Source organism: Panthera leo, chromosome D4 (assembly GCF_018350215.1).
Source record: "Panthera leo isolate Ple1 chromosome D4, P.leo_Ple1_pat1.1, whole genome shotgun sequence".
Classification (NCBI taxonomy): Eukaryota; Metazoa; Chordata; class Mammalia; order Carnivora; family Felidae; genus Panthera; species Panthera leo.
Window position 1 is genome coordinate 30,739,225 of NC_056691.1, and position 72,089 is coordinate 30,811,313.

At 38.2% G+C, this 72,089-nt stretch overlaps 1 protein-coding gene across 1 annotated transcript; it reads left to right on the forward strand.

Moving 5' to 3' along the window:
• Positions 1-3,620: 3,620 nt before the first annotated feature.
• On the forward strand, positions 3,621-46,802 carry LOC122205130 (zinc finger protein 658B-like). Its single transcript, XM_042913251.1, is given in 7 exon segments — positions 3,621-3,661; positions 6,256-6,362; positions 6,774-6,839; positions 9,430-9,556; positions 27,617-27,712; positions 40,744-43,678; positions 43,680-46,802. Coding segments are annotated over 6 exon segments (3,657 nt in total). The 5' UTR covers positions 3,621-3,661; positions 6,256-6,281; the 3' UTR covers positions 44,032-46,802.
• Positions 46,803-72,089: the final 25,287 nt, after the last annotated feature.

Genomic DNA, 72,089 nt, shown 5'->3' on the forward strand with positions numbered 1-72,089 from the left:
ACTCACAAGCCATGAGATCATGACCTGAGCCGAAGTCTGACGCTCAATCGATTGAGCCACCCAGGCACCCCTCAAATTCTTCTTAATGTCAGGACTAAAACTTTATGTTTGTGTTCTCATAGATCATACTAACTTTTTAATGACTCTATTTCTTTTTTTCCCCTAGTGAATAAGATCTAATTTGAAAAATCTATTTATCATTGTCATAAATAATTGATGCCATAAAATATTTACCCAAGATATGCTGTTAAAAAGAAAACCACAGGGGCGCCTGGGTGGCTTGGTTGGTTAAGTGTCCGACTTCGGCTCAGGTCATGATCTCACGGTCCGTGAGTTCGAGCCCCACGTCGGGCTCTGTGCTGCCAGCTCAGAGCCTGGAGCCTGTTCCAGATTCTGTGTCTCCCTCTCTCTCTGCTCCTCCCCTGTTCATGCTCTGTCTCTCTCTGTCTCAAAAATGAATAAACGTTAAAAAAAAAAAAAAAGAAAAAGAAAACCACAGGCTCAAAGTGGAGTCATTTATGCCAGACCACTGGGGCTTAAATCCTAACCTAATTGCAGTTTCAACTTCCTCCAGAAATGTAGTCTTAGCCAGTCAGTCAGGACTTTTCTGGTCAGCAACAGTAAGGTAATCTGTCACATAGGCCCTCTCTATTCCCCAAAAGAAGATGAGGTAATCCACCTAATAAGACTCGTTTGTCCCCAAAGGAAGATACCTCACCCAAAATAATTTTTTTTTCTGTTTATGACTTTGTTGTTCTGCCTTTAATAACCTTTCATTTTCTGTAGCCCTTTGGAATTCCCCTCTATTTGCTAGATGGGGTCCTGTCTGATTCATGAATCAATTAATGAATCAATTTTACATCTTTAAAATGTAGTTGGTTGAATTTTTGTTATTTAACACCCAAAATATTCTAAGTAGGTGTAACTTAGTAAAAACAAAGTTCCTATAATATAATGACCATATGTCCCTAATTCGGTAATAAGAGAATGCTCACATGATTTAAGTAGAGTCATCTCTGGGATGTGAGTAATTTGCATGATAACCATTTTCTTATTTTGGGTTGTGTATATTTGTATGTATTATGTACTTTTGAAAAATTTATTTGCTTTTTTTTCTTTCTTTCCTGAGTAAGCCCTGCAGATTACAGATACCATTCTTTTGTATGTTAAAGATAAAGCTATTAAACAACAGATTTTAGTTGGTAAACTGGTAATATCCAATTGCGACAGGGAACAGATTCCAGAGAGAACTGAACTCAACTTCAATTTGTACAGAGGTGACTGGGAGTTTTAAAGGAAGAAGGAGGGAACAGAAAGGGGGTGAGTTGGAGCTCAGTAGAATGAGGGAAGTGAAAAATTACAAAAAGCAGAAGGGAGAATTGGTCCATTTGAAATCCACCTGGATTTGCTAACTGGCACTCGTTGAAATTAGGCTCTTACCCTCCTACAGAGACTGAGAGACAGGGGTCCTTCAGGTGTTGGCTGGAACAAATTCTTTTGGCAGCCTTGAGTTTTTCAGGCAGGCCCTCTAAAAACACTCTTAGTGTCATCCTAAGTATGTGACCTTGAGCTGTTAGAGACTTAGAATTTTGTTCAAGTATTTATAGGGCAAAGTTGATAGACCTAGTTGAAAAGAAGGTATAAAGGAGCCTAACTGGAATTTGGGGTAAAGGAGAAAATCTTTTAAATTTAGTACTACTGTGCTTCATTTTAAATTATTTTACTTAAGTTTCACAGCCTTATTCCCAATAGATACCTCTACAAATCTAAATTCTCTTGGCAGCTTTAAATATTATTTTATTTTTATTAAAATTAAAAAAAATATTTTTGAGAGAGACAGCTCGTTTTCCTATGTGATCTCAATTATTTTTACACCTAAGAGCAACCCAGTGCCTATTCAGATTTCCTCGACAGTCTCCAAAGCCTTTGACAGCTGTTGTTTATTCAATCGGGATTTGATCGAGGACCACGTATTGTATTTGGCGGTAAACTTCAAGTTTAAGCCCTAACGTTTGGCGATTCTGAGAAAACCTGGGAAGGAGAGATCGTCAAGATCACATCTTTCAACTGTTCAGATAGAGGATACGCTGCCAGGTCACTTCAAGGCGCGGGAGCGGAGCTTTACGGGAAATGTAGTCTGGCGGTATGGACCTGGCTCATCGCGCAGCATCCTGGGAACCGATCCGGGCTCCATCTGCGCATGTACTTACCTTATCCTACCTCTTTGCGTCAGTGCTTTCCGCGGTCCGGTGGTCAGGTGGCGCGATGGCCTGGGTTCCAACCTCAAGTGAGCGCATGGGGCTGATGCGAAATCTGGGAGGCTTTGGGACCAGCATGGAGGAGGGGGCTTGTGGCCGGGGAGAAAGGAATAGAAGCCTCGGGAATTCCCCAGGCCGGACTCTAAATGCTTGAGCCATCAAAGACCTCTGGGGGACCCCTGGTCCCCATTGGGCACCTGGGGCACAGGTGGGGCTGAATGACGCCAGAAGCAGGTGAGGGGTTGGGTATGCAGAGACCCTCGGTTCGAGAAAAGCCCATGGCGGCGGGAAGGGAAAACTTGTTTATAATTCCCACCGTGAGCCCGAAAGCGCGGAAGAGCTTTCTGCGGTGAGAACCCGATTTCTGGACCTAGAAAGACCCGGGGTAAATTCCAGTTCTGTTACCCTTGTAGGCAGGGGCGGCCGAAGGAACCAGAGTAAGCGTCCGGTTTCTCTTCTGAAAATAATGTTTGTTATGCGAGTTAGAGAAGTTATTACCTGTAAAGCAAACAGCCAACTCAGAAGTGGCAACTGCTATTATATTCGGAAGACACACTTCTATTCACTGGGTGGCTTATGTAAACATCACAACCATTTTATGAGGTTGGCTAACTATCCACATTTAAAAAAGAAAAGGAAGCAAACGAGGCTGAGGTTGGCAGAGCCATGTGCTCAGGTTACAAGCTAGCTGTGAGGAAGCTCTGATTTAAGGGCAGGTGTGCTTTAAATCTCAGGCCTCGTCTAAATATCACACCTGCCTAAAATCACCAATACAGCCTTCACAGCACCTAGCAGAGTGACCTGTCCCTGAACACCCAGCGATAAAATTGAAGGAGAATGTGAATGGACTTAGAACATTGTCATATGTAGTCTGGAATTTCTGGTGCCTCATCAGAATCCTTGGTTCAGATAGAGGCTCCTAGCTTTTCCTGCAGTGGCAGATTGTCTGAAATCACAGTGAATTCCAAGAGTCAAGTTTGTAGCCCTAAAGTGAATTTGTTTCCCTGACCCAGGTCCCAGATCTTGGGAAACAAATTTATTTTAGAACAAAGCAGCTCTTGTGATGTTCGAATTGAGGTCTCCAGGAACAGCATCCCTGTTCTTTTTTTTTTTTTTTTTTTTTTGCATTCATGAGAAACATTTATTTTTTAATTTGCAGCAGCACAATGCAAGGTACACTTTCTTACAGATGTTCACTCACTTACATCCCTATTCACTAATGTTGTTTCTCTTTTCTTTTCTATCCCTAAGGAACACCTCAGTGAACTGAGCAGGGTAAGGAACACCAATGGTATTTAAATTATTTTAAAAGTTTGTCCTTTCAAAAATATATTTTACATGCTACCCTTTATTGATTTCAGCAAAGGGAACTTCTGAGAGAAACACAGAATGATGAACCCAAGGTACTAAAATTTTTCTTTAAATAGTGTGGCCAAAAAAAAAAATGTATTCTTGCAGTGGGAAAATTATTTAAGTTTAGAAAAAAGAAGTTTTTCTATGGCATTTATAGTTTCTTAGAACTTTTCAGATATTCAAAATGTGACTTCTGCTGAGAATTCTAAAGAATACTGATTTTATTGATGTTACTTTACACCTATGGGGAGATGAAACATTAGTATGAATGAATGGATGGATGAAGGAAGGGATGTGTGCTTGCATGGATGTGATTGTGGACTGGCCAATTGTTTGTTTTGTTTTTTTTTTAAATTAATTTATTTTTTTAATATATGAAATTTACTGTCAAATTGGTTTCCATACAACACCCAGTGCTCATCCCAAAAGGTGCCCTCCTCAATACCCATCACCCACCCTCCCCTCCCTCCCACCCCCCATCAACCCTCAGTTTGTTCTCAGTTTTTAAGAGTCTCTTACGTTTTGGCTCTCTCCCACTCTAACCTCTTTTTTTTTTTTTTTTTTTTTTTCCCTTCCCCTCCCCCATGGGTTTCTGTTAAGTTTCTCAGGATCCACATAAGAGTGAAACCATATGGTATCTGTCTTTCTCTGTATGGCTTATTTCACTTAGCATCACACTCTCCAGTTCCATCCACGTTGCTACAAAAGACCATATTTCATTTTTTCTCATTGCCACGTAGTATTCCATTGTGTATATAAACCACAATTTCTTTATCCATTCATCAGTTGATGGACATTTAGGCTCTTTCCATAATTTGGCTATTGTGGAGAGTGCTGCTATAAACATTGGGGTACAAGTGCCCCTATGCATCAGTACTCCTGTATCCCTTGGATAAATTCCTAGCAGTGCTATTGCTGGGTCATAGGGTAGGTCTATTTTTAATTTTCTGAGGAACCTCCACACTGTTTTCCAGAGCAGCTGCACCAATTTGCATTCCCACCAACAGTGCAAGAGGGTTCCCGTTTCTCCACATCCTCTCCAGCATCTATAGTCTCCTGATTTCTTCATTTTGGCCACTCTGACTGGCGTGAGGTGATATCTGAGTGTGGTTTTGATTTGTATTTCCCTGATAAGGAGCGACGTTGAACATCTTTTCATGTGCCTGTTGGCCATCCGGATGTCTTCTTTAGAAAAGTGTCTATTCGTGTTTTCTGCCCATTTCTTCACTGGGTTATTTGTTTTTCGGGTGTGGAGTTTGGTGAGCTCTTTATAGATTTTGGATACTAGCCCTTTGTCCGATATGTCAGTTGCAAATATCTTTTCCCATTCCGTTGGTTGCCTTTTTGTTTTGTTGGTTGTTTCCTTTGCTGTGCAGAAGCTTTTTATCTTCATAAGGTCCCAGTAATTCACTTTTGCTTTTAATTCCCTTGCCTTTGGGGATGTGTCGAGTAAGAGATTGCTATGGCTGAGGTCAGAGAGGTCTTTTCCTGCTTTCTCCTCTAAGGTTTTGATGGTTTCCTGTCTCACATTCAGGTCCTTTATCCATTTTGAGTTTATTTTTGTGAATGGTGTGAGAAAGTGGTCTAGATTCAACCTTCTGCATGTTGCTGTCCAGTTCTCCCAGCACCATTTGTTAAAGAGACTGTCTTTTTTCCATTGGATGTTCTTTCCTGCTTTGTCAAAGATGAGTTGGCCATACGTTTGTGGGTCTATTTCTGGGGTTTCTATTCTATTCCATTGGTCTATGTGTCTGTTTTTGTGCCAACAGCATCCCTGTTCTTATCCTCCTCGCTAGACCTTAAGAGCAGAAGCAAAAAGCAGAGCTGTCAGAAGTAGTTCTTGATCCTCCCTGCTCAGATTTGGAGATGTTGCCACATCCAGAAGCCACCACACTGTGTGATGGTGGGGGATCTGGGCCACCTTTGAGAAGAGGGAGCTGGGGTGGCCCAGAAGTATGTTGCTCAGGAACTTGCACTTGTGAGGGTGAGATCTGGGGTTAAGGGGTAACCAGCCAGAGGGTGGAAATTGTGTCCTGTTGTCAAAACTTAAAAATAGCCAGTTATTTTACCAGGAAATTGAGTTTATTTGGGAATAGCAGAGGAATTGCAATGGGGGACAAGCAAACTATGGCAAACCATAGGCAAGTCCAAAGAGACAAAGGGAAGGTAAACTTTCACTAGGTTTTGGGAGGAAAATGGGGAGGGTTTGGAATAAAAGTCCATTGGAAAAGAACAAGAGTTTGCGGTTGTGGCACTTATTGGCTGCAAGCCAGTGGTTAGTACCTATTTGCTGGGTTGGGGAGGGATCTTCCGTCTTTTTCTTAAAAGTAGGAAATCAAATTCCTATGTGCAAAGTAAGATGATTCTTAACCTTGTTCATGCAGGAAAAGGAGCATGTGTGAGAGCTCCCCATTCAGGGCTTCCTGACTCCCATTTTAAATGAGGTTTCCTGCGTTTGTTTTGATACCACTCTTGCTAAATGGCCGTCATTCCCTTCATTCTTCACTGTTTACGGATGCTGCACTGCTCTCATACGTGTCCTTCACAAGTGACCATCACCACAAGTAACAATATTGACTTATCTTGAACTCAGAGAATCCTAAAATAAGGACTAATGAAGGCTTTCCTTGGTTATCTGCTACAGACTCTTAGAAGCTGTAAAGAAATTGGATGTTAGTGGTGACTTGTCAGGTGACACCTATTTTGTGGCAGAGCCAGGAGGAAAACACAGTGCAGTTCACTTTCTCACTGGTAAGTCATCAAAAGCATCTTATGAAAAGGACCCTTTGAGAAACTGTAACCCAGTGAAAGTTAATGAAAAATTCTTGCCTTAAAGCATTCCATAGTCCTTTTATTGGGCTTTCTGTGGATTTTCTCTTTTAAGAGCTAAGCAATGTTACTAGGAAAATAGTTAAGTGATACAGCCTGAATATTTTGTTAATTTTAATGAAGGAGCAATGCCTTATCCTTCATGTACTTTATGCATTAAATGAATACTAGTTCTTGCGTTGTTTCTGTTGATCATTCAGAAAAAAAAAAACCCACTAAGTTATCATTTAACCGCAGAAAAATTTGTTTAGCCAGTGAAAAGCTGTAGGTCTTAGGCCACATGATGTTTTCTGAGTCTTACATGGACATGTGTCTCTGCGCGTTCTTCCCCAGGCCTCCCAGCTGAGTCTGTACAGCCCTCTGCACTTTCCCAAGAGCAGCAGCATGAACACATCTCAGGTGAGCTCTTTATTCTTTCTCCACATTGCACTGTATTGATTTTATTTTATTTATTTATTTTTAAAAAAATTTTTATGTTTATTTATTTTTGAGATAGAAACAGAGCATGAATGGGGGAGGGGCAGAGAGAGAGAGAGACACACAGAATCTGAAGCAGGCTCCAGGCTCTGAGCTGTCAGCACAGAGCCCGACGTGGGGCTCGAACCCACCAACCGTGAGATCATGACCCGAGATGAAGTCGGACGCTTAACCTACTGAGCCACCCAGGCGCCCCAGCACTGTATTGATTTTAATGGGGCTTATAAGGGTCTGTACATTAGATGGAAAAAGAGAAATAGGGATAAAGCTAGTTTTGGGAGAAAATATACAGTTTCAATATTAGCTCTTAATGTTTGTTGTTGGTTCTGGGTAGGTAACCTTTGTTGATGATTATATTCCCTCCAGTTACCAGTTGGGTTAGATTTCAGTTGAGTCATGAATGTGCTTTGAATTATATTGAGAATTTTTTCTATATCTATTGAAATAAAGACATAGCTTGTTTCCTTTAATCTGTAAGTATTGTGAATAGCATTATGAATTTTTAAATATTGTCGATTTCCTGTACACACCCTTGCTGGTGAATTGCTTGTATACATGTTGGCTGTGATCTTTCTGCTGGTACTTATTTCTGTATCGTAATTTAGGTGAGCCTAATTTTTCATGTGTTCCTTTCCAATTTTGGTGTTGTGGTTATATTAGCCTATAAGTATAGGACACATTTTTACTTATTTTTTTTCTTTGGCTAATGTTTTTCCCCCTGTATTTTATATGAGAAAAATTGCCTGTTATTGGTTATTGCCTGTTATTGTTATTGTTATTGGGGGATTTTTATGTGAAGATTTTGAATATCAAATCAGTTTATTAAATGGTCATAAGTCTCCTGTGTCTCTTACCATGTGTCTTTCAAAGAGCAGAAGTGTTTTAATCAACTTTTCAAAATCTTTAATCTTTTTGCTTTTATTATTTATGCTTTTTTTTGGTCTTGGTCATATGTAAAAAATCTTTTCCTAAGCCAAAGTCACAAAGATTTCCTCTCCGGTTTCTAGAAGTTTTATAGGTCTATGATCATTTTGAGTTCATTTTTTCTTATGGCACAAGGGATAGGCCAAGATTATTTATTTAGTTTTGTTTACATAGTCTGACATTTGTTGCAAATGTCGTTTGCGTTGTTGTTGCAAATGTTGTTTACGTATGTCTAACATTTGTTGCAAAGAATACACCTTCTCCACTGAATTCCTTTGGCACCTCTTTTGGGAATTATTTGACTTTATATTCTTTGTGGTTCTGTTTCTGGAATCTGTATTCTCTTCTTATCTGTGTTAGTCCTTTTGCTAACATCATACTGCCTAGATTACTGTTGTTTCAAGAGAAGTTTTTTTTTTTTTTTTTTTTCAATGTTTATTTTTGAGAGAGAGACACACACAGTGTGAGCAGGGGAGGGGCAAAACAAGAGAGAGAAACAGAATCTGAAGCAGGCTCAGACTGAGCTGTCAGCACAGAGCCTGATACAGGGCTCAAACTCATGAACCATGAGATCATGAATCATGAGACCTGAGCTGAAGTTGGATGCTTAACCAACTGAAACACCCAGGCGCCCCTAAGGTAAGTCTTGAAATCAGTAATGTGAATCCCCCAAACTTTTTTCATAATTGATTGGATATTGGATATTCTAAGTCCCCCTTTACCTCTTCATATAAGTTTTAGAATCTGGCTTCTTTCTGTCTTCAAAATTTGCTCTGATTATGTGTGTGATTGCAATGATTATATACATCAGTTTTAGACCTCCCTTTTGTGTTTCAAAATCATGTAACCAACAATGCAGTGTAAAATTCCATCTGTGTATTCATATATATATATATATATATATATATATATATATATATATATATGTATGTATGTATTAAATTTACATCCAAGTTAGCATATAGTGCAACAATGATTTCAGGAGTAGATTCCTTAATGCCCCTTACGCATTTAGCCCATCCCCTCCCACAACCCCTCCAGTAACCCTCTGTTCTCCATATTTAAGAGTGTCTTATGTTTTAATGTTTACTTATTTTTGAGAGAGACAGAGACAGAATGCAAGTGTGCGTTAGGGGCAGAGAGAGAGGGAGACACAGAATCCCAAGCAGGCTCCAGGCTCTCAGCTGTCAGCACAGAGCCCGACCCAGGGCTCGAACCCACGAGTTGTGAGACCATGACCTGAGCCGAAGTCGGACACTCAATAAGCCACCCAGGTGCCCCTAGAGTCTTTTATGTTTTGTAACCCTCCCTGTTTTTATATTATTTTCGCTTCCCTTCCCTTATGTTCATCTGTTTTGTATCTTAAAGTCCTCATATGAGTGAGGTCATATGATATTTGTCTTTCTCTGCCTAATTTTGCTTAGCATAATTCTAGTGTAAGATAATGATAGGGCCATAATAGGCATACTTTATAAAATTTTGTTTTAAATTCTCAACAGTAAACATAATATGTATTAGTTTTCCAAGGCATTTTCCATATTACCGGTTTTTGAGCCCCTCAGATTGAATAGAAAGTGTGTTATTACAGGTATCAGTGTCATTCAAGGACGTGACTGTGGAGGTCACCCAGGAGGAGTGGCACCAGATGGACCCTGCTCAAAGAACCCTATACAGAGATGTGATGCTGGAGAACTACAGCCACCTGGTCTCATTGGGTGAGCAGAACTTACCATGTGATTTCCTCAAGAATGCAATTCTGTTTTCTCCTTCCTTTTTAATTTTTAAATTGTATTGGGGTATAATTAACAGAGTAAAAGTCAGTAGCTTTAAGTGTATAATTGTGAGTTTTAGAGATGCCTGTAGGTGATTACTACCACCAAATAATGATAAAATATTGCTGTTACTCCGAAAAGTTTCCTTGTAGGTATTTGTAGTCATTTTTTCCTGATCCCTCTCCCTGGCTCTGTCAACCAGTGATCTACTTTCTATCGCAATAGTTTTTTCCTGTTAGAATTTTATGTACATCATATAGTATTTACTTTTTTCTTTTTTCATGTAGATTTTGGGATTTATGCATGTTTTTGTACGGATCATTTTTTATTCCTAACTAGTATGCCTTTGCATGCATCTACCACAGTTTATCTTCCATGTATATCCCAGTTGATAGAATAGAGGTTTTTTCCTTTTGGGCTGTTAGGAATAAAGTTGCTCTGTCCATTTAGGTATGAGTCTTCGTGTAGACATTTGTTTTCATTTCTCCTGTGTAAATACCCAGAAGTATGGTGCTATTGGTCTTAGAGTAACTTCATAAGAAACTGCCAGATATTTCCAGTGTGACTGTGCCAGTTTGCATACCCTTTAGGGGTGTATGTATCATAGTTCTAGTTGCTCCACATCCTCACCAACATTTGGTATTGTAAGTTTTTTTTTTTATTTTATTTAAGATTCTAGTGGGTGTCTTTGTATCTTACTGGGTTTTAATTTGTATTTTTCTGATAATTAATGAAGTTGAACATCTTTTAATGGGCTTTGTGGCTATTCATATATTTTCCTTTTTCAGGTCTGTTTAAATCTTTAGCCCATTCTTTAAAAATTAGGGTGTTTCTTTTATTCTTTTTGGTCTTAACTGAGGTGGAAGAATTCTTCATGTAATCTAGATATAAGACCATTATCAGATAAATACTTTGTTAACGTTTTCTACCTATCGTATGCTTTTTCTAATTTTTTTAATAGTGTCTTGGAAGAGCAGAGTTTTTCATTAGTTTTTAAATGTATCATTGGTTTTTCTTTTATATTTTATGGTTTTTGTATCTTTTTAAAGAAAGTTTTACCTAATCTAAGGTCAGTAAAATTTCCTCCTATGTTTTCTTGTTTCCTCCTATGTTTTCTTCCTCCTATGTTTTCTTTAATTTCTCCATATGATGTGAAATAAGAGTTGTGGTTCATTTTTTGCATTTCTATGTCTAGTTATGTTGACACCATTTTCTGGAAGATTACTTTTCCATTCAACTGCCTTGGCACCTTTGTCAAAGACAAATTGACCACATTTCTGTAGTTCTAGATCTGGAGTCTGTTCTGTTTAATGGGTCTGTTTGAATATAGCACACCTTGATTATGTAGCTTTGTGAAAACTTACCAAATATTGAATATTTAGTTCTCCAAATATGTTTTTCATTTCAAAATTATTTGGATTATTGTACATTCTTTGTTGTTTCCATGTAAATTGTATTTTTCTTAAGTTTATTTATTTTGGGGGGAGAGCAGGGGGAGAGGCAGAGTAGGTGGAGGTGGGGAGGAGAGAGAAAGAATGAATCCCAAGCAAGCTCCACGCTGTCAGTGCAGAGCCCAACAAGGGGCTTGATCCCAGGAACTGTGAGATTATGACCTGAGCTGAAATCAAGAGTCAGATGCTTAACCAACTAAGGCACCCAGGCGCCCCTCCATATAAATTTTAGAATCTCCAGTCCATTTTTTCTATAACTTTGCTTAAAATTCTGGTTGAGATAGTCTTGGGTCTTTAGGATAGTCTGGGAAGGATTTATATTTTAACAATATGGAGTCTTTAGGAGCGCCTGGGTGGCTCAGTAGGTTAAGTGTCTGGCTCTTGATTTCAGCTCAGGTCATGATTTCATGGTTCGTGGGACTGAGCCCTGCATCGGGTTCTTCACTGACAGCATGGAGCCTACTTGGGTTTTTCTCTCTCTGCCCCTTCCCCACTTTCTCTCTCTGTCAAAATAAATAAACATTTAAAAAAATTCTATAAAAAAAGACATAAAACAATATTGAGTTTTCTGATACCGTGGGTTCAGTTCCAGACCATTGAAACAAAGTGAATATTGAAATAATTTGAGTCCAAATAATTAGATTGATTTTTTTCAAATTCAGAATGAATTTTTTGGTTTCCCAGTGCATATAAAAGTTTACGTTCACATTATGCTATAATTTATTAAGTGTGCAGTAGTATTAGGTCCAAAAACAATGCACATACTTTTATTAAAAAATACTTCATTGCTAAAAATCACTAGCCATCATCTGAGCTTTTTGCCGGTGGTGAGTCTTGCCTTGATATCGATGGCTGTTGACTGGTCAGGGTGATTGGTGGTGAAGGTGGGGGTGGCTGTGGCAATTTCTTAAAATAATGCAACAATGAAGTTTGCCACATTGATTGATTCTTCCTTTCATGAATGATTCCCTGTAGCATGTGATGCTGTCTGATAGCATTTTTACCCATCATAGAACTTTTTTCAAAATTAGAGTCCATCCTCTCAAACCCTGCTACTGCTTATCAACAAAGTTTATGTAATACTCTAACTTTTTTTCATGCTAACAATTTTCACAGTATCTTCACTGGGAATAGATTCCATCTCAAGAAACCACTGTCTTTGCTAATCCATAAGAAGCAATTCCTCATTGTTCAAACAATTCAGTCACATCTTCAGGCTCCACTTCTAATCCCAGTTCTCTTGCTGTTTCTACCACATATGCAGTGACTTCCTCCACTGAAGTCCTGAACCCCACAAAGTCATCCATAAGAGTTGGAATGAAATTCTTCCAGACACTTCTGCTAGCTTCAAATTTTTATTCTGCAGCTTCCTTACCTTTTTCAGGTTTTATAGAATTGAAGAGAGTTAGGGCTTTGCCCTTGATTAAGCTTTGGCTTAAAGGAATGTTGTACCTGATTTGATGATCTATCCAGACCACTCAAACTTTTTCCATATCAGCAATAAGGTGGTTTCACTTTCTTATCATTCATTTTGTTTGCTGGAGTCTCACTTTTCATTTCTTTCAAAAACTTTCCCTCTGCATTTGTAACTTGGCCGACTGTTGGGCACAAAAGGCCAAGCTTTGGGGCGCCTGGGTGGCTCAGTCGGTTAAGCGGCCAACTTCGGCTCAGGTCATGATCTCGCGGTCCGTGAGTTCGAGCCCCGCGTCGGGCTCTGTGCTGACAGCTCAGAGCCTGGAGCCTGTTTCAGATTCTGTGTCTCTCTCTGTCTGACTCTCCCCTGTTCATGCTCTGTCTCTCCCTGTCTCAAAAATAAATAAAACGTTAAAAAAAATTTAAAAAACAAAAAAAAGGCCCAGCTTTCAGCTTATCTCAGCTTTTGATTTGCCTTCCCCACTAAGTTTAATCTTTCCTTGCTTTTGATTTAAAATGAGAGATGTGCAACTCCTCCCTTTACTTGAGCACTTAGAAGCCATTGTAGAGTTATTAATTGGCCTAATTTTAATATTGTTGTATCTCAGGGAATAAGGAGGCCTGAGGAGAGAGAAAGAGATGGGGAATGGCCAGGTAGTAGAGCAGTCACAATGCACATTTATGGAATAAGTTCTCCATTTTACATGGTTGTGGTGCTCCCAAACAATTAGAATAGTAACATCGAAGATCATTGATCACACAATCGCAGTTACAGATATAATAATAATGAATGAAAAAATTTGAAATATTGTGAGAATTACCAAAGTGTGACACAGAGACATGGAGTGAGCAAATGCTATTGAAAAAAATTGTGTCAATAGAGTTGCCTGATGCAGGGTTGCCACAGGTCTTCAATTTGTAAAAATTTCAGTATCTGCAAAGCATAATAAACGAGGTATGCCTGTATCTTTCCCTTTATTTACGCCTTTAATTTTTTTTGGAGTGACAGCTTTCATTGTACTTGTTTTCTGCATATTTGGTAGATGGGTTTCATGACTTTGATGATGATATAAATGGCATTTATTTTATACTTTGGTTTTCCAGTTGTTGGATGTAAATAGAAATCCAGTTGCTTTATGTATATTTACATTGTGTGTTGTAACTTTGCTAATCTTATTTATTCCAGTAGATTTTTTTGAGATTCCCAAGGATGTTTTACATACACAATTATGTTATCTGTGAAAAAGGATAAGTTCATTTTGAAACTGTATGCCTTTTATTTCTTTTTCTTTAATAACTATGGGATTACCAAATATACCATTAAATACAAGTGGTGAGAGAAGATATTCATGTCTTGTTTGTAATCTTAGAGGTAAAGAATTCATTCTTCGTTGTGGCATAATTAACTGTTTTTTTTATAGCTGTGCTTTATCAGTTTCAGGAAGTTCTGTAGTCTGCTGGAATTTTCTAAAAGATTTGTTTTAATCATTGTGGAATTTGTCTAATATTCTTTCTGTATCTATTAGAATAATCACATGAGTTTTCTTTTTTTATCCAGGTAGTATTCTGAATTACATAAATTTTGGAACGTTCAACCAACCTTGAATTCCTAGGATGAATCCCACTTGTTCATAACTTTTTATAGGTTTTCTGCACCAATATATTGAAATTTTTAAAAAATTGTGGTTCCATATAGTTACAGTTACGTTAGTTTCCAGTGTGCAATATACTGATTCAGCAATTCCATGAATCATCCATTGCTCGTCATTACAGATGAACTTCTTAATCCCCTTCACCTTTTTCACCCATATACCTACTGACCTCCCTTCTGGTAACCATCAGTTTGTTCTCTACAGTTAAGGGTAGTTTGTCTTGGTTTGTCTCTTTTTTTTGTTTTGTTTCTTAAATTCTGCATATGAGTGAAATCATGTGGTATTTGTCTTTCTTTGACTTATTTTGCTTCACGTTATACACTAACTCCATCCATGTCATTGTAAATGGCAAGATTTCATTTTTTTTTTAAGCCTGATTAATATTGCATCATGCATATATACCACATCTTGTCCATCTGTCAATGAACACTTGGGCTGTTCCCATAATTTGGCTATTGTAAATAATGCTGCTATAAAGGGATGCATGTGTTCCTCTGAATTAGTGTTTTAATATTTTTGTTTTGAGAGAGGGAGGGAGAGTGTGAGTGGAGGAGGGATAGAGGAAGAGGGACAGAATCTTAAGCAGACTCCACACCCAGTGGAGGGAGAGATCATGACCTGAGCCAAAATCAAGAGTCTGATGCTCAACTGACTGAGCCACCCAGGTGCCCCAGTATTTTAATAATTTGGAGTAAATACCAGTAATGTGATTACTGGATTGTAAAATAGTTCTATTTTTTAAAAATAATTTTTAATGTTTATTTCTGAGAGAGAGAGGGAATGAGAGAGAGAGCGAGCAAGCATGAGCAGAGGAGGGGAAGAAAGAGAGGGAGACACAGAATCCGAAGCAGTCTCAAGGCTCTGAGCTGTCAGCACAGACCCCGATATGGGGCTCGAACTTGTGAACTGCGAGATCATGATCTGAGCTGAAGTGAGGTGCCACCCAGGCGCCCCCAAAATAGTCCTATTTTTAACTTTTGAGGAAATTCTATTCTGTTTTCCTCAGTGGCTACACCAGTTTGCATTCCTGAAAGCAGTGCAAGAGGGTTACCCTTTCTCCACATGTTCACCAACACTTGTTGCTTGTGTTTTTGATTTTAGCCATTCTGACAGTTGTGATGTCATATTGTAGTTTTGATTTGCATTTCCCTAATGATGAGAGATGTTGAGCATCTTTTCAGTGTCTGTTGGCCCTCTGGATATCTTCTTTCGACAAATGTCAGTTCATGTTTTTGTCCATTTTTTAATTGGATTATTTGGTTTTTTGGGTGTTGAATCGTGTAAGTTCTTCATATATTTTGGATGCTAACCCTTTTTCAGATATATCATTTACAAATATTTTCTGTTCTGTAGGTTGCCTTTTAGTTTTGTTGATTGTTTCCTTTGCTGTGCAGAAGCTTTTTATTTTGATGTAGTCCTAGTAATTTATTTTTGCTTTTATTTCCTTTGCCTCAGGAAATGTATTTAGGAAAATGTTGCTACAGCTGATGTCAGAGACGTTACTGCCTATGCACTATTCTAGGATTTTGATGGTTTAATGGTCTTTAATCCATTTTGAGTTTGTTTCTGTGTATGGTATAAGAAAGTGGTCCAGTTTCATTCCTTTGCATGTTGCTCTCTAGTTTTCCCAACACCATTTGTTGAAGAGACTGTCTTTTTCCCATTGGGTATTCCTTTTTGCTTTGTTGAAGATAATTGGCCATGTAATTGTGGGTTTATTTCTGGGTTTTCTGTTCTGTTCCATTAATTTATGTATCTGTTTTTATGCCAGTGTCATTGTTTTGGTGACTACAGCTTTGTAATGTAACTTGAAATCTGGAATTGTGATTCCTCTAGCTTTGCTTTTCTTTCTTTTTTTTTTTAAATTGTTTTAAATGTTTATTTATTTCTGAGACCAAGAGAGACAGAACATGAGAGGGGGAGGGGCACAGAGAGAGGGAGACACAGAATCCGAAGCAGGCTCCAGGCTCTGAGCTGTCAGCACAGAGCCTGATGCGGGGCCCGAACTCGCAAACCGTGAGATCAGGACCTGAGCCAAAGTCGGTCGCTCAACCGACTGAGCCACCCAGGTGCCCATCTCTTTGCTTTTCTTTTTCATGATTGATTTGGCTATTCAGCATCTTGTTTGGTTCCACACAAATTTTAGGATTGTTTGTTCTAATTTTGTGAAAAATTCTATTGGTATTTTGATAGGGATTGCATTAAATGTGTAGATTGCTTTGAGTAGTATAGACATTTTAACAATATTTGTTCTTCCAACGTGAACATGGGATGTCTTTCCATTTCTTTGTGTTGTTTTGAATTTCTTTCATCAGTATTCTATAGTTTTCATACTACAGGTGTTTCACTTCTCTGCTTAGGTTTATTCCTAGGTGTCTTGTTAGTTTTGGTACAATTGTAAGTGGAGTTGTTTTCTTAATTTCTCTTTCTGCTGCTTTATTATTAGCGTATGGAAATGTGACAGATTTATGGCCTAATTTGTGATCTGTTCTGGAGAATGTTCCATGTGCGTTTGAAAAGAATGTATTCTGCTGTTTTAAGATGGAATGTGCTGAATATGTTTGTTAAATACATCTGGTCCAGTGTGTCATTCAAAGCCATTGTTTCCTTGTTGATTTTCTGTTTGGATGATCTGTCCCTCAATGTAAGTGGGGTGTTAAAGTCCCCTGTTATTATTGTATTACTATCAATGAGTTCCTTTACGTTTGTTATTAACTGTTTTATGTATTTGGATTATCTCATGTTGGGTACATCAATATTTACAGTTGTTATATCTTGTTGGATTGACCCCTTTATTATTATATAGTGTTCTTCTTTGTCTCATGTTATAGTCTTTGTTTTAAAGTCTATTTTGTCTGATACAGGTATTGCAACTCTGGCTTTCTTTTGAGATCCATTTACATGATAAATATTTCTCCATCCCGTTGCTTTCAATCTGCAGGTGTCTTTCAGTCTGAATGTGTCTCTTGTCAGCAGCATATAGGTGGGTCTCTTTTCTGCTCTGTCACCCTATGTCTTTTTTTTTTTAAAGTAATCTCTATCCCCAATGTGGGGCTCAAACTTATGACCCCACAATTAAGAGTCACATGATCTATGACTAAACCAGCCAGGTGCCACTCACTCTGTCTTTTAATTGGAGTATTTAGTTCATTTACATTCAGAGATTAATTATTGAGAAATACATATTCATTGCCATTTTGTTACTTTTTTAGTTGTTTTTATAGATTTTCTCTGATTTTTCTTCTCTTGCTGTCTTTCATACATTGTTGACTTTCTTTAGTGATATACTTGGATTCCTTTCTCTTTGTTCTTTGCATGCCTATTACTGGTTTTTGTTTTGTTGTTAACATTAGTTTGTATATAACATCTTCTGCATATACCAGTTTATATTAAGTTGATAACTGTTTAAGTTTGAACCCATTCTTTACTCTTCTCCTCTCCATGTTTTAGATATATGTTGTCATATTTTACATCCTTTGGTTAATGAATACCTTGACTGATTTTCACAAAAATAATTGTTTTTCCTGTTTATGCATATTTTACTTTTCATGTTGTCACTTATGGTCTTTCTTTTCCACTCATAATGTCCCCTTTGATATTTTTTGGTAAGGCTGGTTTAGTGGTCATGAACTCCTTTAGTTTTTGTTTGTCTTAGAAACTCTTTATCTTTCCTTCTATTCTGAATGATAGGCTTGCTGGATAGAGTATTATTTAAAAAAAATTTTTTTTAATGTTTGGTTTTGAGAGAGACAGAGTGCAAGTGGTAGAGCAGCAGAGAGAGAGGGAGACAAAGAATCCAAAGCAGGCTCCAGGCTCTGAGCTGTCAGCACAGAGCTGATGCAGGGCTCGAACTCACGAACCACGAGGTCATGACTGAGCTGAACTCGGACACTTAACCGACTGAGCCACCCAGGCACCTCTGGATAGAGTATTCTTGACTGCACGTGTTTCCTCTTTCAGCACTTTTGAATATATCATGCTACTCCCTTTCCTTCTTCTGAAAATCCACTGATATCCTTATGAGGTTTCCGTTATATGTAACTGTGTCCTTTTCTTTGCTGATTTTAAAACGTTTTCTTTATCACTGCTTTTTGCCGGTTTAATTACTATGTGTCTTGGTGTGGATCTCCTTTGATTTTGTTGGGTCATCTCTGTGCCTTCTGGATCTGGATATCTCTTTCCTTCCCAGATTAGGGAAGTTTTCAGCTATTATTTCTTAAATAAATTTTCTGCTCTCTTTTCTCTCTTCTTCTGGGATCTGTATAATATGAACGTTATTACTCTTTTTTTTTTTAATTTTTTTTTTTAATGTTTATTTATTTTTGAGACAGAGAGAGACAGAGCATGAACGGGGTAGAGTCAGAGAGAGAGGGAGACACAGAATCTGAAACAGGCTCCAGGCTCTGAGTGGTCAGCACAGAGCCTGACGCGGGGCTTGAACTCACGAACCGTGAGATCATGACCTGAGCCGAAGTCAGACGCTTAACCGACTGAGCCACCCAGGCGCCCCCAACGTTATTACTCTTGATGCAGTCACTGAGTTCCCTGAGACTGTTTGCGATTTGCATAAATTTGTTTACTCTTTTTTGCTTTGCTTTCTATTAGTCTGTTTTCCAGGTCATTAATTCATTTCTCTGCTTCATGTAGTCTATTCTTTTTTTTTTTTTTTTAATTTTTTAAAATGTTTTTATTTATTTTTGAGACAGAGAGAGAGACAGAGCATGAGCAGGAGAAGGGCAGAGAGAGAGGGAGACACAGAATCTGAAGCAGGCTTCAGGCTCTGAGCTGTCAGCACAGAGCCCGACGCGGGGCTCGAACTCACAAACTGTGAGATCATGACCTGAGCCGAAGTCGGACGCTCAACCGACTGAGCTATCCAGGCGCCACCCCCCCCCCCCCCCCCCCATGTAGTCTGTTCTGTCAAGTGTATTTTTAATTCCATTTATTGTGTTCTTTATCTCTGGTTCTTTTTTTTATCTCTGTGTTAAGGATTTCACTGATGTCCTCCACTCTTTTCTCAAGTCTGTTGAGTATCTTTTTGATCATTACTTTAAATTCTCTATCTGGCAATTTACTTAATATGTGTTTTTCTTAGGTCTCTTGTGGTTTGGTCCTGTTCTTTCACTTGGGACATGTTTCTTTGTCTCCTCATTTTGTCTAACTCTTTCTGTCTGTTTCTGTGTGTTAGGAAAGTCATCTAGGTCTGTTGTTCTTGAGGGTAATGGCCTTACGAAGAAGAGGTTTTGTATTCCCTGGCAGTGGAGGGCCCTCTGTTCCCCAGGACCCAGTGTCTCAGGGCATGTCTCCTATGTGTGTTGTATGTACTCAGCTATTGAGTCCTGGCCTTTTTACTTCAGTTTATTGTTTGTATAGGCTCTCTTTGCCTGTTGTAGGCAGTGTTTAGTCCCCAGCAGAAGGGTGTATTTTAGCTAGCTGTGCTCTGGTCTGCTTGTGAAATGAGACCAGTCCCTGCCCCACTGGGAATGAGGTCCCACAAAATGGCACAGATTCTGTGCAGGTCTTTTGGAGGATGGGGCCTGGAGCTCCAGCACTGAGGTGAGTGTGACTGGGAATGGAGAAGATACAATATTACATTTGTGACATCTCCTCTGAGGAGATTTATTTTGCACACTTATTCAGGACATACAGATACTCATAAAAGAGCTGACAAAAAGGAATGAGCTACTCTTCCATATTTTTTAAAAGCCCTACCATCTCTGTTAAATTCTTGGGAATTATTAGCTCTTTGCACTCTCCACACCTCAACATTAAAAAGAGCTGAACATGTTTTGGTTTGTTTTTTTCTGGTGACAACATCTTCCTCTTAACAATTTTACGAAGTTTGTTTATAATATTAGTCACAAATTATCCCAATTAGGATGGGGTTCCCTACAACAAAAGACTCTATAATTTGTCTAAATTGTAATATAATAGGCACTCCTGTTAGTGTCCTTGAGAGACTCTTTGGCAACCTCCTCTCGTACTTCTTGGAATTTCTGACCATCAAGCTTACCATAAAATGCCTATGAGCTTCTGATGTAAAAACCACCATCCTCTTTGGCCCTGTTACATGCCATTAGAGCAGCATTTGTGGAGCTCTAGACTCTAAGCAGCATGCTTGGTACTCCTGGAAGTAAAAGCTCTCACAGACTCTGTACCCAGCTGCTCATCATACCTTGGATTGTGGACGCAGCATCCCTTTGGATTCGTTGGGCCACTGAGACCATCTTGTTGAAATGCATGTGGTATTTATAGGATAGATAATGAACGTGGGCTCTGGTGTATCCCACATGTAAGAGGAGGTGTCCTCAGGTTCTTGCCTACCTAGGGAACCTTTTGGGATCAACTGAGTAAATAGCAAACAGAGTTCGTATGCTGCAGATGGCAGTGCCATTGTGTACATAATGGAATTTGCTGGACAGCTGCTAGTTTTCATCCTTCAACTGGGATATTTGATGATGAAGATGGGACCCAAGAGTCACTACAAGTGGCTAAACTTCAAGCATTCATTTTTTTTAATGTTTATTTGAGAGAGAGAGCATGCGTGTGAGTGGGGGAAGGATAGAGAATGGAGAGACAGAGAATTCCAAGCACACTCTGTGCTGTCAACCGATGTGAGGCTCAAACTCACAAACTGTGAGATAATGACCCGAGCCAAAGTTGCACGCTCAACCGACTGAGCCACCCAGGTGTCCCAAGCATACATCTTGGCCTCAGAGAATGCCCTGGCTGACCGTTGTCCCCATCTGCAGTTTTATAGACACTTTGGCAGTTGCTAGCAACTTGGATGTCTGGTTCAACCAATGACAGTCACAATGCCTTGTCCAGGGTAAACCCCTTTGGGGTAAAAAAGTGGAAATTTCTAGGGGTGCCTGGGTAGCTCATTGGTTGAGCATTCGACTTTGGCTCAGGTCATGATCTCGCGGCTTGTGAGTTCAAGCCCTGCGTCAGGCTCTGTGCTGGCAGCTTGGAGCCTGGAGCCTGCTTCGGATTCTGTGGCCCTCTCTCGCTTTGCTCCTCCCCTGCTCATGCTCTGTCTCTCCCTCTCTCTCAAGAATAAATAAAACATGGCACAAAAACAGACACGTAGACCAATGGAATAGAATAGAAACCCCAGAATTGGACCCACAAAAGTATGGCCAACTAATCTTTGACAAAGCAGGAAAGAATATCCAGTGGAAAAAAGACAGTCTCTTTAACAAATGGTGCTGAGAGAACTGGACAGCAACATGCAGAAGGATGAAACTAGGCCACTTTCTTACACCATTCACAAAAATAAACTCAAAATGGGTAAAGGACCTGAATGTGAGACAGGAAACCATCAAAACCCTAGAGGAGACAGCAGGGAAAAACCTCTCTGACCTCAGCCGCAGCAATTTCTTACTTGACACATCCCCAAAGGCAAGGCAATTAAAAGCAAAAATGAACTATTGGGACCTCAAGAAGATAAAAAGCTTCTGCACAGCAAAGGAAACAATCAACAAAACTAACAGGCAACCAACAGAATGGGAAAAGATATTTGCAAACGACATATCAGACAAAGGGCTAGTATCCAAAATCTATAAAGAGCTCACCAAACTTCACACCCGAAAAACAAATAATCCGGTGAAGAAATGGGCAGAAAACATGACTATTCTAAAGAAGACATCCAGATGGCCAACAGGCACATGAAAAGATGTTCAACGTCGCTCCTCACCAGCGAAATACAAATCAAAATCACACTCAGATACCACTTCACGCCAGTTAGAGTGGCTAAAATGAACAAATCAGGAGACTATAGATGCTGGAGAGGATGTAGAGAAACGGGAACCTTCTTGTACTGTTGGTGGGAATGCAAACTGGTGTAGCCGCTCTAGAAAACAGTGTGGAGTTTCCTCAGAAAATTAGAAATAGATCTACCCTATGACCCAGCAATAACACTGCTAGGAATTTACCCAAGGGATACAGGAGTGCTGATGCATAGGGGCACTTGTCCCCCAATGTTTATAGCAGCACTCTCAACAATAGCTAAATTATGGAAAGAGCCTAAATGTCCATCAACTGATGAATGGATAAAGAAATTGTGGTTTATATACACAATGGAATACTTTGTGGCAATGAGAAAGAATGAAATATGGCCTTTTGTAGCAACGTGGATAGAACTGGAGCATATTATGCTAAGTGAAATAAGCCATACAGAGAAAGACAGGTACCATATGTTTTCACTCTATGTGGATCCTGAGAAACTTAACAGAAGACTATGGGGGAGGGGAAGAAAAAAAAAAAAAGAGGTTAGAGAGGGAGGGAGCCAAAACATAAGAGACTTTTAAAAACTGAGAACAAACTGAGGGTTGATGGGGGGTGGGGGGGCGAGGGTGGGTGATGGGTATTGAGGCGGGCACCTGTTGGGATGAGCACTGGGTGTTGTACGGAAACCAATTTGATGATAAATTTCATATTAAAAAAATGTAAATTTAAAAAATTTAAGATATCAAAAAAAGAATAAATGAAACATTAAAAAATATATGAAAAAAGGTGGAAGTTTCTTGCCTCAAAGATACCCAAAAATGCAAATCAAGATTACACGTCATTGTGGCCATACTAAAACCATAATACTAATACAGAATCACCAAGACACTCCTCACTTTTTTTGAAGCTTCAGACATCATTGATGTTAACCAAAACACTTAATTCACTTCTCAAAATACTTGATGCCAGCCTCCTGAAAAACTTTCACATTCTTTATAGCCTTAGCCTCAGTGCAGCATTAGCTTATGAATAATCCAATTAGGGAAAACATGACACATTTCAATTACCAAACATCAGAGGTACTTTGTAATAGAATCTCTTCTTGATGTTCAATTTCTCACAGCTCTCAAGCCCTGCCGCCTCTTCTGCTTCTGCCCCATGTAGGGGCAAGTTAATAAGAAAGCTCATGTGTATTCTCCCTTGGCACCAATTGAGAAGTTCAGGCCCTGCAACTACAGCTCTCACATGCAGAAGCTTTCATCTTTGCCTCACCTCATCCATGAGATCTTGACCTGAGCTGAAGTCGGATGTTTAACTGACTGCCACCCAGGCGCCCCGAGAAGTTCCATTCTACTCCTAGTTGGTTGAATGTTTTTGGCATGAAGGAGTGTTGATTTGTGTCATAATGCTTTTTTTCTGTGTCTTTTAAGATGATCACATGGTTTTTATGTTTTATTCTGTTGATACCGTGAATTACATTGATGCAGTTTTGTGTATCACAGCAACTGCATTCTTGCATTCCTTGGTCATTCCCATGACCAATTCCACTTGGTCATGGTGTGTAATAAATTTAATATGTTGCCATATATCAGTTTGCTGGTATTTTGATGGAAATTTATGCATCTGTATTCATAAGAGACAGTTGTAGTTTTCTTGTGATGTCTGAGAGTATCAGGGTAATGCTGGCCTTATCGAATGAGAGAAGTGTCCTCTTTTCTGTTTTTTGTGAGGGAGAGATGATAAAGAATTGTTATTCTTTGTTTTTAAAAATTTTTTTTAACGTTTTATTTATTTTTGAGACAGGGAGAGACAGAGCATGAACAGAGGAGGGTCAGAGAGAGGGAGACACAGAATCCGAAACAGGCTCCAGGCTCTGAGCTGTCAGCACAGAGCCCGATGCGGGGCTTGAGCTCACGGACTGCGAGATCATGACCTGAGCCGAAGTCAGCTGCTTAACCGACTGAGCCACCCAGGCGCCCCTGTTATTAGTTCTTTAAATGTTTGGTAGAATTCAGTAGTAAAGCCATCTGGGCATGGGCTTTAATTTGTGGGTAGTGTTTGTTCAATTTCCACACATTTGTGAATTTCCCAAATTTCTGTTACTGAATTTTTTAAAAGTAGGCTTCATACCCAGCGTGGAGCCCAATGCAGGGTTTGAACTCATGACCCTGAGATCAAGACCTGAGATGAGATCAAGAGTCAGAAGCTCGGGGTGCCTGGGTGGCTCAGTTGGTTAAGTGTCTGCAGGTCATGATCTCATTCATGGCTCATGGGTGTGAGCCCTGCATCGGGCTCTGTGCTGACAGCTCAGAGCATGACAAATGCTTTGGATTCTCTCTCTCTCTCTCTCTCTCTCTCTCTCTCTCTCTCTCTCTCTCTCTCGCTGCCACTCCCCTGCTTGTGCTCTCTCTCTGTCTTTCAAAACAAACAAACAAAAGTCGGATGCTCAACCAACTGAGCCACCCAGGTGATTTCTAATTTCATTCCATTGAGATCAGATACTCTGTTATTTCTGTATTTTTAAATTTATTAAAGTTTGTCTTGTAGCCTAATACATGACCTGTCTTAGGGAGTGTTCCATGTGCATTTTAGAAGAATTTGGATTCTATTGCTGTTGGGTGAGTGTGGTATGTATGTCCATTAGGTCTAGTTGGTTTATAGTGTCATTTATTTCCTTACTGATTTCCTATCTGGTTACGCTATATATTATTGAAAGTATGATAATGAAGTCTCCAACTATTATTTTTTAATTGTCTTATTTCTCCATTCACTTGTCAGTTTTAGCTTCATATATTTTGGGCTCAGTTGTGAGGTGTGTATATGTTTATAATTCCTATACCATCTTCCTAATGGATATATTCTTTTGTCATTGTAGAATGTCTCTCATTATCTCTAGTAACATTTTTCAACTTAAAGTCTATTTTTTGGGAGGTCATCTGGCTGGCACAGTCAGTAGAAGGGGTAACTCTTGATCTCAGGGTTGTAAGTTTGAGCCCACATTGGGTGTAGAGATTACTTAAAATCTTTTAAAAGAAATATATTTTTTTTAATATAATCACTTTCTTAAAACCATTCATGCTTGAATGAAATATGAAGTATCTTTTCCATCTTCTCCCTTTGAACATCTTTGTATCTTTAATATGTATCTCCTTAGCATATAGTTAAATATAGCTTTTTTTTTTTTTAAATGTAGTCTGACATTCTCTGTCTTTTGTCTGGATTGTTAAATTCTTTCACACTTAATTGTTCTTATTTGATATAGTTGGATTTTTGTTTGCCATTTTATATTTTGTTTTCTGTATGTCTCCTGTCTTTTTTGTTATTTTCTATTCCATTTTCTACTGTTTTGCAGTATGTGAATATTTTTTAATGTAACATTTTTAATTCCTTTTATAATTTTTTTTCATTGTATGTTTTAGAATTTACTTCCTTAGTAGTTGCTCTAGGGCTTACCAAATACACTTGAATTTACCATTCAGTGCCATATAGAAAAGTTACTCCTATGTAGCTTTATTCCTCCCCCATTTTGTGGTTTCATTGTCCATATTACATTTGTCTATGTTAGAAACCCAACAATACTTATATATAGACATTGTTTTTATCCAATTATCTTTGAAATCAGTGAAGAGAACTTTAGTGTATCTTGTAAGGTGGGTCTGCAGGCAACAAAATCTCAATTTTTCTTATCTGGGAATACTTTTATTTGGCTTTTATCTTATTGAGTTTTCCTGGATATGGGATTCTTAGTTGAGAACCCTTTCTTTGAGTAGTTCACTGCCTTCTGACCTGTTCAGTTTCTGATGAGAAGTCTTATTGAGGATCCCTTGCCTTTCCAGTCTGGAAACACAGATTTCCCACTTCTGTGTGTGTTGGTGATTTTTTTTTCATTCTGCTTTTTTTTTTTTTACAGTGTATATTTTTATTTATTTTTAATTTACCACCAAGTTTGTTAGCATATAGTGCAACAATAATTTCAAGAGTAGATTCCTTAATGCCTGCCCCTTACCCATTTAGCCCATCCCCCTTCCCACAACCCCTCCAGTAACCCTCTGTTTGTTCTCCATATTTAAGAGTCTCTTACGTTTTGTTCCCCTCCCTGTTTTTATATTATTTTTGTTTCCCTTACCTTATGGTCATCTGTTTTGTATCTTAAAGTCCTCATATGAGTGAAGTCATATGATATTTGTCTTTCTCTAATTTAGCTTGGCATAATACCCTCTAGGTCCAGCCACGTAGTTGCAAATGGCAAGATTTCATTCTTTTTGATTGCCGAGTAATACTCCATTGTGTGTGTGTGTGTGTGTGTATGTATATATATATATATATATATATATATATATATATACATATATTACCACATCTTCTATATCCATTCATCCATTGATGGACGTTTGGGCTCTTTCCATACTTTAGCTATTGTCGATGGGGCTGCTATAAACATAGGGGTGCATGTGCCCCTTTGAAACAGCATCCCTGTATCCCTTGAATAAATACCTAGGAGTGCAATTGCTGGGTCATAGGGTAGTTCTATTTTTAATTTTTTGAGGAACCTCCATACTGTTTTCCAGAGTGGCTGCACCAGTTTGCAGTCCCACCAGCAGTGCAAAAGATGCTCTTTCTCCACATCCTCGCCAACATCTGCTGTTGCCAGAATTGTTGATGATAGCCATTCTGACAGTGTGAAGTGGTATCTCATTGTGGTTTTGATTTGTATTTCCCTGATGATGAGTGATGTTGAGCTTTTTTTCATTTGTCGGTTGGCCATCTGGATGTCTTCTTTGGAGAAGTGTCTATTTATGTCTTTTGCCCATTTCTTCACTGGGTTATTTGTTTTTTGGGTGTTGAGTTTGCTAAGTTCTTTATAGATTTTGGATACTAACGCTTTATCTGGTATGTCATTTGCAAATATCTTCTCCCATTCCATTGGTTGCCTTTAGTTTTGCTGATTGTTTCCTTCGCTGTGCAGAAACCTTTTATTTGGATGACGTCCCAATAGTTCACTTTTGCCTTTGTTTCCCTTGCCTCTGGAGACGTGTTAAGAAGTTGCTGCAGCCAGGATCAAAGAGGTTTTTGCCTGCTTTCTCCTCGAGGATTTTGATGGCTTCCTTTCTTAAATTTAGGTCTTTCATCCATTTTGAATTTATTTTTGTGTATGATGTAAGAAAGTGGTCCTATTCTACTTCTTTCTAATAATTATTTTCCAACCTCAGGTAGTTTCCACATGCATCTTCAAATTAGTACTCATTCAAAGATGGAAGGAGGGATCCTTTTGTAGATGTCCATAGCTCTTTCTCATTGCGGCTGATTTTCATTCTGTGTTCAAACTTACTGGGCTGTGATATGTGGTAGTCATTGCATTCATGTCATTCTTCCCCTTTTCTCATGAATTACTGATCTGTACTGCCTATTGTCCTGTGTCTAAAAGTTTCATATATTTTTTATTGCTTTTGAGTTGTTTCATGTGGGGGAGGGTAAGTTGGTTTCTTTTATTCTATCATGCCCATAATTAGAAATCTCCATTTGATTTTCTGAAGCCTATAAATGTGGGTTATTATTAGAATTTAATGTTATTTAGGCTTGTGATTTAGGAATTTAAGGAGGTCTTTTTCAAGCATCTGAAACTATTTTTTTACTTCCCTAAAGAAAGGGTCAGGTGGGTAGCATTATTGTGCCACTTGTAAAGCTGCACCTTCCTTCACATTCAAAATCATCAAAGCCCTTACAGTGAATCCATGTCCTAAAATATTTCCCATTTACAGGATATTGCTTTATAAAACCAGAAGTAATCTTCAGGTTGGAACAAGGAGAAGACCCATGGTTATTAGAGGATGAATTTCTAAACAGAAGTTACCTGGGTGAGTTTTGGAGTACTGGCAAAAGGTATTCCTGGAAAACTAAATCCAGAATGAGAATAGTTAACAGTGAGCACCTTTGGAATTTCAGAAATGAGTAGATCCAGTAAAATGTGGGTGCAGAGGGTGTAACATAAGGGATACATGTGATTATTTTCATTTGTTCATATTTTATACTAGGCAACAGGGTATATTCATTTATACATGACAAGTCAAGTGATTTATATTTAACCAGTGCAAAGTTAAATACTAAGTAAGATTATAGAAGTAACTAAAGTGGAAGATTTAAAGGATGGGAAGAGAGGGGATATACTGATTTGATCAGTGGTTGTGTAGTAGGAAATCACTAGGTATTGCCTAATTAATAAATAAGAATTGCATGAGATTTATAATTATAATTTAAGTTCTATAAATGAACTGTAAATGCAAAAATATGACCTTTCTTATTAGATGGAAAACAGTTAATTGTACACAGAAGAGACTTATCACTGAAAATATTTTTTATAAAATAAATATGTATACATTAACATGTAAACAGCATAATATAAAGTTAGATGAATGTGTCTGTCATATCACTGTACATAGGCTAAGGTTAATCTGTTAGGAAAAAATGGTATGGGATGCCTGAGTGGTTCAGTCGGTTAAGGGTCCAACTCTTGATTTTGGCTCAGGTCATGATCTCCTGGTTCGTGGGATCAAGCCCACGTTGGGCTCTGTGTTGAAGGTGTGGAGCCTGCTTGGGACTCTCTCTTTCCCTTTCTGCCCCTCCCCATGCGCATGCATGCATGTGCGCCCTCTCTCTCAAATAAATAAACGTTAAAAACAAAAAGAAAAAATGGTATGAGATTGTATCAAAGAGAAATACCTAAAAAGAATTTAGAATGTTTATAACATGAAACAATATCAAGGCAATATACATAAAATATAATACAGGCTTAAGTTATAGGACTACTGGAAAGGTTTTGATTCACTTAAAATTTCATACAGTAATAAAAGAAACACTTTAATAAAGCTAAGTAAGTTAATGTAGAGAGGAGATGCCAAGGCTGCAAATACCTGTGTGCCAATTAAATTATAAAGATTCATAAAACAAAACTGAAAGAGATATGAGGAGAAATAGGAACACATTAAATGTAATAGGCCTATATGTACTGTTCTGATTTCATAACATAAAATTGACAGCAACTGAGATTCTAGAACATGAGTTAGTAAATCATGTTCCTTATGCTAAATCCACCTATTTGCCTGCAATTTTTGCAAATAAGCTATTTGTTGTGTATTGTTTTGTCTGCTGTTGTGGTACAACAAAATGACTGAGAAGTTGTGACTGAGATCATGTGGCCCACAATGACTAATATATTTACCGTCCAACCCTTTATAGAGAAAGTTTGTTGACCCTACTCCAGAAGATATAAATAGCATGTTTTATGACATGAGTCTAATACATATTTATATATATCTTTCAAACTCTGTACTCTGAAATCATAGACCTTCTTTGAAGTGTCAGTGGAATAACTAAACATTTTGTGTCAAAAGGAAACAGTAAATTCTGCAAAGTGAAAGTAGCAGTTTTTTAAATTTTTTTTTTAAATTTTAGAGACTGAGTAGGGGAGAGGGGCAGAGGAAGAGAGAGAGAGAATCTTAAGCAGGCTGCACACTCAGCATGGAGCCTGACACGAGGCTCGATCCCATGACACTGGGATCGTGACCTGAGCCAAAATCAAGAGTTGGACACTCAACTGACTGAGCCACCTTGGCACCACAAAGTAACAGTTTAACTGCACTAGAAATTGTAGACAATATAAGACAAATTAAAATCCATTTGAAAACAACAACAAAAAAATACATATATAGTTTTAAAAAAATCTATTTGATCAAGTGATTTTTAAAATCAAAATTATAAAGGTATAAAATTCAGTGTATTTGTGAACCAATGTCCACAGGTCTCCAAGAACTCAGAAAAGTTGCTATATTCAAGCTTATAGTTTATACTTGTTCTGAATAATAGTAATTCATGATAGCTGCACTTTCGATTTCGTGGAGGAAAACTTTATTAATTATAAGGGAAGGCGAATATAAATAATTAAACAATTATAGTAAACATAAAGAGGGAGAGAAGTATAGAGAACAAAGGGCTGCTACATGAAATCAGGTACTCACAACATCCAACCTTCTGGCTGGGGAAGCCCTGTGGTGGACAGCCCGGTTGGAGTCCGGATTGAGGGTCCTGGGTGGAGCATCCTCCCCTCAGATGAGACTTCACCTCACTATTCCCCCCAGGGCAGTATATATACTACCTGTGATTTATAGTTAGTCATTAAGTTTGCCTAAGTGCACACCTGAGTAGGCTGTTACTTTGTTTCTCTTATCTTTTCTCACAATCTTAGGAGCCTGGTGGCAGCATATTTCTCTTCCCTCCCTGATCCATTCTAGGGGGTCAGCCTGGTCTGGCTCAGGGAGGTGAAGCAAGTTAATCCCTCTTGGCATCAGGAACAGAAGGGCCAGTTCTGATCCTGAGGCCAGATACAGAGAACAAGCCAACTAAGCCTCCCATGATTGTGTGTGTGTGTGGCTCTGGGCACAAATGCATGACAAGTCCCACAAACAATGTATATACAGAACAATACTACAGCAAAAAGTTACAGATAAAATCAGCAAAGGTGAAAGGCACATAGGGCAGAATCAGAGAGGGAATAGATGCAAACCTCATTTTCTTCTCCCTGTGAAGTTGTGTGAACAGTAGTTAATTCTGCCAGCAGTGACATGTGACAGCATACTGAGGTATTGTTAACCAGGGAAGTTTACCCAACCTTTAGTATCCAAGGGTTTTATTGGGGGTCAGGCATGTAGGCTTGGAGTGACCTTGGTTACTTAGGCTCCAGCCCTTCCAGAGGTATACTGATACAGCTAGCCTTAGGTCCCAACTATAAATCATATTGTGAGTCTGAACTTTTTGATGTGGTCCAAGCCCCCAAAGTATATAAAGATACTCTTATCATGCAGGGCTTGTAGGTTATTTTCCAGGAGTTGGTCAAAGGCCAGTCATTTCTTTGAAATGTGCAGGGTTTGAACACCCCAAGCCTGCTGAGTTAACCCTTTATTGCACAGAACTTTTAGGCTATGGGTATAGCATTGCTTAATAGAAAATTCAAAGAATAAGAATTTTGAGAAGACTAAGCAAAGCAGAAGTAATGTATTTAAAAATAACAATTGGAAAAGTATAATGGCATAAATGAAATAGGCTAAAACATGATTCTTAGTATAAAAAGAATTAAATAAAATCCGAACAGTAGTTAGCTTATGCTGGGAAAAGGAGAGAAAGCATTATTTGGCAAGTTGCAGTGCAAACATATTTAGAAATTAGGCTGTGCAAATATTGAAATTTTTAAAACTTAGAGCAACATGAAATAAAACAGATAAAATAGGTATATCATGTTCATAGATTGGAAGACCTTTAAACTGTTTTATTCTAACCAATTTGTTTAAACACAGGATGGTGTAAGATCTTTTCTAATAGGTGTTAAAGAGTTGTAAATCTGTTGTAACTGGTATAGAGTGGCACTGGTGTGTAGATAATTATGGACCTTTGAAAGAGAATAGACAACACAGAAGCAATTGCATATTTTAAGGACAACTATTTATGAAAAGTGTGACAGTGGCATTTTGTCCCAGCTTTATATCCTTCCACAAAAGTCACTTTTGAGTGGACTGAATCTGAATTGTATGAGGCAAAACTAAATAATTTAGAAATACAGGAGAAAATTTTTATTATTCTGTGTAGGGAAAATTTAAAACCAAAAAAACATTGAATATATGGGAAAAGACATAAACTGTATTAAAATTCAGAATTTCTTGACATCATAAAAAGCATTAAAAGAGAAACCACACTGTAGCAGAATCTGTACGTGGAACCAAGGCAGGGCTAATATTCAGATAAGAAGATATTCTGCAAACCTTTGAGGAAAAAGGCAGGCAACCCAACAGAAAAATGGGTATAAGACTTAATAAGGAACTTCCCAGGTAGAAATCCAAATGTTAAGTAATGGGGAAACTATTTTACCTACACCTCGTCAATTGTGAAAGAAACGCAAATGAAATGCAGTGTGCTACAGCTATGCGTTTATTTATAAGACTGGCAGAAATTCCAGGTTTGGGAGTATTGGGAGTCAGTGAGAAGGTGAAATATCAAAGTACCTTCTCTACTGCTGTGCATTTGAAATTGGTGCAATCACTTTTTTTTTTTTTAAGGTTTTAGCAATTTTAGGTTCACAGCAAAATTGAAAAAGAAGGTACAGATATTTCTCATATGCCTCCTGCCCCCACATAAGTGTAACCACTTTTTAAAACATATTTCATTGGGGTATAGTTGACATATAATATTAAATTAGTTTCCAGGTACAATCACTTCTGTAATGGATGGACCTTTGTTCCTAGCTATATTCTCTTGAGAAAGTGTGTTTCTGTGCTCTAGGAAGAATGTGAGGATTTTTTCCCCCTGTAATGAAAAGCAAATACCCAGGAACAGATGACTGAAGAAGTAAGTTGTAAATAAATTACATAAATAGGGAATTTTCCAAGTTATAGCTCCAAGCAAGTACATGAATGAATCTCACAGTTTTGAACAAAAGAATTAATGATTCCATTTATGTAAAGTTAATTTTTTTTAGAGTTGCACATACATGTAAGTGTATACAGAAATGTGAGGAAATGATTTTTGTTGAATATTTGAGGGAAATGAGTTGTCTCGAAATGTGAAGGAAGTTGTGCCCAGGAAAGAATATGTGAGGTCTCTGGGAGCCAGGCAGCTTATATACCATGCACTAGAGAGTGGTTGTATAGGAATTCATGTATGTCATCAGTTAACTTATACTGAAGAGATTTATGTGTATTTGTTTTAGTTTTCATTTTTTGAAGGTTAGAAAGAGACAAAGTAATGTGTGGGGGATACTTGCTATATATATTCCTCACAGATTCGTTTGTTTCTATAAAAGTTCAGATCTGGTCATTTGCTTTCTTAGTATGAACCTTCATGACCCTGTTTATAATGGCATTCTTCATCTCAAGCACTTCATACCTCTCCTTGTTTTATTTTTCTTCTATGCACTTATCAACTCTTCCTATTTCTGAAATCATATCTGAAAATCTCCACTTACCTGTACTATTTGACATTGTCATAGGGGTTGCTTCTTTTTCCCATACATTTTCTGCTTTCTGTGATGGTAGTAATCATGATTCCTGAAATCATTCCTCTTTGGTTTTAATCCCACTTTTGTCTGTGCTTCTCTAAGAGCTTATTCACATTTGCTGGCCTGTTTAAAAGTTATTATCTTTAGTGCTTCAAATATAATGAGGCATGGAATAGGTATTTCCTATATCCATAAATGGATGTTTATGAGTAAACAGATTTTGATTCCCAGTTTCTTTCTCCTCCTATGGCACATAAACCTAGGGTTTACATAATACTTAATATATGAAATTTGAAGTACTTACATTTTAGTGACTGTCAAATTACGAACCCCTCTTGTATTTCTTTGTTGCCTGCCACAATGTCAGGGCTTAAGCCAGTCTCCTAAGTGTTATCCATCCATGTGACATGCTTCCACACACCACTTTTCATCATCATATGTTTTTTCTGTACAGGTTCTTAAATAAATTCATTAATTTTTAGCATCTGTCTCTGAACAGTCTGTCTTATTTCTGCTCTTCTTCCCTTCATGCCTTGTCCTTTCCCATAATTTAAGCCTTTTTGCTTAATCCTGATGACTTTGCCCCACCTCAGGGCAGCTGTACTTCTGTGTCGGGGATTTGGATTCTTTGTTCTCAGAATGGCCAAACAAAATCTAATTTTTCCCTCACAATTCAAAAATCCTTGTCTTTTTCCACTTCTTTCATAATATTTGGTCCTACTGTCCTGCTTGCATAACCTCTTCCATAAGTTTTGTCCTACTCTCACGCTCTCATGTTTTTCCTACTATCCTCCTATCAGGAAATCACTTTCAATTTCTGAATTGACTATCTCTGTCATCCTCATACTGATCTTTCAGCACTTCCCAACATTGTAGTTTTCCTTTGTACTTAATCTTTTCATATTCTCACTGCCTATGACATTACCCAAAACTATAGCTCTGCTCTATAACACCTCGATTATTCTTATTCCTAGTTCAAGTTAATTGTTACATAATGCATCAAGTTCATCTTGCTCCGAAGTGACCAAATAACCTATGTGGCACATAAACATAGGGTTTACATAATACTTAACATATGAAATGTAAAGCAGTTACTTTTAGTGACTATTAAATTATGAACCCCTCTTGTATTTTTTCTGTTGCCTGCCATGATGTCAGGGCTTACACAATCCAGTCTCCTAAGTATTATCCATCCATGTGACATTCTTCTACATGTCACTTTTCATCATTATGTTTTTTCCATACAAGTTCTTAAATAAACTCATTAAATTGCTTAGCATGCCTGACCCAAAGTTAAGATCCCTCTCTCTCTCTTGTTTTCATTACTGCACATTGTAAGTTTTGGGTAAGATGCCTTCTTCTATAAAATGATCATGCAACATTTTAGTTTACTTTAATTTCTCCTTTTTGTAATCTTCCAAAGAGCACTTTTCCCTGCCTAGAAATCCACTAAAAAGATTTATTCTTCTATACTCTAGTATGTAATATAAATAAATACTTTACAATTGCATAGTGGACTAACTCCAAAACCAGATAGAGGAGAGGTATTTCATATTGATGCATACTGAAAGCACTATCCCAAATGCAGATGCCCAAGTTAGGTTTTTGTTCCCCTATCAGTTATATATAATTAACATGTAATTATTTAGTTACATGTAATTACTTATTCTGCTGTATCTTGGGTTACCAGTCTCATGAAATTGTGCTTTTTTGGTTTTTTTTTTTTGAGAGGAGAAAGTGTGAGTGGGGGAAAGGGGCAGAGGGAGAGAGAGAATCTTAAGCAGGCTCCACGGGAAGTGTGGAGCCTGATTTGGGGCTCAGTCTCACGACCATGAGATCATGACCTGAGCCCAGATCAAGAGTTGGATGCTTAACTGACTGAGCCACCCAGGTGCCCAGAGATTGTGTGCTTCTTAACTAGAAAAAATATATAAATTCTTACTCAGTGTACCTTAATGACCTGAAAGTTTTCTAAATGATGTAAGCTCAAAAGCATGTTTGTAAAAGTCTTCTCACTGAGGTGTCAGTAGTTTGACTCACTTAGCACAGTCTTTTTCCTGAGCTCCAAGATTGTCCTTTGTTGATGGCGCAAACTCTTCTGGCCTAGCTTATAGCAGAGCTTTCGAGCAAGCATCAGAGTTAAACAGAAACCACCTTTACATATCAGAATTGTAATGGCTGTGGCTAATTTGTTACTAATTTTCAAATGGGAAAAGTCTGATGTAGGTTCGTAATAAGAATAATGCACTGACAAGGAAATTTGATTATTTCTGTGATAGAAAAACCTAATAAAGCTATTTTTAAAGAACAGTTTAAGGCAAAATTTCTTTAATGACAGTGTAATAAGCCTTTTTACAAAGAAGTATTACATTTGATTCATTAAAATGCATGAATAAAATTTTATAGAGGGAAATCTTGTCATATAGCAATAATCCTGAGACATAATACATCAATAATATACCATTAATGTATATGAATATCAAGTAAAGAGATTCAGTAAGTCTGGAGTAGAGCTCAGGGAAGTAAGTCTGAAATCCATTCCCAGTTGAAAATTACTGACCTGAAAGATACTAGAGGTGTAAATAAGTAAAATTTTGGCCAAGGAAACATTGAAAATCATAACAAATAACTGACCATTCTATACTTTTATTTTTTTTTATTATTTTTTTTTTTTAATTTTTTTAAAAAAAAATTTTTTTTTTTTTCAACGTTTTTTTTTTTTATTTATTTTTGGGACAGAGAGAGACAGAGCATGAACGGGAGAGGGGCAGAGAGAGAGGGAGACACAGAATCGGAAACAGGCTCCAGGCTCCGAGCCATCAGCCCAGAGCCTGACGCGGGGCTCGAACTCACGGACCGCGAGATCGTGACCTGGCTGAAGTCGGACGCTTAACCGACTGCGCCACCCAGGCGCCCCATTTAATTTTTTTAATGTTTATTTATTTTTGAGACAGAGAGAGAGCATGAATGGGGGAGGGTCAGAGAGAGAGAGGGAGACACAGAATCTGAAACAGGCTCCAGGCTCTGAGCTGTCAGCCCAGAGCCCGACGCGGGGCTCGAACCCACAGACCGTGAGATTGTGACCTGAGCCGAAGTCGGACGCTTAACCGACTGAGCCACCCAGGCGCCCCTCTATACTTTTATTGACTAATATTATGGAAAGTATTGTCAGCACTCTGATAAATATAGGAAAACTTGTTAGAAGTTTCTGTTTAATTTTCTGTGAATGTTTTGAACAGTGAAGGCATTGACAGATCTATACAAATTTATTTTGCATACAATTTCCAAAATATTTGTATTAATAATATTTTACATGTTCAAATTCAACACAAAGCAGGGTGAGCATCTCTTCTGATTTGTCTGTCTTTCCATGGAACTCTTGAAATAGTAACACATTAAAGAAACCTGATTAATTCTAGTATTTCTTTAATTTTTATTTGAAATAATGTAGATCAGAGGAAGTAGCAAAAATAGTGCAAATACTTAGGGTACCCTTCAACCACCTTCCTCCAGTGGTGACATCCTGGTAGCTGTAGTAGAGTATCAAAACCAGGAAACTAATGTTGGTACATTATTGCTAATGTACACACACACACAGCTCTGTGCAGTTATAGCCCACGCATAGGTTTATGTAACTGCCACCACAGTTAAGATACAAAATTGTGAACATTACCATAAAAGAACGCTGGTGCTACCTTTTTGTATTCACACTCCCCCACCCCACCCCCCAAGTGGTTGCCTTTGTCTCCCCTGGTAACCACTAATCTCTCTATTTCTATAGTTTTGCCATTTCAAGAAATAAATGGAATCATGCATCATATAACATTTTGAGATTTGCTTTTTTGTACCAACCATAATCCATTTGAAATTTAAATTATTCCATGTATCAATTTCTTTTTTATTAAAAAAAATTTTTTTTAATGTTTACTTATTTTTGAGAGAGAGAGACAGAGCATGAACAGGGGAGGGGCAGAGAGAGAGGGAGACACGGAATGTGAAGCAGGCTCCAGGCTCTGAAGTGTTAGCACAGACCCTGATGCAGGACTTGAACTCACAAACCGTGAGATCATGACCTGAGCCAGTCAGATGCTTAACCAACTGAAACACCCAGGCATCCCTACAGGAACACAATCTTAAAGTTGAATTTCTTGAATTGGAAGTCAGATGCTTAACCGACTGAGCCACCCATGTGCCCCCCCCCCCCCCCCATGTATCAATTTCATTCTTTTTTAAGGCTGAGTAGTACTCCATTGTATGATGTGCCAAAGTTTCTTCATTTATTAACCCATGGAAGGATACTTGGGTTGTTTCCAGTATTTCTCTGTTATAAATAAGGCAGCTGTGGGTATTTGTATGTATATTTTTTGTGTGAACGTAATTTTCATTTCTCCGGGATAAGTACCCAAAAGTTGCAATTTCAGGCTCATGGGGTAGGCACATTTTTAATTTAAAAAGATATTGCCACTGATTTTCTGGAGAGGCTGTACCATTTACATTCTTAACATCACGGTGTGAGATACATTTTTTTTCTGAATCATCACCAGCATTTGCTATTATTTCTATTTTTTATCTGTTTCAGTAGGTTTATAGTGATATCTTATTGTGATATCTTGTGTAGTGAAATTTAGTTTCTGCTTCCCTAATGGCTAATAATGTTGGATGACTATTTATGTGCTTGTGTGCTATATGTATATCCTTCTTTAGTGAAATACCTGTTCTGTCTTTTGTCCGTTATAAAATGGACTTGTTGGATATGTGGCTTGCAAATATTTTCTGTAGGTCTTTCATAGTACAAACATTTTTCATTTTGATGAAATCCTATTTAATGCATTTCTTTTAGAATGGATTATTATTTCTTCTAAGAACTCCTTGCCTAGCCCTGGGTCTCAAACTTTTTCTTTTTTTTTCCTCTCAAAAGTTTTATAGTTTTATGCTTTACATTTAAATCCATATTAATATTTTTGCCTATGGATGTCCGGTTGTTTACCATTTGTTGAAAAAAAACTGTCCTTTCATTGAATTGCTTTTATACCTTAGTCAAAAATCCATGGACTGTGTTGGTCAGATTTTTGGTTTTCTTTCTTTTTTTTTTTTAATATATGAAATTTATTGTCAAATTGGTTTCCATACAACACCCAGTGCTCATCCCAAAAGATGCCCTCTTCAATGCCCATCACCTACCCTCCCCTCCCTCCCACCCCCCATCAACCCTCAGTTTGTTCTCAGTTTTTAACAGTCTCTTATGCTTTGGCTGTCTCCCACTCTAACCTCTTTTTTTTTCTTTCCTTCCCCTCCCCCATGGTCTTCTGTTAAGTTTCTCAGGATCCACATAAGAGTGAAACCATATGGTATCTGTCTTTCTCTGTATGGCTTATTACACTTAGCATCACACTCTCCAGTTCCATCCACGTTGCTACAAAAGGCCATATTTAGATTTTTGGTTTTCTTTTCTGTTTTCATTGATCTATGTTTACATTTCCTTGTCAGTACCACACTCTTGATTACTGTAGCTACTTAATAAGGCCTAACATATCATAGACTTTATTCTTCTTTGACAAAATTTTTTCAGCTATTGTGGTTTCTTTGCCTTTTTATATATAGTTTAGAACAAGATTATCTATATCTATATATATATATATATAACGAATCTTGCTGGAATTTTGGTAGGATGTGCATTAAATGTATAGAACAATTTGGGGGAAATTTTCTTTAGTAGATTGACTCTTATAGTCCACAACAAAGCTTGTTTCTCCATTTATTTAGATCTTTCTAGATCTAAGGTTAGATCTTTATGTAGATTTCTTTCATTAGTGTTTTGTGACTTTCAGTACACAGATCCTGTATGTGGTATTTTAGTTTTATACCTAGGTAATTTTTTTTCTCTTTTTTTTAAATTTTCTTTTTTATTTTTTAAAATTTACATCCAAATTAGTTAGCATATAGTGCAACAATAATTTCAGGAGTAGATTCCTTAGTGCCCCTTACCCTTTTCGCCCACCCCCCCCCACATCCCCTCCAGTAACCCTCAGTTTGTTCTCCATATTTATGAGTGTCTTCTGTTTTGTCCCCCTCCCTGTTTTTATATTATTTTTGTTCCCCTTCCCTTATGGTCATATGTTTTGTATCTTAAAGTCCTCATATGCGTGAAGTCATATGATTTTTGTCTTTCTCTGACTAATTTCACTTAGTATAATACCCTCCAGTTCCATCGATGTAGTTGCACATGGCAAGATTTCATTCTTTTTGATTGCCGAGTAATACTCCATTGTATATCTATACCACCTCTTCTTTATCCATTCATCCATTGAGGGACATTTGGGCTCTTTCCATACTTTGGCTATTGTTGATAGTGCTGTTATAAACATGGGGGTGCATGTGTCCCTTTGAAATGGCACACCTGTATCCCGTGGATAAATGCCTAGTAGTGCAATTGCTGGGTCGTGGGGTAGTTCTGTTTTTAATTTTTTGAGGAACCTCCATACTGTTTTCCAGAGTGGCTTGCACCAGCTTGCATTCCCAACCTAGGTAATTTTTAGATTTGACTATACAAATATATTTTATATTTTTCCCTGAAGGATATCTAGATTAAGACTCATGCAAAGTCAGAAATGTGGTGTAAATTAGGAAAGAAGGTAAGTGTAAGATTGTTTTTTGAGTTTCCCTCCCTAAGTGGGGGAAGATAGCCTGACGAGACATTGCTGAAAATATTCTGGTCTTATAGAATTGTAGAGTGATAGTTTCAACTTCTTAAGTATATGCAGGTAGTGTAAAATTTTGTTTTCTAGAAAGATACCTCTTAACTCTTTCATTCTCCTCACCCTCCCACCCCCCTCACCATCCCCAGGTAGTGGGCTCTGGACCATCTTAGGTTTAGCAGAGGCCTGACATTACATAGAGTATGGGTAGCAGGATGGTTATAGTCAAATATATACAGTATTTTTTAATGATAGGTAAATATAATAGATATTTCCATAATTTAAGGGAGCAGGTTGAAATGTGATTCTTAAGGTTCTCACAGTTGGTAGACCAGATATGTTGAAAAGTACATAGAAAGCTGAGTTAAATATGGGACAAGGTTAAAACTAGTTTCAAGAACATGAGTGTGAAAAGGTGAAACTTTGGATTTGGTATCAATAAAGGTTTACTTTTGAACAAACTAATACAAACCAAAATACCAGAACGTTGAGTCTAATCCAGGTGAAAACATGTCTTCCTCCAGTCTCTTTTACACTTTATATTGGGCATTTATGGTTTTGAGAATAAGGAGAGGAGATATTTGTGCCATGAATTCTTGGTGTTTATATGTGGAATGGAAATAGGGTCCCTCCAAATGGAAGCATGTTACATAATGAGTGTCCCTCCATTTTAATCTATATATTTGATAGTATAAGAAATAGATTCTGATGGTGGCCTTAATTCATACCCTCTCTCTGCTGGAACCCTTATGAAACCCTTGGGCATGATTTTTTAAATTCTCAGTTTGAATTCATTCTCCTCTTGATTTTCCTGTTGCTAGTAACCAACTCTCTTAAAACCCTTACATTCCCAATTCATCATTCCTTTTGTTTATACCCACTTCTCTTCCCAAGTTTGAAAGTTATATAATCTAAATGCCAAATCCTTATGATATTCACTTCCAGATTCTCTCCCCACTCCTTTTCCACTACAGTGGAATCTCTCCCTGAAGGAAAGTGAATATAGTTAATATGTACTGTATTGTATACTGTGTTGTTGGGAGACTTAGCCGGAAACAAAAATGTCAATAACTTAATAGGGCATTTGTATATAAGTCCTTTTTATATAAAAATTTTAAGTTTCATAAGGAATTTTTAACTTTCTCATTTTTAGGAGACTGCCAACTTGGTCTTTTAGAGAAGAGCCAGGAAAGCCAACACAAATATTTCTGTCAAGTCTTATTCAACAACAAGAAAACATTAACTACAGAGCAAGATAAAATTTCAGGAAAACTAGTTCATCAGGGCATAGACATTTTTCCTTCAAGAAAAATGCTCTCTAAATGTGACACTGATGTTCCTACATGCTTGGATCTCTATCTTTTGACCCCATATAGTTACTCAACCAAAGAGGCTTATGAGTTTAATGCATCTTCTTTCAATACTAGCAATGAGAGAACGAATAGTGGAGAGAAATATTTTGATTACAATCAAGATTTGCAAGTGTTTAGTCATGTGGAGGAACTTATTCAGGATCAGACTTTTCAGATTTTGGGGCAGTCTTTTGAACATAATGAACATGATAATGCTTTCCATGATAAGGCAACTTCCATTAAATGTAAGAGTGCCCACATACAAGAGGGATCTTATAAATTTGGAAAAAACTTATGTGATAAATCAAACATTGTCTCTCCAAATATTCACATAGAGAAGAGTCATTCTGAATTTGATGAAGATGCATGTATTAAAACCGGGAACAGTTTTAGTAAGGTTACTCCACTTCAGAGAACTGAAACAGGAGAGAAAACTTTAGGTCAAAAAGCACATTTCAGAGAATATCAGAGAACTCACACAGGAGTGAAATCCTTTGAATGTGGAAAAAACTTAAACCACAATTTAGCAATTACAGTGCAAGAGAGGACTCCCACAATAGAGACATCTTGTGATAATGACACTTATAGGGAAACTTTCAGTTCTCAGTCGGCTTTCAGTCTACATCAGAGAATTCCCAGAAGACAAAAACAGTATGAGAGCAATGAATGTCAAGAATCTTTCTCTAGAAGTTCATCCCTCATTGTACATCAAAGAACTCCCACAAGTGAGAAGCCCTATGAATGTAATGAATGTGGGACAGCTTTTTCCAGGAAATCATCCCTAGTAGGGCATCAGAGAAAACACAGAGCGGGGAAACCCTATGAATGTAAAGGATGCAGGAAAGCTTTTACCTATATGGCATGCCTCAGAGTGCATCAGACAATTCACACAGGGGAGAAACGCTATGAATGTAATGAATGTGGGAAAACTTTCACCCAGAAGTCAAGCCTTGGAATAGATCAGAGAACTCACACAGGAGAGAAACTCTATGAATGTAATGAATGTGGGAAGTCTTTGGCCTACCAACAACACTTCAGAGGACATCAGAGAATTCATGCAGTGGAGAAATCCTATGGATGTATTAAATCGGGTAAAACTTTGAGCCATAAGGCAAGCCTTGGAATGCATCAGAGAACTCACACAGGGGAAAATCTATATGAATGTAATGAATGTGGGAAAACTTTCACCTGCATGTCGCACCTTAGAAGACATGAGAGAACTCATACAGGGAGGAAGCCCTATCGATGTATAGAATGTGGGAAAACTTTCCTCTGGGAGAAAATCCTGAAGATACATTGGAGAATTCACACAGGGGAGAAACCTTATGCATGTAATGAATGTGGGAGAGCTTTTACCTACATGTCACAACTCAGAGCACATCAGAAAAAGCACACAGGGCAGAAACCCCATGAATGTAATGAGTGTGGGAAGGCTTTCACCCGGAGGTCAAGCCTTGCAATACATCAGAGAACTCACACAGGGGAGAAACCCTATGAATGTAATGAATGTGGGAAAGCTTACAGTTGGAAGTCTAGCCTTGAACTACATCAGAGAACTCACACAGGGGAGAAGCCCTATGAATGTAATGAATGTCAGAAAGCTTTCACCCAGAAGTCAAGCCTTGTAATACATCGGAAAAGTCACACAGGGGAAAAACCCTATAAATGTAATGAGTGTGGGAAAGCTTACACCTGGAAGTCAAGTCTTGCACTACATCAGAGAACTCACACAGCAGACAGACTCCACAAATGTAATGAATGTGGGAAAGCTTTCACCTGCATGTCACGCCTCCGAGGACATCAGAAAATCCACACAGGAGAGAAACCCTATGAATGTATAGAATGTGGGAAAACCTTCCTCTGGAAGTCATTACTGAGAATACATCAGAGAATTCACACAGGTGAGAAACCCTATGAATGTAATGTATGTCGGAAAGCTTATACCTGGAAGTCAAACCTTGAACTACATCAGAGAACTCACACAGGGGAGAAGCCCCATGAATGTAATCACTGTGGGAAGACTTTCACCCAGAAGTCAAGCCTTATAATACATCAGAGAACTCACACAGGAGAGAAACCCTATGAATGTAATGAATGTGGAAAAGCTTACACCTGCATGTCACGCCTCAGAGGACATCAGAGAATTCACACAGGGGAGAAACTTTATGAGTGTATTGAATGTGGTAAAACTTTCATCTGGAAGTCAATCCTGAGAATGCACTGGAGGAGGCATACACAGGAGAAGCCATACGAATGTAATGAATGTGGGAAAGCTTTCACGTACAAACACCACTTTAGAATACATCAGAGAATTCACACTGGGGAGAAACCCTATAAATGTAATGAGTGTGGGAAAGCTTACACCCAGAAGTCAAGCCTTATAATACATCAGAGAAATCACACCGGGGAAAAACCCCATGAATGTAATGAATGTGGGAAAGCTTTCACCTGCATGTCACGCCTCCGAGGACATCAGAAAGTCCACACAACGAAGAAACCCTATAAATGTATAGAATGTGGGAAAACATTCCTCTGGAAGTCATTGCTGAGAACACATCAGAGGAGGCATACACAGGAGAAGTCCTATGAATGTAATGAGTGTGGGAAAGGTTATACCTGGAAGTCAAGCCTTGAACTACATCAGAGAACTCACACAGGTGAGAAACCTCATGAATGTAATGACTGTGGGAAGACTTTCACCCAGAAGTCAAGCCTTATAATACATCAAAGAAGTCACAGGGGAAAAACCGTATGAATGTAACGAATGTGGAAAAGCTTACACCTGCGTGTCACGCCTCAGAGGACATCAGAGAATTCACACAGGGGAGAAACTCAATGAATGTATTGAATGTGGTAAAATTTTTGTCTGGAAGTCCGTCCTCAGAATGCACTTAAGGAGGCATACACAGGAGAAGCCATATGAATGTAATGGATGTGGGAGAGCTTTCACCTACAAACACTACTTGAGAATACATCAGAGAACTCACACAGGGGAGAAACCCTATGAATGTGTTGAGTGTGAGAAGAGTTTTGTTCGGAAATCGGTCCTCATAGCACATCAGAGAATGCATGCAAGGAAGAAATGCTGAATGTAATTAACGTGAGAAAGCTTTCATTTCCAATTTAACTTTCTAACCTTATGAGAAACCTCATTCTCAGAAATGAGTCTCAACTTAATGAAAGCATTAGAAAACTCCAAAAGGCGAGAAGTCTGATAAATGTGGTAATGTGGGAAGATTTTCAGTGGGTTGTCAGATGTAAAAAGCTAAGATGAAGAAAAATAGCTTTACTTTCAGGTTCAGTGGCTGGGCCTATGTAAATTTAAAGACATTAACAGGAAAAGAAAGTTTATTTCATAAACACATGGAGGGATCTCACAGAAATCAAATGAAAACCCGAAAGAGGTGGTCAGACCTGGAAGCTTATATACCACTTTAACAAAAGAGCAATACATTTGCAAAGAAGTGTCCAGACAAAGGAAACGGGTTTTGAGCTTTTAGTGATGGTAAATTGTGGGAAAGTAAATATATGGGAAATGAATGGAACACAAAGGTTATTTCAGTAAGGTGTGTTTATGCAGATATTGGTGCTATCTCTTTTCTTTTGGGAGACGGGATGGGGAACACCTTCATAAAAAGAAATTTATGTCCTGCCTTTAGGTGGATAGGGGGAGAGAGCGAGAATTTTTTGCGTTTACAGTTTTTAAGTTGCTTTTGGTTCAAAATAATACATATGCCAAAGTGGCATGTTTTGGGGGGGGGTATATTCTGATCCCCTTCATCACATGGGAGAAACCATATAATTGTGATGGATGTAGGGAAGATTTCCACCAGCAGTTGACCATCAGGGTCAGAAAACTCATGGAATTGATCATATGAATGTAATGAATTTAGAAATACTTTCATCCAGACAAAATATTATATTACATCAGATAATTTAAACAATATAAACAGCCCTGTAAATGTCTTGGAATGCTTTCAGCCAGAAATCATACTTTTGAGAACATCAGAGAGAACTCAGAGGTTGAAAGTGTAAAGATGATGTATGCAGGGAGATTTTTCAGCCGCAAGTCAGGGCTAAGAAAAGATAGAACTGAAAGGGGCTAAAACTTATTAAGCTAATGAACATGGATGCTCCTCAGGAAGTTCCTCACTATTCATAAGAGAACTGTCTTACTCTGTTGAGGCAGCTGTCAGAAAAATATCCTAGACTGGGTGGCATAAATAGCAAGCATTTATTTTTGCTAGTTCTAGAAACTGGAAAGGCAAAGGTCAAGGTGCTTGTAGATTTTGTTGTCTGGTGAGGATCCACTTCTTGGTTCACAGATGGCCATGTTTTGTCCTCATGAGGAGGAAGGGAGCACTTTGGGACCTCTTATAAAGGACACAAATGCTGTTCACGAGGACTTTGCTCTCATTACTACCATCTTTCAAGGGCCTCCACTTCAAAATACCAGCACATTGGGGATTAGGTTTGAACATAGGAAATTTGGAAAAACACATATATTCAGTCTAGAGCAACAGCTTACACTGGAAGGAGACTTGAAATGTACATATAGTTTTTCAGCCACCAAGTATATAGACCTTGTTGGACATTAGGAAATTCTCTGGGGGAAAGAGCCACTGGAGGTAATGAATGTAGGAAACACTGTTAATTCAACTCTCAGTAAACTTCCATTGTGGAGAAATGCAGGAAGTAATAATGTGAAAGGTTTTTTTTTTTGTCAAAAGATTGAATCTCACTAAGAGAATGAAGAAAATCTAGAAGGTAATAAATGTGTGATAACTTCAGCCAAAAGCCACCTTTCTCTGGACAACAAAATGCATTGAGTGGTAGAGACCTAATAGTATATTACCCAGATGAAAAATCTTATGAAGGTAATGGATTTGGGAAATCAGTCTACAATAAATTCTATGTAGTAGAATGTGGATGCTGGTGTTAAAATAAATCCTGTCGTAGACTCTGGGTCTGGAGTTCTCTCTTGTCCAGCAAGAGAGTGGACACAGGATTAAAATGTGAGAGAGGCTAACGTCCGGGAGGAGACAACCCCAAGTAAGGGCCTTTTGCTCTATTTTTATGAGGGTCAGAAGGCTTATAAGTGTGCACAGAGAAACAATGAAACCGTGGATTAACTCAAGGACACGAGGGAAAAGAGGGTATTGAAGATAGCAGTGTTAGGGGTTTGGGTCAACACAAAACAAAGTCCTGGTGCCGGACAGATGGTTGTTCACAGCAGGCATGTGGCGCCACATCTGTTTATCTTAGCTAGCTTAGGGGATAAGACAGATAAAGTATGCTACCTCAGGGTCAATAAGGCACCTTTTTTTTTTTTTTTTTGCTAATTAGCTCCTCTCTGGGCACCTTCACCCTGCTATGGTCTATAGCCCTGTTTACCTATTTTGGTCCTTTCTTCCTGTGAAAACTGCTTTCTGCTATTGTACTAAGTTGGGGGTGCTTCTGCCCTGAATACCTAAGCTTGTTTACCTAAGATTACCTAAACATTGTGGAGGTTTTCATTCTGAGATTTACTGTTTCTATACCTTTCTATGTCCTATCCTGGGGGCCTTTGCCCTGTTTACCTAATCTTGTTTACCTTATCTTGGATGTGTTCATCCTGTGGCTATTTCTTTATGCCTTGTTAACCCATTGGTGCAAGCTCAGGGAATTCCTAAGCTTATTCCCCACAAAATCCCATGAAAGACATCTTCATCCTTTATATTCTGTGCGGTCTCCTGTCTCTACACTGAAGATGGAAGAGTGCTACCACGTGGAAGGAAGTGGGCTCAAGAATTGCTGTGCAGAGGGGCGCCTGGGTGGCTCAGTCAGTTAAGCGTCCAACTTTGGCTCAGGTCATGATCTCATGGTTGGTGAGTTTGAGCCCCACATAGGACTCTGTGCTGACAACTCAGGGTCTGGAGCATGCTTCAGATTCTGTGTTTCCCATCCCCCCCTCCCCCCCACCCATGCTCTTGCTCTTTGTCTTCAAAAAGGAATAAATGTTAAAAAAAATTAAGAAAAATTGCCTTTGCTAGCAGTCTGACTTTTGTAAGGAAGAAAAAAACCTCTGTGTTGTTTGTAACTCACATATGCTAGACATCTCAGCTAACACGGGCTATGAATATGACCGTTTGAAAAGTGCAAGTTGGTATGTATCAGAAAAGCCATATGGGAGGAACTGGCAATATCCTGAATGACCATTAGCTATTAACCACAACTCTTGATTATTGCCAAGTAAATAATAGGATTTGTTTCCTGTTTCTTTTTGATTATATTATATACCTTTTGTAGTACTAGAAGTGTTCAGGATATCTCAGTACTTTGTACCAGGAATCACATGCTGCTGATTAGTCCCATTCATACTGATTGGATAATATGGTTAATGTAGTATCTTCCTTGTTTCCACAAAACTCATTTTATCCTTTAATATCTTGTGAGATGATACATTCAGGCTATACAAATATCCTCTTAGTTTCACTCATTAAGCATTTATTTCTGATGTTGCCCAAATCAATTATTACTATAGTTGCAAAAACATGAAATTTTTTCCCCATTATTCCTCTGCATATCATGGTATGGAAATTTTTTGTTTTTTACAATTTTTTATTTATGTCTGTATACTCAGATTCTTCATTTGGTAAATTATAATCTTTAACTCTTGTTACTGACATATTTATTTATTTTATGCTCAAATTATCTGAGATAAGGCCAGCAGAATTTCATTCAAATTAGCTCTTGTGTCCTTTGATATGTTTCTAATGTCATTTTGCTTTTTCAAACCACTCTTTTACTCCTTCTGATCATGATAACGTTTAAGCTTTGTAATAGTTTACATTATATATAGGCCAAGTCCTTTATTCATTTTATCCACCCAAATCTTAAGGTTTTCTAAAATACTTAGAATTTTAAGCCATCTTTAAACAGATTTTAGAATTCTGATTGGAATAGCATTTAATTTCATGTCAGGTACCCACGAGACATAACCAAGTCAACCAGTTGGTTTAGTTTTGTTCCTGACAAACCCAGAAACAGTCCTAATGATACGAGGTCAGGTCTTTCCTGCTTTTCCTTTTTGTGAGCACATGTCCAGAGGATGCTCCCCAACACCACTTCATGCACTAGAGAATGTTATCAGCCCTAAGCATTAATGATTCTTCATACCATATGGATCTTTTTTTAAGTTTTTTTTTTTTTTTAAGTGTTTATTTTGTAGAGCATGAGCAGGGGAGGTGCAGAGAGAGAGAGAGGGAGATACATAATTGGAAGCAGGCTCCAGTCTCTGAACTGTCAGCAGAGAGCCTGATGCAGGACTCCAACCCACAGATCATGAGATCATGACCTGAGCCAAAGTCAGACACTTAACTGACTGAGCCACCCATGCGCCCCCATATGGATCTCTTTTTTTTTTTTTCTGTCTCTATAAATTGTTCCAACAAATGGTACATTCACCTGGGGATCCTGGTGAGATAAAATTTTGTTTATCTGCTTTTATATCATTTTCTTAGTACTGTAGGCACATAAACCTATTTACAGGTTTTTGCACTGTTGAATGCAATGATATGCTTGAAGAGCATTCTCAGCTTTTCAGTGCTCACCCAGGTAACCATTTCCATGTGTGCCTGGTTGAATTACTACGAGTTTCCTGCCTGTTAAATTGACTGTAGGTAACCAGGACACCAGGCAACCCAGCTATATAACCCACCTAGAAGGAAGGAATCTGGGGTGTGTTGCCAAGGTAGATGGCAGCTGCTTCTTTTTCAGGCTTAGGCTCCTCTGCTAGAATCTTGAATGGGAGGCCACGGTGAGTACATCTTCAGTATAAGGTAAGTAGGTGAATTGCAAATATATATGTGAAACTACTTATATGTGGTTAGCACCGACATGCTTTAGGAAGCTCGAAACAACCATTGAAGACCTGTTCTCTGTGTGTCAGTGTGTGTTAAGGATGCAGGCAATGATGCCAAGGATCTGTTTGCAAATAAACGTGGATCCTTGGCCTAGGGTTGATGTGAATATATGCAGGCTAAAGTTCCATGAGGTTTAGCAGATACTATCTTTTGGTTGAGAGCTAAACAATGGTATCAGATGTGTAGTACTGAGAGATGTAGGCATTTGGGGCCATACGTTGTTGAGGAGCACCTTGAGCATTCAGTGAAAATCATGTCTGAGGAGTTGGACTATATCCTAGAACAGCCTCAACAAACAGGTCTATGGGTCAAGTCTGGTTCGATTGCCTGTTTTTGTACAACTTACAGGCTAAGAATGGTTTTATATTATTACATAATGCAAAAAAAATTAAATGGATTTTTTTTACAGGTGAAATGATGTTAAAAATTGTTTTTTTTATTTTAAAGTTTTATTGAAAAGCATCTTAATTTGCTTATTTGTCTGGCTACTTTCTTTCACACTACAACAGCAGTTTAATAGTTGCAACATAGAGACTTTCATTGTGGCACTTGGGTTGCTTCACATTACTGCTCAAAGTATTAGAAATCCCAGCATTGCAGTTATAACCTGGCAGCATTTTGTGTTTCACTTTAAGTGCCATATTGCAAAATTTTAAAAAGTTACTGGTGAATATCATGTCAAAATAAAAGATGAAAAATTGACTTTTAAAGTACAGTGGGATGTAGGTTTTGTTGAACTGGTTGTCAGTGCTTTTAGAAATGAAAGTAGTGACATTCTAGATGTGTTCAAAGTGTACTATGTGCATACGTAGTACATAGGCATAGGCATTATACAAAGCCCTCATCAGAATACTCCCATCTCACAGGTAAGCAATTGTCATGAAAGAAGATTTTAAACAGAGCATTTCATTGCCTAATTCTCATGGTAAAGAAGAAAAAGTGGTTGCTGTTAAACCAAGTTTTCAATAGCTTGGTTATTAGCCAGGAAAGGGAAACTTCAGTAATGATGAATTAATTAGATTGTATGTGATTGCAGCAGTTGAATTTGCAAATCCAGAGAAAAACTTAAGATTCTTAAGATTCTCTTTTGGTGATGATACATGCCTTAAGAGTTGAGGACAGTGGGAGCAACATTAACAGTAAAGAAACATCAGATATTTTAGGTGCCTTTCCTTGGCTGTTGGTGAACCAACTTGATTACCAGTACTGCTCTGTTGCTGTTTATTCAAGGTATCGATTTAACTCTGAAGAATTAACCTCTATGAACAGTCTGTGTAGAACAAAAACAGTTGAAAATATTTTAAAACAAGTTGTGAAAACACTCAACCTGAACTGGAATCTGCCAGGATGAGTAACAACTGATGGTGGTAAAAATATGTGAAGAGCAGGAAAAGGTGTAGTTGGGGAAGTTTAGAAACTGTATTCACTTCCTTTAAAAAAAAATTATGTTTATTTGGTTTTGAGAGACAGAGTGCAAGCCCGGGAGGGGCAGACAGAGAGGGAGACAGAATCTGAAGCAGGCTCCAGTCTCCGAGCTGTCAGCACAGAGTCTGTCATGGGGCTTGAACTCAACAAACCATGAGATCATAACCTGAACTGAAGTCAGACTGAGCCACTCAGGTGCCTCACCTCTTTTTTTTTTTTTTAAGTTTATTTATTTTTGAGAGAGAGGGGGAAGGGCAGAGGGAGAGAGAATCCCAAGCAGGTTCTGTATTACCAGTGCAGAGCCTGATGTGGTGCTCTATCCCATGTACCATGAGATCATGACCTGAGCTGAAATCCAGTCAGATGCTTAACTGAGTCACCCGGGTGCCCCAGAAACCTTATTCATTTCTATTCATCAAAAGGTACATTGCCAAAAGTATTTTAATATGTCAAGTTAATGAATTGTGTGAACAGTAAAACTTCACTTACTCTCACGGACTTAATGAGATCCATGAATTTTTTTCAGAACTAGAAGCTGAATATTTTGACTTGAACTACCACCACAGATTGCCAATGATTTAGTAGCAGTAAATACTGTGAATTTTTTTTGAGCTCATATCCATGATTAAAATTTTTCTGAACAAGAAAAATGGCCCTTAGCACTGTTAATAGACTGTGCATATTTTTGCAAATTAGCTTTTGCCACAGACTTGATTTCTCTGGATTTAAGTTAGAAGGTAAAACAGTACTTCTGTGTGAAGTACTGTGGTAGTCATTTCAACAACGAGTCATAAATAATATCCAAACACTATATACTGTGTAGTCAACAAATAAGATCTCCATTCCCACATTTTCCAGAATCAAACTATTCTAATAGCATTTTTTTTTTTTTTACTTTAATGCAAGTATGAAGAAAAGTTCCTTACTTAAAAATGTATTCAGTTCTTGGGGCTCCTGGGTGGCTCAGTGGGTTAAGTGTCCAACTTTGGCTCTGGTCATGGTGTCACTGTCCGTGGGCTCAAGCCCTGCATCAGACTCTGTGCTGACAGCTGAGAGCCTGGAGCCTGCTTTGGATTCTGTGTCTCCCTCTCTCTCTGCCCCTCTCCTGTTTATGCTCTGTCTCTCTCTCTCAAAAATTAATAAACATTTTTAAAAAATTTATTCAGTTCTGTATATTTGAGGAACTGCTATCTAATATTGGAAGTGATTATTCTGCAATATAATAACCTCTCGAGAGGCAAATATCTAGAGAAATCTCAGACAATTCTGTAATACTTTTCCTAGTAATAAATATGCTCAGTCAAAAGCAGTACTCAGTATTTGTTTGTATGTATCTGTGTGGACAGACCGTTTTAAAGATGAAATATATAAAATCTCATTACAGATCGGCATTAAGTGAACATTTGCAATTTTGATAGAACAGTAACTTTGAACTCTAATCTTAGAATTTAATTCTCATTAGTAGACCTGTATTGCATAAAGTTGTACTTATTTTTAAACTTAGAATTTCATGACTATCAATTTTGGCTAAATTTTTTCTCATTAAGGATCTGTGTAATAGCCTTCACTTTGGCTCTTCACAACATCTAAAATATGTACTATTTGACTCCTTGCAGAAAAGAAAAATGCTCAGATGCTACCCTAGTGAAAGGAACTGAAGTCAGAATTGAGTGTTGTAGACCATAATAGAATTAATGTGTTCCAGACCACACTAGACATAATGATACAGAAGTAACAGGTCTGACAGATCCAGTTGGGTTCACTGGTAGTCAAATTGCTGGCCTGAACAAAACTCAAATGTTATATATTGGAAGTCAGCATAATCCAGTGGAGTGAGTTGAATAGTGTCTCCCCAAATTTGATGTCCATTTAGAACCTTAGTGGAAATAGAGTCTGTGGGTGTAATTAAGGTAAGGTTTGAGATGAGATTATATTGGATTAGGTTGAATCCTAAATCCTCATGAGAAACAGACCAGGACATGCCAGGACACTGAAGACAGGAAGAGAGAGGCAGTGATGTGTCTGCAAATGGAGGAGTACTGGCATCCACCAGAAGCTAGAAGAAGAAAGGAAGGATCCTATAATCTTGAGTGTGGCCCTGCTGACACCTTGATTTTTAAATTTCTGTTTTAGGCCACAAAGTTTGTGGTAATTTGTTAAAGCAGCCCTAGGAAGTTACCCCATCTACAGTCTCCATGACATATTATGTAAAGTGTTTAGCCTAAGTCAGTAATTTCCTGACATGCATGATGTGACCCAAAAAGAAGAGAAATAAGTGCTACTAAAAATGGTCTGAATTGACCCAGATGTTGTAATTACAAGACATGGATTTTGAAGCTGCTTGTCTAATATGTTTGAAGGTTCAAAGGAGAAAAATGAGGGAACAGGTGGGCACCTCGGCAGAGAAGGCAAGTATAAAAATAAAAGGAAATTCTAGAACTGAAAAAGTATGTGTAATGTTAAGCCAGGGGTGAGTTTAATAATATAGTGCAGATTATAGATGTATATCAGCAGTTATGAATTGAAAATTTGAAAGAAAATTGTTTTAAAAAATTTAAACAAGGCCTTAGTTATCTTTGGAAAATATCAACTGATCCAACATGTAACTGAGTGAAAAGGAGAGTTACAAAATATTTCATGTGACAGGCAAATTATTTGAAGAAATAGTGGTTGAATATGTGCAAAATTTGGTGAAAAATACCTTACACATTAAAGAGAATTTCAGCAAACCCAAATAAGTCTAATAAGCAAACTATACCAGTATCCTGATAAAGATAAAATCATAAGAGATTCCAAACAAGGTAGTAAACAGGTGTGGACAACCACATAAGTGACCACAGACAGCAGAAATGGTGGAGGCCAGAACATAAAATGACCTTTTGAAGTGATGGGGGCTCGATTCAAAATTCTATGCCATATAATTCAAAAGAGGCTGAAAGTTGAGAGTTCACTACTTGAAGACCTTGTTCTAGAAACAGCTATTTGCCTCCCAAGATCAGTGGTAAGGAGTTTGGTTGTCACAACTCAAAGTGCCTGGAATCTAGTGCAGGAAGGCCTAGGGTGCTTCTAAACCTCTTACACTGCACAGGATAGTCTGCCACTACACCCAATATAGCAGTAGTTCCGGGGTTCAGGGCTGGTCTAGAGGAATTGTCCCAGAACATGCAATGATGGTAAAACATGGAGCTTTCCACTGCCTGCTTCTAGATTTATGTTGAAATAGTGCAGGCAGCCCCCTGCCAGGAGTTAAGCTGCACAAAATTAGAAGGGGCTTAGACCCCAGTGTTAAGTAAACATTCAGTTACTTCTATGAGGGTCTTAAGTGCTCCATGAATTACAGGAATTTTAAATGCTCAAACGGAAAAAAGGGCAATGAATAATCCTAGGAAATGCAAACTGCTCTTGGGATTTAGGTTTAGGCACCAGCTGAAGAGGAAACGGAGTCAGGATCTTGGCATTGGCTCAGAAAATGTGGTTGGAAGAACTCATCAAACTCCACACCCGAAAAACAACCCAGTGAAGAAATGGGCAGAAAACATGAATAGACACTTCTCTAAAGAAGACATCCGGATGGCCAACAGGCACATGAAAAGATGTTCAACGTCGCTCCTTATCAGGGAAATACAAATCAAAACCACACTCAGATACCACCTCACGCCAGTCAGAGTGGCCAAAATGAAGAAATCAGGAGACTATAGATGCTGGAGAGGATGTGGAGAAACGGGAACCCTCTTGCACTGTTGGTGGGAATGCAAATTGGTGCAGCCACTCTGGAAAGCAGTGTGGAGGTTCCTCAGAAAATTAAAAATAGACCTACCCTATGACCCAGCAATAGCACTGCTAGGAATTTATCCAAGGGATACAGGAGTACTGATGCATAGGGGCACTTGTACCCCAATGTTTATAGCAGCACTCTCCACAATACCCAAATTATGGAAAGAGCCTAAATGTCCATCAACTGATGAATGGATAAAGAAATTGTGGTTTATATACACAATGGAATACTATGTGGCAATGAGAAAAAATGAAATATGGCCTTTTGTAGCAACGTGGATGGAACTGGAGAGTGTGATGCTAAGTGAAATAAGCCATACAGAGAAAGACAGATACCATATGGTTTCACTCTTATGTGGGTCCTGAGAAACATAACAGAAACCCATGGGGGAGGGGAAGGAAAAAAAAAAGAGGTTAGAGTGGGAGAGAGCCAAAGCATAAGAGACTGTTAAAAACTGAGAACAAACTGAGGGTTGATGGGGGGTGGGAGGGAGGGGAGGGTGGGTGATGGGTATTGAGGAGGACACCTTTTGGGATGAGCACTGGGTGTTGTATGGAAACCAATTTGACAGTAAATTTCATAAAAAAAAAAAGAAAGAAAATGTGGTTGGATTTTTCTGATCAGTTGCACTCAAGAAATTTCTCTTTTCCCAAGACACACCCCTCCACCCCCAGAGCTCTGCCAAGTAGGAGTCAGGATGGCAGCCACTGTGGTTCTTGAAGACGAAGGGAAGGACTCCAGGTACTAGTCCTCTCCTCCGTGGCTCCCAAAGTCGGGAGATGTGGGCAGGCCTCCCTTGCACACCCTCAATGGACGGTCTTGTTACTCTCTACAGACCCCAGGAAGGAGGTGGCCCTGAAGGACACTGGCTCGTGTGCAGTGAGCGCGTTGGCACAGGAGGGACTCAAGTTCTCTCTGCCTTTGGGTCAGGCTATGACCCCCACCGAAGGGCTCAGGCCCGGGGGAGTGGGGTAGGGGTGCTTATCAAGCAGGGGTCGCGGACAGCAGGAGCTGCGGGGTGCGGGGAGGCTCTTGTAAGCGCAGCCGCAGTGGCCGCGGGCCTGCGTTTAAGGGGGCGCGTGTGGAGCCGCTTGCTGGTCTGGTCACACTAGGCCGGACCGCAAACAAGCCGCGCCCCCTGGTTCTCTGCGCCAGCGGTACTGGCGTTCGACGTCCAACTCCGGAAGTCCGCTGGGCCCAGCGCGTGAAGAAGGGTCGCAGTCAGATACTCAGGGATACTAGGGGGAGACTCTGCTGTGGGCCCCGCCTCCCACACGAATGCGGTGCGCAGCGGCCAAGGCGTCAAGGGGACAGCACGGCCCGGCCTCTGAGAACTATGCCCGGCGAATACCCCGGCGGCGGGCCCTCCGCCACGACTGTCCACACGTGACCTTTTTCTCCTTAGGGGTACGATTTATGGAGGGAAGGAGCGCCGCTTCCTCCCAGGCTCCGCAGCCCCGCTCAGGCCAGGAGCCCGGGAGGCGTCTCCGTGGGCCAGCGCGCCCTGGCCTTCGTTTGGCCCTCGGGGTCTCCGTCCCAGCACAGCGGTTGGCGCGAGTTGGGGACGGCCGCGGGCGTGACACTCGTCAGCACGAACCGCGAGCACAGCGCGAGGAGGACTTCAATCTAAGGCCCCCGAGGACAGGCCGGAACTAAGGGCTGTGCCAACTGGAGGGGCTGCGAGTCTGTGAAAGCCCCCGGGAGACTGAGCATGTATAATCCATTTAAATGAGTTCAGTTATGAGCTAAAGAGGTAGGAGATTTCATACTGCTCCTGTACCTAAAAATTCTAAATCTTGTTACTTTGACCCACACGTGTCTATATGTTATATAAACTAAAGAGAGGAACGGTGAGAAAATTGTCCGGTTGATTCCTCTCCAACATTTCCGCCCTCCCCTCATGCCTCTTCAAATAAAAACAACACATGCAGAGCCTTAGGGTTTTTACTGATGGATTATTGGGGCAATTCTTTGAATTGACTGTGAAATCCATTAATAGGGCCCATTAGCTTTTTTTTTTTTTTTTAACTTAAAGCCTTTGTTTTCAAATAATTGTAGATTCACAGGCAAAGTTAGTACAGAAAGGACCTTGTACACTTCATCCAGATTCCTTAAATGGCAACATTGTACATAATTATGGCACAGTATGAAAACCAGGAAAATGACATTGGCACAATTCTAACAGGCTACATGCTTTAGATTTCAAGTTATTACACTATGTGGGGTTTTTTTTCCATTTAAAAATTTTTATCACTTTATTGAGATATAATTGACATATAACATGTAATTAGTTTCATGTGTATGATATAATTAAATGTATGTATATATATATATATATATATATTTTTTTTTTTTTAACGTTTATTTATTTTTGAGACAGAGAGAGACAGAGCATGAACGGGGGAGGGTCAGAGAGAGAGGGAGACACAGAATCTGAAACAGGCTCCAGGCTCTGAGCTGTCAGCACAGAGCCCGACGAGGGGCTGGGGGGCTCGAACTCACGGACTGTGAGATCGTGACCTGAGCCGAAGTCAGACGCTTAACCGACTGAGCCACCCAGGCGCCCCAAATGTATATGTTTTGAAGTCACATTAAGTCTAGTTAACATTACCACATAGTTACAATTATTTTCATGATGTGAACTTTCAAGGTCTACTCACAGCAACTTTCAAATGTACAGTACAGTATTATTAGACACTACACAACACTATGCAATTAATTAATTTATAATTTATTTTTACCTTATGACCCCCTTCACTCATTTTTCCTATCCCCCAACCCCAGCCTCAGGCAACCACCAATCTATTCTCTGTATCTATAAGCTTGGGTTGAAAAAAACTTTGTTTTAGATTCCATATATAAGAGACTATACTTGTTTTCCTCTGGGGTTTTTCACTTAGCATAATGCCTCTGGGTCCATCCATAGTTTTGTAAATAACAAGCTTTCTTGTTTTATGTATGAATAAAATTCCATTGTGTGTCTGTCTGCATCTGTGTATCTATATACATACCATAGTTTTTTTTGTTTGTTTTCATAGTTTCTTTATTCATCCATGGATGGACACTAAGGTTGTTTCTGTATTTTGGCTATTTTAAATAGTGCTGCAGTGAACATGGAGTTCATATACCTTTTTGAGTTAGTGCTTTGTTTTCTTTGGATAAATACACAAGAATGGAATTGCTGGATCATACAGTTCTATTTTTAATTTTTTTGAGGAACTTCCAAAATGGCTGCATCAATTTACATTCCTGCCAGCAGTGCATCAAAGGTTCCCTTTTACCACTTCCTTGCCACCACTTGTTATTTTTTGTCTTTTTGATAATGCCATTCTAACAGGTGTGAAGAAGTATCTCATGGTTTTGATTTGCATTTCTCTGATGATTAATGGTGTTGAACATCTTTTCATGTATCTATTGGCCCTCTGTAAGTCTACCTTGGAAAAAATGTCTATTCAGATCTTCTACCCATTTTTAAATTGGATTATTTGGGTTTTTTTTTTTAATGAATTGTGTGTGATCTTTACATATTTTAGATATTAGTCCCATACTAGATATATGATTTGCAAGTATTTTCTCCCATTCAGCAGGTGTCTTTTCATTTTGTTGATGATTTTCTTTGCTGTGCAAAGCTTTTTTAGTTTAATGTAGTTCCATTTATTTATTTTTACTTTTGTTGCTTTTGCTTTTGGTGTCAGATTTAAAAAATCATTCCCAGGGAGCTTATTGTTTATGGAGTATTTGTTGTTGTTGTTGTTGTTTGTTTGTTTTAGGGGTTATATGGTTTCACGTCTTTAATCCATTTTGAATTAATTTTTGTGTATGGCCTAAGATAGTGGTTCAATTTCATTCTTTTGTATGTGACTGTCCAGTTTTTCTAACACCATTTAGATGAAAGACTCTGCTGTACACTCTCAGTGTATATTCTTGTCTCTGTTGTTGTAAATTAATTGACCACATATACATGGGTTTATTTCTGTGTTCTCTATTCTTTCCCATAGATCTATACATCAGTTTTTATGCCAACACTATACTGCTTTAATTACCTTAGCTTTGTAATATAGTTTGAAATCTGGAAGTGTGATACCTCCAGCTTTGTTCCTCTTTCTCAAAATTGCTTTGGCTTTTGGGACCTCTTTTGTTTTCATACAAATTTAGGATCATTCTAATTTTGTAAAATGTGGCATTGGAGTTTTTATAGGGTTTATAATAAATCTATAGATTGTTTTGGTATTGACATTTTAACAATACTGATTCTTCCAATTCATGAGCACAGAATATCTTTCTATTTATTTGTGTCTTTAATTTCTTTCATTAATGTCTTATAGTTTTCAATGTACATGACTTTCACCTTCTTCATTAAATTGATTCCTAGGTTTTTAAATTCTTTTTGATGCAATTGTATATGGAATTATTTTCTTAATTTTTCTGGTAGTTTGTTATTAGTTTTATGTATTGATTTTATGTACTGTAACTTTACTGAATTTTAATATTAGTTCTGTTAAAGAAGAGACAACAGACCCAAAATGGAGATATTTGTGCTAAGCCCCATGTCACCAAACCAACACTTAATACCTAAGTTACTTACAGTTTCAGCATCTCCCAGGAAAGGAATCTTAAACCAGTTAATTTAGAATTCCCAGGTCAGCACTAGTGAGGTAATTTGGCTGAGAGACCTTTGCAGTCCTCTAAAGGAAAGTGATAGACCCTCCCTGTCCCCTAAAGGAAAGTCATCAAAACCAATCTGCTTTTGTTAGTATAACTTACTTGTCCTGATCCTTTCTGCCTATAAAAGTCTCATTTTGTACAGTTCCTCAGAGCTCTTTTTGTCTGGTATGTGGGATGCTGTCTGATTCATGAATCAGTGAATAAAGCCAATAAGATCTTTAAAATTAACTCACTTGAATTTTTTGAAATAGTTTTAAGGGTTTTTGTTGTTGGAACTTTTAGATTTTTCTACATATAGTATGTCATTTACAAATAGTGACATTTTTACTTCTAGTTTGAACGCTTTGTTTCTCTGTCTTGTCTAATTGCTGTGGCTAGGACTTCAACAGTTAGTTGAATACAAGTGGTGAGAGATGGCATCCTTTTCTTGTTCTTATTTTAGAGGGAAAATTTTCAGCTTTTCACTATTGAGTATTATGTTAGCTGTGAGACTGACATGTATGGCCATTTTTATCTTGTGGTATATTTGCTCTATACCCACTTGGTTGAGAGTTTCTATCATAAATGGATGTTGTGTTTTGTCACATGAGTTATCGACATCTGTTGAAATTATCATATGATATTTATCCTTAATTTTGTTAATGTGGTTTATCACATTGATTTGTGGATGTTGAACCATCCTTGCCTCCCTGGAGTAAATCCTACTTAATCATGGTGTATAATCTTTTTAATGTATTGCTGAATTCACTTTGCTAATGTTTTGTTGAGGATTTTTGCGTGTAGTTTCATCAGGGATATTGGTTTATAATTTTCTTATGGCATCTTTGGTTTTGGTATCAGGGTAATGCTGGTATCATAAAATGAGTTTGAAAGAGCTCCTGCCTCTTTTATTTTTTGGAAGAGTTTGAGAAGGATTGGTATTATTTCTTCTTTAAATGTTTGGTAGAATTCACCAGTGAAGCCACTTGGTCCTGGATTTGTGTTTGTTAGGAAGTTTCTTTCTTCTTTCTTTCTTTCTTTCTTTCTTTCTTTCTTTCTTTCTTTCTTTCTTTCTTTCTTTCTTTCTTTCTTTCTTTCTTTTGCTCTTTCGCTCTTTCGCTCTTTCTCTCTCTCTTTCTTTCTTTCTTTTTTAAAGTATACTCTAACCCCAACATGGGGGGTGGGCAGTGATCAAGAGTTGTATGCTCAACTACCTGAGCCAGCCAGTGCCCTTGTTGGGAGGTTTTTTATTACTGATTCAATCTCCTTAATCGGTCTGTTCATTTCATCATGATTCAGTCTTGGTAGGTTATATATTTCTAGAAATATATTCATTTCTTCTAGGTTGTCCAATTTATTTGTGTATAATTATTCAAGGTAGTCTCTTAATGACCCTTTGTATTTCTGTTTTTATCAGTTGTAATGTCTCCTCTTTCATTTCTGATTTTATATGTTTGAGTCTTCATTTTTCATGGTGAGTCTCACTAAAGGCTTGTCAATTTTATCTTATCAGTTTTATCACATATTTAGATTCATGTAACTACTACCACAGTCAAGATACAGCACTCTTTCATTAGGTTTCCATCTCTATAATTTTGTCATTTCTTATAAATAGAATCGTATAGTGAAAAACGTTTTCAGACTGGCTTCTTTCAGCGTAATTCCCTTGAGATTCATCAAAGTTATATTTAGTAGTAGTTTATTCTTTATTGTTGGTTATTACCCAATAACATATAATATGAACATACCACAGTTTGTTTATACATTTACCCACTGAAGGACATTTGAGTTTCTACTTTTTAATTATAACAAACAAATGTGATATAAACAATGTGTACAGGTTTTTATGTGAACATGGTTTTATTTCTCTAGGATAAATTTCCAGTTGCAAGATTGCTTGGTTGCATGCTAACTGTTTAATTTTGTAAGAAGCTGCAAAAGTATTTTTCAGAGAGGCTGTAACATTTTTTTTTCATTTCTATCACTAATATATAACAGATCTAATTGTTGTGTATCTACATTAGCATTTGTTATTGGAAATATTTTATTTTAATTATTTAAAGCTTATTTACTTATTTTGAGAGAGAGAGAGAGAGAGAGAGAGAGAGAGAGAGAGAGAGAGAGAGATTGATTGAGCAGGGCAAGGGGCAGAGAGAGAGGGAGAGAGGATCCCAAGCAGGCTCTGCACCATCATCACAGAGCCTGATACAGGGCTCACCTGAGCTGAAAACAAGAGCCAGTCACTTAACCTACTGAGCCACTGAGGTGCCCTAATTATTGGAAATATTTTAAAGTTTAGCCATCTAATAAGTACCTCAATGTGGTGTTAATTTGTAGTTCCCTAATTTCAAATGATTTCTCCAATATATTATTTGTTTATTTGCCATTGTGTCTCTTCCTGGGTCTTCATTTATGGAGGTGACTGAGTGATGACATGGAGAGGTCATTGCCATTGAAAGAAAATTTTAATATTACCCACAGTTCTGTTCGAAATGAGAGGCACAGCACACCATGCAGGGCCATGCGAGGAATGGCAGGTTTGGTAAGGTCACAGAAGACAGAAGCAAAGGGAAAAAGCCAAGCTCAGAGCCTGTATTGGGGTTTCTGTGGGAAAGTCAAGGCTGGGCAGAGTAAATAGTTTAGCATTAATTTGAGTAATTCCAGTGGTCTTTATAGGAGTGGTTCCAATTTACCAAGTACTCAGCCCTGGGATTATTAAGGTTGAAGAATAATGCCTCCTGGGGTGTACTGGCCAGATGGAGATACAGCTCTGGATAGTTTTGCATAGCAGCTGAGTTGTTGGCTATCTCTGAAGAATTGGCTAGCCCTTGGAGGGGACAATCTCTCTCCAGCCAGAAAAGATATTTAAGATGTCAAAACGTAATATACAGAAAATTAAAAATTAACACACATTGGCATGTTCTCATTGGTAAAGTTGCTGTTCATGCCTTTTGTCCACTTTCTAATTGGTTTTGTTACTATTTAAATCATTCTTTGTATAGTTGTGATACAAGCTGTATAAATGGTTTGCAAATGTTTTCACTCAGTCTGTGGCTTATATTTTCATTCTCTTGCCATTGCCTTTCACAGAGTAAATGTTTTATTTTGATGTTCAACTTCTCAGTTTTGTCTTATTGATCATGATTTTGTTGTCATGACTAAGAACTTTTTGCATAACTCTAGTTAGAATATTTCCCATATTTCCTCCTACAATTTTGTATTTTCACATTTCATATTGAAATTGTGTGTGTACCGCATATATTATATAATTTTTTGTGTTGATCTCCTAACCCGCAACTTCAATTGATTTATTCTAGGAAGTGTGTGTGTGTGTGTGTGTGTGTGTGTGTGTATGTGTGTCCCTTGAGATTTTGTACATTTATAGACAATTATGTCATATGTAATTATGTATTCACTAATATTTTCCTTTTCTTATTTATATGCCATTTATTTATTTTTTTCTTACCTTGTTGTGCTCGCTAGCCTTCCAGTACTATGTTGAATAAGAGTGACGAAAGTGGACATCTTGGCCTTTGTCCTAATTTTATGAGGAAGCATTCAGTCTTTCATGATTAAGTATAATGTTAATTATATTTTTTCAATAGATATCTTTATCAGGTTGGTGACATTCTCTATTCCTAGCTTGCTGAGGTTTTTCTTTTTAATTATAAAATGGCATTGAATTTTGTCAAATGATTTTTTTGCATTGATGTGATGTCATGTCATGTCGTTTTTCTTTTAAGCTAAGTACAGTGGATTACATTAATTTATTTTCAAATTTTGAATGAGCCTGTCATTACTGTCATAAACTTCACTTTGATGTGATGTATATTTGTTTATATATATTACTAGATTTGATTTGCCACTATGTTTTTGAGAACTTTTGAATATAAATTTATGAGTGATATAAATCTTTAATTTTTTTTAATGTTTATTTTTGAGAGAAAGAGAGAGAGAGACAAAGCATGAGCAGGGGAGGGGCAGAGGAGAGGGAGACACAGAATCCAAAGCAGGCTCCAGGCTCTGAGCTGTCAGCACAGAGCCCAACGTGGGGCTCGAACCCACGAACCATGAGATCATGACCTGAGCTGAAGATGGTTGTATAACCAACTGAGCTACCCAGGCACCCCATAAATCTTTACTTTTTGAATTATTATCTTTTTTGTGTTTTCATGTAAGTAATACTGGACTCATAAAATGTGTTGTGTTTCTATTCTATTTTCTGGAAGAGTTTGTGTAGAATTGGTGTTAATTCATTGAGTATAGAATTCTCCACTGCAATCAACTGGGCTTGAGCATTTCTTTTCTGAAATGCTTTTTACTATGAATTCTACTTATTTAATAGTTATAGAAAAGTTTAGGTTATCTGTTTTATCTTGAGTGACATTTGGTAATTTTTGGCTTTGATGGAATGACCTAATTTCAGTTTCCCTAAGTTGTCAAATTAACATGCAGAGAATTGTTTCTGGTGTTTCCTGACTATCCTTTAATAATCCTGACTATCCTTGAGTATCTGTGTGTAGTGATATCTTTTTCATTCCTGAATTTGGTATTTTGTATTTTTTTCAGTCATGGTAAAGTTTTTTTCAATTTTAGTTTTTCTTTTTTTGAAAAATTGTTTAATGTTTATTTTTTGAGAGAGAGAGAGAGAGAGAGAGAGAGCAGGAGAGGGTCAGAGAGAGGGAGACACAGAATCGGAAGCAGGCTCCAGGCTCTGAGTTGTCAGCACAGAGCTCATCATGGGGCTCCAACTCACCAACTGAGCCGTGAAATCATGACCTGAGCCGAAGTTGGACACTCAGCTGACTGAGCCACCCGGGCACCTCTGATCTTTTCTTTTTTAAAGTTTATTTATTTTGAGAGAGACAGAGAGAGGGAGAGAGAGAGAGAAAGAGAGAAAGCGAGTGTGAGCAGGGGAAGAGCAGAGACAGGGAGAGAGAGAATCCCAAGTAGGCTCTGGCTGTCAGTGCAGAGCCCTATGTGGAGGTTGATCCCATGAAGCATGAGATCATGGCCTGAGCCAAAATCAAGGGTCAGACACTCAAGTGACTGAGCCACCCAGGCACCCCTCAATTTTATTGATTTTTTCAAAGGATCAACTTTAGTTTTCATGGTTTTTTTTCCCTATCATTTTTCTATTTTCAGTATCATTTAATCTTGCTCTTATGTCTTTGCTTCTACTTGGCTTTGGATTTTTTATTCTGTTTTTCTGTTTATTTTCTGGGATAAAAGTTTACACTATTGATTTAAACCTTTTTTTTTTAAATTCAAGTATAATTAACCTACAGTGTTATATTAGTTTCATATGTACAATGATTCAACAATTCCATACATTACTCAGTGCTCATCACGATAAATGTATTCTTAATCCTCTTCACCTATATCATCCACCCCCCACCCTCTTCTTTTCTAATGTAAACATTCAGTGGTATAAATTTTCCAGTCAACACTGTTTTAGCTCCAAGGCACATTTCACCCATTTTGTCATTCCCCCCATTCCTCCTTTGGCAATCATCAGTTCATTCTTTGTGTTTACAGATCTGTTTCTGTTTTTGTTGGTTTGTTCATTTCTTTTGTTTTTCAGATTCCACATGTAAGTGAAATCAAATGGCATGTGTTTTTCTCTGTCTGACATATTACACTTAGCATAATACCCTCTAGGTCCATTCATATTGTTGTAAATGGCAAGATCTCACCTTTTTTTTTATGACTAATATTCGTGTGTGTGTGTGTGTGTGTGTGTGTGTATGTGTGTGTGTGTGACGTGTTCTATGGATGTTGCTTCTGTTCTACCTTGGCTATTATAAATAGAGCTACAATAAACATAGGGGTGCATGTATCTTTTTGAATTAGTAGTTTTATTTTCTTTGGGAAAATAAATACCTAGTGGTGGAATTACTAGATTGTACAGTAATTCTATCTTTAATTTGTTTTTAACTTTATTTATTTATTTATTTATTTATTTATTTATTTATTTATTTAGGGAGTGGGGGAATAGAGAGAGAGGGAGACAGAATACCAAGCAGGCCTTATGCTTTCAGTGCAGAGATCCTTACCTGAGCTGAAATCAAGAGTTGGACACTCAACTGACTGAGCCACTCAGGCTCAGATTTTTGAGGAATCTCCATACTCTTTTCTACAATGGCTGCACCAATATATGTTCCCAGCAACAAGGCATGAGGGTTCCTTTCTATTCACATTCTTGCCAACCCTTGTTATTGTCATTTTGATTCTAGCTATTCCGTTCTGACAGGTGTAAGATGGTATCTCATGGTTTTGATTTGTATTTCCCTCATGATGGTGATGTTGAACATCTTTCATGTTTCTTGGCTCTCTGTATATCTTCTTTGAAAAAATGTATATTCAGGTCCTTTGCCCATTGTTTAATCAGATGATGATGATGCTTATGTTGAGTTATATAAGTTCTTTACATATTGTATATATTAACCCATTATTGAATGTATCATTAGCGAATATTCTCTCCCATTCAGTAGGTTGCCCTCTTGCCTTGTTGAGGTTTTCCTTCGCTGTGCAAAAGCTTTTTCATTTTGGTGTAGTATAAATAGTTATTTTTGCTGGTCTTTCCTTTGCCTGAGGAGACATATCTAGAAAAATGTTTCAAAGGCTAATGTCAAAGAGATTACTGCCTATGTTTTCTTCCAAGGTAAAAATCTTGACAAGTGTTTTTTTTTTTTTCCTTTCATTAAGCTTAAATAACTTTTTCTTTCCCTTTGTAAGTTCCTCTTTGTCCTAAGGAATATTTAGAAGGGTTTAATTTCCACATTTTTCTTATCCATTGCTCATTTCTAGTTTGATTATACTCAGAGGATATAGTTTGCATGATGTCAGTTTTTAAAATTTTACAATTTAGGGGCGTCTGGGTGGCTCAGTCAGTTGAGCGTCTGACTTCAGCTCAGGTCATGATCTCATGGGTTCGTGAGTTCGGGCCCCGCATCAGGCTCTGTGCTGACAGCTTAGAGCCTGGAGCCTGCTTCAGATTTTGTGTCTCCCTCTCTCTCTGCCCCTCCCCTGCTCATGCTCTGTCTTTCTGTGTCTCAAAAATAAATAAAAAACATTAAAAAAATTTAAAATTTTACAACTTATTTTATGTCATAGTATATGATCTATAGAATGTTTAATTGGTTCTTAAAATGTGTATTCTGTTGCTGGGTGGAATGTTCTATAAATGCAAATTGTATCCAGTTGATTGAGGTCTTATTTTTTTTTATTATGAAATTTATGTCAAATTGGTTTCCATACAACACCCAGTGTGCCCTCAATACCCATCACCCACCCACCCCTCCCTCCCACCCCCCATCAACCCTCAGTTTGTTCTCACTTTTTAGGAGTCTCTTATGTTTTGGCTCTCTCCCTCTCTAACCATTTTTTTCTTCCCCTCCCCCATGGTCTTCTGTTAAGTTTCTCAGGATCCACATAGAGTGAAAACATATGGAGTCTGTCCTTCTCTGTATGACTTATTTCACTTAGCATAACACTCTCCAGTTCCACCCATGTTGCTACAAAAGGCCATATTTCATTCTTTCTCATTGCCACAAAGTATTCCATTGTGTATATAAACCACAATTTCTTTATGCATTCATCAGTTGATGGACATTTAGGCTCTTTCCATAATTTAGCTATTGTTGAGAGTGCTGCTATAAACATTGGGGTACAAGTGTCCCTATGCGTCAGTACTCCTGTATCCCTGGGGTAAATTCCTAGCAGTGCTATGGCTGGGTCATAGGGTCGGTCTATTTTTAATTTTTTGAGGAACCTCCACACTGTTTTCCAGAGTGGCTGCACCAGTTTGCATTCCCACCAACAGTACAAGAGGGTTCCCGTTTCTCCACATCCTCTCCAGCATCTATAGTCTCCTGTTTTGTTTGTTTTAGCCACTCTGACTGGCATGAGGTGATATCTGAGTGTGGTTTTGATTTGTATTTCCCTGATGAGGAGCGACATTGAGCATCTTTTCATGTGCCTGTTGGCCATCCGGATGTCTTCTTTAGAGAAGTGTCTATTCATGTTTTCTGCCCATTTCTTCACTGGATTATTTGTTTTTTGGGTGTGGAGTTTGGTGAGCTCTTTATACATTTTGGATACTAGCCCTTTGTCCGATATGTCAGTTGCAAATATCTTTTCCCATTCTGTTGGTTGCCTGTTAGTTTTGTTGATTGTTTCCTTGGAAGTTCAGAAGTCTTTTATCTTCTTGAGGTCCCGATAGTTCATTTTTGCTTTTAATTGCCTTGCCTTTGGGGATGTGTCAAGTAAGAAATTGCTGCGGCTGAGGTCAGAGAGGTTTTTCCCTGCTGTCTCCTCTAGGGTTTTGATGGTTTCCTGTCTCACATTTAGGTCCTTTATCCATTTTGAGTTTATTTTTCTGAATGGTGTAAGAAAGTGGTCTAGTTTCATCCTTCTGCATGTTCTCCCAGCACCATTTGTTAAAGAGACTGTCTTTTTTCCACTGGATATTCTTTCCTGTTTTGTCAAAGATGAGTTGGCCATACTTTTGTGGGTCTAGTTCTGGGGTTTCTATTCTATTCCATTGGTCTATGTGTCTGTTTTTGTGCCAATACCATGCTGTCTTGATGATTACAGCTTTGTAGTAGAGGCTAAAGCCTGGGATTGTGATGCCTCCTGCTTTGGTCTTCTTCTTCAATATTACTTTGGCTATTCAGGGTCTTTTGTGGTTCTATACAAATTTTAGGATTGCTTGTTCTAGCTTTGAGAAGAATGCTGGTGCAATTTTGATTGGGATTGCATTGAATGTGTAGATAGCTTTGGGTAGTATTCACATTTTAACAATATTTATTCTTCCAATCCATGAGCACGGAATGTCTTTCCATTTCTTTATATCTTCTTCAGTTTCCTTCATAAGCTTTCTATAGTTTTCAGCATACAGATCTTTTACATCTTTGGTCAGGTTTATTCCCAGGTATTTTATGCTTCTTGGTGCAATTGTGAATGGGATCAGTTTCTTTATTTGTCTTCCTGTTGCTTCATTATTAGTGTATAAGAATGCAACTGCTTTCTGTACATTGATTTTGTATCCTGCGACTTTGCTGAATTCATGTATCAGTTCTAGCAGACTTTTGGTGGGGTCTATCGGATTTTCCATGTATAATATCATGTCATCTGCAAAATGAAAGCTTGACTTCATCTTTGCCAATTTTGATGCCTTTGATTTTTCTTTTGTTGTCTGATTGCTGATGCTAGAACTTCCAACACTATGTTAAACAACAGCGGTGAGAGTGGACATCCCTGTCGTGTTCCTGATCTCAGGGAAAAAGCTCTCAGTTTTTCCCCATTGAGGATGATATTAGCTGTGGGCTTTTCATAAATGGCTTTTATGATGTTTAAGTATGTTCCTTCTATCCCGACTTTCTCGAGGGTTTTTATTAAGAAAGGATGCTGAATTTTGTCAAATGCTTTTTCTGCATCGATTGACAGGATCATGTGGTTCTTATCTTTTCTTTTATTAATGTGATGTATCACACTGATTGATTTGTGAATGTTGAACCAGCCCTGCATCCCAGGAATGAATCCCACTTGATCATGGTGAATAATTCTTTTTCTATGCTTTTGAATTCGATTTGCTAGTATCTTATTGAGAACTTTTGCATCCATATTCATCAGGGATATTGGCCTGTAGTTCTCTTTTTTTTACTGGGTCTCTGTCTGGTTTAGGAATCAAAGTAATGCTGGCTTCATAGAATGAGTCTGGAAGTTTTCCTTCCCTTTCTATTTTTTGGAATAGCTTGAGAAGGATAGGTATTATCTCTGCTTTAAATGTCCGGTAGAATTCCCCTGGGAAGCCATGTGGTCCTGGACTCTTATTTGTTGGGAGATTTTTGATAACTGATAAAATTTCTTCGCTGGTTATGGGTCTGTTCAAGCTTTCTATTTCCTCCTGTTAGAGTTTTGGAAGTGTGTGGGTGTTTAGGAATTTGTCCATTTCTTCCAGGTTGTCCAGTTTGTTGGCATATAATTTTTCATAGTATTCCCTGATAATTGCTTGTATTTCTGAAGTGTTGGTTGTAATAATTCCATTTTCATTCATGATTTTATCTATTTGGGTCATCTCCCTTTTCTTTTTGAGAAGCCTGGCTAGAGGTTTATCAATTTTGTTTATTTTTTCAAAAAACCAACTCTTGGTTTCATTGATCTGCTCTATAGGTTTTTTAGATTCTATATTGTTTATTTCTGCTCTGATCTTTATGATTTCTCTTCTGCTGGATTTGGGATGTCTTTGCTGTTCTGCTTCTATTTCCTTTAGGTGTGCTGTTAGATTTTGTATTTGGGATTTTTCTTGTTTCTTGAGATAGTCGTGGATTGCAATATATTTTCCTCTCAGGACTGCCTTCACTGCATCCCAAAGCGTTTGGATTGTTGTATTTTCATTTTCATTTGTTTCCATATATTTTTTAATTTCTTCTCTAATTGTCTGGTTGACCCACTCATTCTTTAGTAGGGTGTTCTTTAACCTCCATGCTTTTGGAGGTTTTCCAGACTTTTTCCTGTGGTTGATTTCAAGCTTCATTGCATTGTGGTCTGAAAGTATGCATGGTATGATCTCAAATCTTGTATACTTATGAATGGCTCTCTTGTGACCCAGTATGTGATCTGTGTTGGAGAAGGTTCCATGTGCACTCTAGAAGAAAGTATATTCTGTTGCTTTGGGATGCAGAGTTCTAAATATATCTGTCAAGTCCATCTGATCCAATGTATCATTCAGGGCCCTTGTTTTTTTATTGATCCTGTGTCTAGGTGATCTATCCAATGTTGTAAGTGGAGTATTAAAGTCCCCTGCAATTACCACAATCTTATCAATAAGGTTGCTTATGTTTGTGATTAATTGTTTTATATATTTGGGGGCTCCCGTATTTGGCACATAGACATTTATAATTGTTAGCTCTTCCTTATGGATAGACCCTGTAATGATTATATAATGCCCTTCTTCATCTCTTGTTACAGCCTTTAATTTAAAGTCTAGTTGGTCTGATGTAAGAATGGCTATTCCTGGTTCCTTTGGCTTCCAGTAGCATGATAGATCGTTCTCCATCCCCTCAGTTTCAATCTGAAGGTGTCTTCACATCTAAAATGAGTCTCTTGTAGACAGCAAATAGATGTGTCTTGTTTTTTTATCCATTCTGATACCGTATGTCTTTTGGTTGGCGCATTTAGTCCATTTACATTCAGTGTTATTATTGAAAGATATGGGTTTAGAGTCATTGTGATGTATGTAGGTTTCATGCTCGTAGCAATGTCTCTGGTACTTTGTGTCACAGGATCCCCCTTAGGGTCTCTTGTAGGGCTGGTTTAGTGGTGATGAATTCCTTCAGTTTTGGTTTGTCCTTCTATTCTAAATGACAGACTTGCTGGATAGAGGATTCTCGGCTGCATATTTTTTCTGTTCATCACATTGAAGATTTCCTACCATTCCTTTCTGACCTCCAAGTTTCAGTAGACAGATCCGTCAGGAGTCTTATCAGTCTCCCTTTATATGTTAGAGCACGTTTATCCCTGGCTGCTTTCAGAATTCTCCCTTTATCCTTGTATTTTGCCAGTTTCACTATGATATGTCGTGCAGAAGATCAATTCAAGTTACGTCTGAAGGGAGTTCTCTGTGCCTCTTGGATTTCAATGCCTTTTTCCTTCCCCAGATCAGGTGAGTTTCAGCTATTATTTCTTCAAGTACACTGTCAGCACTTTTCCCTCTCTCTTCCTCCTCTGGATCCCAATTATATGTACATTATTTTGTTATGTCACTTAATTCTCTGAATCTCCCCTAATACTCCTGGACTTTTTAATCTCTCTTTTTCTCAGCCTCTTCTTTTTCCCTAATTTTATCTTCTAATTCACCTATTCTCTCCCCTGCCTCTTCAATCTGAGCTGTGGTTGCCTCCATTTTATTTTGCGGCTCATTTATAGCATTTTCTAGCTCCTCCTGACAGTTTTAGTCCCTTGATCTCTGTAATAATAGATTCTCTGCTGTCCTCTATACTTTTTTCAAGCCCAGCGATTAATTTTATGACTATTATTTTAAATTCATTTTCTGCTATATTGCTTAAATCATTTTTGATCAGTTTATTAGCTGTCACTACTTCCTGGAGTTTCTTTTGAGGAGAATTCCTCCGTTTTGTCCTTTTGGATAGTCCCTGGAGTGTCGGGGAACTGCAGGGCTCTTCCTCTGTGCTGTGTGGAGTAACTTGCATTGGTGGGCAGGGCCGCAGCCAGACCTGATGTCTGCCCCCAGCCCACAGCTGGGGCCATGGTCAGACTGGTGTGTACCTTATTTTCCCTTCTCCCAGGGGCAGGACTCACTGTGGAATGGTGTGACCTCTGGGCTACTTGCACACTGCCAGTCTTGTGGTACTGCTTCGTTGGGATCTGGCATATTAGCCAGGGTGGATCTGCAAGGTACACAGGGGCGGGAGGGGCAGGCTCAGCTCATTTTGCCTTTGGTGGTCCGCTTCGGGAGGGGCCCTGTGGCACTCGGAGGGAGGTAGACCTGTCAGAGGGATGGATCTGTAGAAGCACAGCATTGGGTGTTTGCCGAGGTCTTATGTTTTTTATATCCTTGCTGATTTCCTATTTAGTAGTGCTATCAACTGCTAAGAGAGGGATGTTGAATTTGTCAACTATACTAGATTTGTCTATTCTTTCAGTTCTCTCAGATTTTGCTTCATGTATGTCGATGTTCTGCTGTTTCTTGCACACAGCGTTGTTGTATTCTTAGTGGATAGAGTCTACTGTAATGCACATTTTACCCTGGAAATATTCTTTGCTGTGAAGTGTTATCTTTATTTAGTGTTTTGCTTTTTCAGTTGAGCATGTTTCAAGGTTTATCTCTATTATAGTATATATCAATACTTCATTCCTTTTTATGGCTGAATTATATTGTAGTTTACAAATATGCCATATTTTATTTATCCAGTCATCTGTTGATGGAAATTTAGATTATTTCCATATTCTGGCTATTGTGAATAGTGCTGTTATGACATTTGTACACAAGTTTTGTTTGAACATTAAGTTTGCAGCATATATTGAGAAGTAGAATTGGCACAGGTCAGGCAAATTAGTTTCTTAGCTTATTTTAATTATGTATAAGAGTCAATCATCTGGTAGTTAAGCTAATTATACTGTTCTGGGATTTGGCAGTTTTTTTTTTGTTGTTAAGTAGGCTCCATGCCCAATGCAGGGCTTGCACTCATGACCGAGATGAAGAGTCCCATGTTCTATGAAGTGAGCCAGTCAGGGGCCCCTGGAAGTCAGTTTTTTAGAATACTGAAAGATCATTAAAATAGCCAGTTGGCCAGGCAAGCTAATGGTACTTGGAGATTGTGCTGTCTCTAAGAAGAAAATAAATTTGTTTCTCCCTCATTATAGTGTGAAGCTG